General features: G+C 50.8%; 1 protein-coding gene across 1 annotated transcript; it reads left to right on the top strand.

Moving 5' to 3' along the window:
- The first annotated feature begins 19,628 nt into the window (after nucleotides 1-19,628).
- On the top strand, nucleotides 19,629-26,349 carry LOC127236569 (uncharacterized). The gene is made up of 8 exons (XM_051204280.1): nucleotides 19,629-19,673; nucleotides 20,999-21,088; nucleotides 21,203-21,400; nucleotides 21,494-21,826; nucleotides 21,872-22,096; nucleotides 22,494-23,439; nucleotides 25,699-25,724; nucleotides 26,314-26,349. Exons 1-8 carry the CDS (start codon nucleotides 19,629-19,631, stop codon nucleotides 26,347-26,349), a joined length of 1,899 nt encoding a protein of 632 aa, XP_051060237.1.
- The last annotated feature ends 44,723 nt before the right edge of the window (nucleotides 26,350-71,072 follow it).

Below are 71,072 nucleotides of genomic sequence, written 5' to 3' on the forward strand. Positions count from 1 at the left end.
AGCTCTGTGGATTTTTCGCTTCCCTCTGGCTTGGCTGCTCTTCTCAGCACTGGGCTTTTAATCTCACCATGGACTGACTTTCCCCAAAGGATGTCAAGAACTTCAGGTGACTGTCTGGGGATTTGGGTTATTGTTTGAGATGTTTTCTTTTATGTAGTCCAGGCTAGCTTTGAATTTATGATCCCCAAATCACACACTGGTACCACCAAACCTGGGTGAGGTGATTGACTGAGGGTCGGGAAGCATTTGTTAAACCCGCGAATGGGTACTCCAACTCTGCATTTACTGAATTTCCTAGGAATTTGTTCCTGTCTCACCACAGAGCCAGCCTTCACCTGTCACATGTCCAGGCCAGTGCCACCCTCATCCTCACCTCAGCTTTCTTGAGGCTCACTCACACCCTTGCCCAGCTCGCGCTTCCTTGAACCAATCAATCTGTTTCGCATCTGCCTTAGGGACTTTGAACTTGCTATTCTTCCCTTTTGGAGCATTCTGCCTCCACACCTTTGCAGATACCTTTACTGCACGTTTTAGAAGGAGTTCAAAGAGGCCCTCCTTGAACACCTCCCTTCCCACGGTCTAGCATCACCAGGGCCTGGAAAGATGGCTCACATTAGGAACCCTGGCTGCTTCTCCAGAAGTTTTGAGTTCGGTCCCCAGCGGCCAGAACTGCCTTAACTCTAGCTCCAGGGGACCAAGTCCCTTTCCGGCTTCAGTGGGTACTTGCACACGTGTCTCTCTGTCTCTCTCTCTCTCTCTCTCTCTCTCTCTCTCTCTCTCTCTCTCTCACACACACACACACACAGGGGGGGAGAGAATAAATCTTTTTTTAAAAAATGACATCACCAAGCACTTCTTAGGTTACCCTCCCTACAGCAAGACTCCAGCAAGACTTGATTTGTTTAAAAATCAGCTTTTCCTTTTGGGGTTTTCTGGAGGCAGGAAGCTTTCTGGGTGATTGTCTTGTTTGTGCCCATGGGTAGTGAGTGGTAGGGGCATAATCATCATTTTTTGAATGAATGAGTGAATGAATGAATGAATGAATGCTCAACTCTGCCTTTGCTGAGCTTCTGGCAATTTTACAATGTCTTATGTCCCCAGGGGCTTGGTGACCCTGTTTGCACTTCTCATTCCAAGGATTTTCCAAACGCTTGACCAACGGAACTGAAGCTCATTTGTTCCGGGTGGCTCCTCCTCTCCCTGGTGAGGCCCTGCAGGGGTGCACAGTAGGCCCATTGCACACTCACATGAGTGTGCAGCCACTGGGCTGCTGTTCTGATTATCTCAGCCACTTTAAGTGAGTCAGCATTACCTTGGGCATTTACAGTTCTTGTCAGAGAAGATAACGAGGTTTGTGCAGATTGTCTCTAAGATTCTCTTTAACTTTCAAAGGCCACAATGGAATTCACCGTGGACAGGAGTTGTGATGGGTGACAGGATGGACAGGGTAGCAAAAAGGGATTTTTTCAGGAAAGGTCAGGTCACAGGAGTTTTTCTTCTGGGGCCTTGGGGATAGAACTCTGGAAGATTTGGGTAAGGTTAGGAGCTGTGACCCTGAGACACATAATCTAAAGGTTGTGGCTAGCCTCTAATAGAGAGGCTGTCTGACTCCCTGAGACAGTCTGCATTCTTGGTGGTATGTGAATGAATGCATTTTGGGGAAAGGTGTCCTTAGCTTTCATCAGGTCCCTAAGGGATCTGCGTCTCCAACATGGAGGGACTCATATGTAGGAGGCTAGGCTGGCCTATTAGGATGAGTAAAAAGAGGAATGGGAGCAGAGAGAACCCGCAGTCCTGTTCCCCTGGCTTCCGTGGACCTTCGTCTCCTAGATAGAATGAGGAGTTGTATGACCTGCAGAACCGTCTATCATTTAGAATAATGAAGGCTACCTTTATTTCACGACTGTTACCTCCTTGTACGCCCTGCACAGGTGCAGCGCCACTTTTCAGTGCCGTCTGGGAGTGGCAGAGAGCGTGGAGCCAAACTGCTGGCTGAGGAATCCCGGGGCTTCCCTTTGAAGTACCTACCCAGCAGCGGGAGGACAATCCAACAAGGCCGATAGCCAGTTCCTGTACTCCTCCACAGCATGAGTCTGGGGTGCAGAGAGGGGTGGCTCCTGCCTGCAGGTGCTGTTGATTCTAGAGCAGGGTGGGCACCAGAGGCAAGGGAGTGCCCAGGGACGACTCCTCGGCTGCTTCCAGGCTTGCTGCACAAGGGCACTGAGGCTGGGGGTGAGCATTCTCTGAGGTGGAGGCATCCTCAACGTGGGTAATCCCTGAACAATGGAGTGTTTATAGCAGGTGTGTGTTCCCTCGTGGACTTTGGGCTTTACTGCAGGCCCCAGGCTTGGGAGACTTTTTGGAATGTGCCCCTTGCCTTCTAGGGTCACCTTTGGCCTCACCTGCTGTTTACCTACCTCTTGGAGTCTCTTTGCCGCCCCCCCCCCTTTGGCAGACTGAGCCAGTGCCAGGAAATTGTTGGTCAAAGGTGAGGTCACTAAGAACCTAGGAAAACAACAGGTCACCATTAACCTTGTCTGTCTGCCAGGTGTCTTCTGCTTCACCCAAATCCCTCCCTCTCTCTCTCTTCTTGTTCCTGGAGAAGAGGACCTGGCAGATTTGGGGGTGTGCCTGGGGTGCGGAATTCCTGTAGGACTGACCATCTTGAGACACTCCTCCCTACAATTTCTGACTTGTGAGCTACAATCTGACTTCAAGGTCACTAGGGTTTAGCTATTGGCCACCCAGTAAGGCCAAAAGAAAGTGGAGAGAAAGATTATGCTCATTTGCCAACGTATTATCAGGTCAGACTTTTGATAATGTCAAAAGCTTCATTGGATGGATGGATGGATGGGTGTATGTATAGATGGATATATAAATGATTGTTGGAAGGATAGGTGGATGGATGGGTGGGTGGATGACTGGGTTAGGTCGATAGGTTCATGAGTGGATCTATTCATGAGCAGATAGGTAGATGGATGAGTGTGTGTTTGTGGATGCATATATGAATGCTTCAGTGGATTAGTGGAATGGGTAGGATGGTTATGGTTGGATGAATAGGTAGATGTGGATAGTTGGGTGTTTGGATTGATGGGTGAGTAGATACATAGATGTATGGAAGGGATGGATGGTTAGATGGAAAGGTAAATGAGTGTGTGAGTGGATAGATGGGTGGATGTATGATAGCTGGATGGGTTGGTAAACAGATGGATGAATCAGTATGAACTGCTGGGTGGTGGATGGAAAGACGGATGTGTGTTTGAAAGGATAAATGAATGATTAAGTGGGTAGAATTGGTGGATAGATAGATGTATGTTTGGATTGTTGGACAGGTAGATGAGTGAGGATGAATGGATTGATGGTAGGTGGGTTGGTAGAGTAGAAGATAGGAAGATGGGTAGGAAGATAGAAGGTTGGGAGGATAAATAGTTGGGTCTATGGGTAGACTGGTAGGTAGCTAAATGGGGTATTGATGATGGATGGATGACTAGGTAGCTGTTTGGGTGGATAAGTGGATGGATGGGACCAATGCCCTGGCTCTATAGTTGAGAAATCACATCTTCTTAAGAATACCCTATTGTACACATACTCCCATTCTCATCTTTGGGGTGTTAATATGATCTTGGTTTCTTTACTGATCCTCTTAGATGATTTCAGATTACTGTGTTCATCACAGCCAAAACAGAGACCAAGCCTTCTAGTTCTCCATGTGGCCCCCAACACTCACCCCAGTACCTGCATACAGTAGGATGCTGACCAGCCTGTGGGACCTGGACAGAGTGGGCTGGGGAGGGGCAACTTAGTTTTACAAGGTGATTCATTCACTTTTTTTTTTTTTGGTAGAGAGCCGAGCTCTCATCCCCCATTGGCGTGCCATGCCTCAGGCCTGGGATTCCCTTCTGTGCAGATCAGGTCATTCCAAACAGTTGACACTCATTTTTGTTTATTCTCTCCAAAACTGGTCGCTATGTGCCTCCAATGTGTCAGACTCGGTACCTGATCTGGCTCTAAGGACAAGGTGTCAGAGATGTTGAATATGCCAGGGTGGCCCCCAAGCGCTCAGGACTCCAGAGAAGACCTCCAAGAGAGGTAGTGGCACCTGAATCCCTTGACAAATCCTTATTTGACCCTTTGTGTGGAGAGCCTGAGTTCATCTCAGTTTGTCAAGGCCTGCCTGGTGACCCACTCATGTCCCTTCCTCATCCCTGCTCCCCGTAGTTGTCCGAACCACAAATACTGACTGACCATGATAGGCCCTTTCCCTGTAGACGGATGTGCAGGGCTCAGAGTTGGAGCAGGCCCAGCTAAGGCTTGGTCATGCCCCTGGGAGTTGAGCCTACCTGCACTGCCTCATAGATTGCATACCTGTCGTGGCCTTTACTAGCCCAGAGCCCTTTTTGTTCACCTAGCACCTGGGGCTCTGGAATGGGTACTTAGCATAGCTAGGATGTCAGGGGGGCACTGGGAACATGCCCAGGCTGAGAGCCTTGCTGGAGGGAGGGAGGGTGTGAGCGTGGCCCTGCCAGTGGGCAGAGAGGGCGTCCAGGGAGAGTGCACGGCTCTGGAACTCTGGAATTCTGGGTTACACCCACCCTCCTCTGCAGGGTCACCATGTGGAGGCTGTTGGAGGAGGACAGCTGCCCTTCCCCTTGGAGCAGGCCTCCAGCCTTCCCAGCAGGGCTCCCAGGCCCTGTTGCCCCACCAGGCTCAAGGCACAAAGTCCAATGGGGTGATTTTGTCATCTCTTCCCAAGGCAGCCTTAAAGGGCCAGTGCCTTCCAGAGGTTAATTATTACCTGTTGGGTCACTAACAGCCCCAGAAGGTGATATACATAAAGATGAGTGGGTAGATGACTACGGTGGTAACAGGCCAGTCCCCTGGCCCTAGGTGAGCCTGGAGGCTTCCTTGGAATTCATCCCCTCAGGGGATGCTCTCTGGCCTTGAGCCATGAAGAGGATTGTGTGTGTGTGTGTGTGTGTGTGTGTGTGTGTGTGTGTGTGTGTGTGTGTTTGATGGCGAAGAGCCCAGAGGACTTGTGAGCTCAGAGAGAGATTAAAGTCTAGGGGGCTGCCCCCCCCACTCTGACAGGAAAGCAATCAGAAGAAAAGCCATGCCAGGCCTAGGAAGGGCACTATGGGAGGGCAACGACAGGACCTCAGGAGGGCGGGGCGTGCTATTACAGCCTCCATTCACACCTGCACGAGGCCCACAAGGATCCCCCTCACAGTGGCTGCTCTTTCCCGTCTTCCATCTCTGGTCCCTAGCTTTGGGAAGCAGGGTGACAAGAACTAATAGTGGCGTCGAGAGACTCATTCACTGGAGCTGGGCCTGCTATGTAGCCCATTCAGTAGGTTTGTGAAAACGGTATTCTTTTCATCCTTTGGCCACTGTGATGAGCCCGGCCCTTCCCATGTCCCCAATTGGACTGGCTCAGTTGACCTTCAGTGAGTTTTTGAGGTTTACCACATCTAGCCCACATCCCCATCTCTTCTCCTTAGTAAGAATCTGGCAGCTCTGAGCTCATCCAGGCTGGACCATCAGCCCCTGCATGGATTGCTATGTCCATAGCCTCTCTGTAGACAGACCAAGGCCTCTGACAGCCCTGGAGGAGGAGAAGGGACAGAGAAAACAAGAAAGTGGCCTATGGGAAGGATGTCACCTCCTGGGGAGGCTGGGCCTCAGTTTCAGGTCCTTTCCTGCTTTTGATCTAGAGAGTTCATCACAAAGTCCAAGTGTTCACATCAAAATATTGATAAAAGCTGGGTGTGACGTTGACACCTTTAATCCCAGCACTCAGAGGCAGAGGCAGAGGCAGGCAGAGCTTTGTGAGTTCGAGGCCAGCCTGGTGTATATGATGAGTCCAGGACAGCCAGGGCCGCACCGTGAGACCTTGTCTGAAAAAATAGACAAAAGCCTTTCTAGAGTTAGGTGTCCTGCCTGGTGCACACTTGCTTTGCCAGCACTAAGGCTGAGGCGGGGATGTGTTGACAATGAGTTTGAGGCAAGCCTGGGTGACACAGCAAGATTCTGTCTCCAAAAAGCTAACTAACGAACTAACGAACTAAATAAAGCATTTCTACCTCAATTCTGGGAGTGGCTTCTATCTCCCTAGCCCAAGCCATGACACCATGGGCACTCAGGATAAAATTCAGGTCCTCAGACTCACATGGTACACACTTTACTATCTCCCCAACTGTGATGCATGTATGTGCCTGTGGGTACTTATGCATGGGGGGGAGGGCTAAATGTGCCCTTGATCATTCTCACCCCACCAGTGTGTGTGTGAGTGTACATGTGTGTGCGCATGTGTGTGCGCATGTGTGTGCGCATGTGTGTGCGTGTATGTGAGTGTGTGTGAGTACCACCGCCACCGGCCAATCACTTTTTTCTTTTAAAACATTGATTAATTATTAATTAATTGTACATGTGCACGTATGTTCCCAGGATCAAACTCAGGTTGTAGGACTTAGTGTCAAGGGCCCCATATCAGCTGAGCCATGTCACCAGCCCTCCATCTTTCTTCTTCTTCTTCTTCTTCTTCTTCTTCTTCTTCTTCTTCTTCTTCTTCTTCTTCTTCTTCTTCTTCATCTTCTCCTTCTCCTTCTCCTTCTCCTTCGCCTTCTCCTTCGCCTTCTCCTTCTCCTTATTTATTTAGACACAGAGTCTCACTATGTAGTCCTGACTGGCCTGGAACTCTCTTTGTAGACCTTGAACATACAGAGTTAATCCTGCCTCTGCTCCCAAGGGCTGAGATTAAAGGCACGCACTACCATCATGCCTGGCTTCCATTTTATTTTCTCTGTGGAGTCTCTCATTGGACCTGAAGCTCCTCCATCTGGCCAACAGTCTTCAAGGATCTCTCTCTCTCTCTCTCTCTCTCTCTCTCTCTCTCTCTCTCTCTCTCTCTCTCTCTCTGTGTGTGTGTGTGTGTGTGTGTGTGCCTCTCCCCACCAGCCTTTTGTTTAGGTGACTGGGATTTGAACTCAGGTCCTCATGCCTGCATGGCGGGTATTTTCTGAGCCATCCTTCCAGCCTCTAGCTTTCTAATGGAGTTCCACCTCTTGTCCTTCCAGCTTTGAACACACAATTTTGATGGGCTTGGAAGGGCAGGTTTTATTGGTCCCCCTAAGCAGGTGAGGAATGGCTTCCCCAAGTGGGGATGTCACATCCACAGCCAGGCATAACTACGGCAGCCGGCCCGTTCTCAGGCTTTCCCTGGTGCTGGCTTGTCCCTTGCCTCTGTCTTGTCCCTGCCCCAGGGAGTTGTCTCCTTTGAGCCGGTCTGGTTTTGGAGTTACAGCTTGCCCTTCACTTAAAAACAGTCTTTTTATTGTGGTGAAGTACACATAACAAAATTTGCCAGCATAACCGTTCTCAAGTACATGGTACCCAGTGGTAATAAGGGTGTTCATACTGTGTTAACCCTCATTGTCCTCCATTTCCAGAACTTTCCATCTCATGAAGCTGAAACTTTACCCATTCAACACCAACTGTCCCCCTGCAGCTCCTGCATCCCCTGCATCCCCTGCAGCCCCTGCAGCCCTCTGCCCTTGGGTTTGCCTCTGATCGCCACTCATTCAATTCCAATCGTGGAGGCATTCAATATTCCCTGTTTATGAGCAGCCAGCGTTTGTTACTGTACTGCCCTCAAGGCTGCCCTGAGTTGTGGCTGCAGTTGGAAGTCCTTGCTTTTTAAGGCTGAGGAACATTTCCCTGTATGGAATGTATCAAGGGTTGCTTTCCATGCATTCTTCTACGGACACCTGGGTTTTACTTACTTTTCTACAATTGTGGATAATATTGTTCGAACACAGGTGAACATACGAACATCCCATTGAGACCTTGGTTCTAATTCTTTGAGAGACAAACAGGCCAGGAAATGATTTCCTGAATCACTTGGTGGTTCTGTTTTTAGTGATTTAAGGAACCATCATATTGCTTTCTTGTAGTGTACCGTGTGTGCACAGGGTCTGATTCCACACACTCACACCAGTGCTTGCTGGGAGCTAGCAGCCACTTTCTCGCCTCACAAAGGCTTTGGAGATGCATTTTCCTAATGATTAGGAATAGCCAGGACCTTTACATCTCCTTTGGAGAAATGTCTCTCAAGTCTTTCGCTTGTCTTTGAATAGATTTCATTTATTTATTTATTTATTTATTTTTTTTTGGCTTGCTGTGATTCAGGAGGACCAGCAAAATGGTTCCGTGTGTAAGAAAACGTTTGGTGGTCATACAAGCCTGAGGACCCAAGTTCAATCCCTGGAACCTACATACAAGTGAAAGGGGACATTAACTTTGGAAAGCCATCCACTGACTTCTCATGCACACAATGAATATGTGCTCCCTGTCACAGAACTCTGTCTTCAGAATCAATCCTCTATCAGCCATGTGATTTGTAAACCAACCTTCCCTCCCCTTCCCTTTTAGGGTCTCATGTAGCCTGGGCTTACCTCAAACTCAGTATGTTTAATATGATCTTGAATCCCTGATCTTTCTGCCTCCAACACCCTGCTTGCCCACAACCCCTATTATTTGGGTTGCATTTTCTGCTCCATTGATGGTGACAAATGTCATTTGACGAATGGCTCCTTTTATGGACTGATTTGTTTTTATTTTGCATGTATGAATGTTTACCTGCATGTGTGTATGTGATTGCCTGGTGACATAGAGGCCAGAAAAGGGTGTCAGATCTCCTGGAACTGGAATTATAGACAACTGTGAGCCTCTAGGCGGGTGCTGGGAATTGAACCTGTGTCTTCTGCAAGAGCAGCAGTACTTTTAAGAGACGAAGCCATCTCTCCAGCCCTCTATTGACATCAGTGTGGTTCCTTCCCTGCAAGCTCAAAGCATCGCACATGGTTTCTAGATATGTCTTCTTTTGTGTGACATCTTTGTACCAGGATGAGGTCACTCACCAAGCAGAGAGCTTCTTGGGCCAAGACTCCAGCCTCACTGATGTTTGTATTCCCAGTCCCAGGGAGATGCACAGTTTGGTTTCACAGTGAATTTAACCTCGGTTTGAAGACTGCATCTAGGGCTTCCATAGCCATGGGAGATGGGCATTCAGTAACCCACTACCACTGGATGGGAGCCTGACTCCCTTGCCATGTGGCGTTGGGCAGGCTACTCATCCTTTCTGGGTTTCCAGATCTACCATCTTTGAAATAGGAATGGTAATAATATATGGCTTAGAATGTTGACTTCAAGATCAAATGACTCGTAAAATTCTGAGAACAGGGCTCAGCACATCATAAACATGATGCTGGTGCTGGCTGTTATTGTTATAATTTCATTATAGTGTCAGCTCTTTGGAGACAGAGAACACATTGCTTATGTCTCTGTCACCCTGGCACCCAGCACAGTGCAGATGCAGGGTCAGCCCTCAACTGGGACTTGTTGCTTGAATTAAATTGTCTTTTGTGGGCTGGGATGATCTCCTCACTCCACCCGGGGCATCTCTCCCGTCACAGTCCCAGCCACGTTAGTCCGTCCTCCTGCACACTGCACAGTCGGGCCTGTCTACCCTGCTCTAACGTCCCTCACTGCAGACTGGCCTCCAGGCAGCAAACTGCCACTGTCAGCCCCTCTGGCAAGGCTGGCTTGGGGACTGGGCAGGCTGTGGCAGCAGGTCTGTAACCTCAGGTCTGACCACACCTCATCCCTGAGAATAGTCACCTCTCAAGGGATGGAGCTGGGTGGAGATGACAGGTCAGGGGGTGGGGACAGATACTCTCATTTTCTTTCCTCTCCATGCCCCCACCTCACCCCAGAGCTTGAGGTTGATGCCCTCGGGGCTGTTCAGCCATGGTGTCTGCCCTGGAAGTGATCTGCTGACCGATCCCCTTAGTTCCTGGGGTTCAGAGAGAAGAGAAGCTACCAGATGTGGAGGGGTGCTGGCTTTGATTGGTTTTGTTTTGTTTTGGGAGGGTGACCTTCTTATTTGCCTGCCTCCACTTCCCAAGAGTGGGATCCAACCTAGGGTTTGGTTGGTGCATGCTAGACAAGCACTGTACCAACTGAGCGGTGTCCCCAGCCTCTCTGACACTGGGAAGGCAGAAGACTCTAGATCCAAGATGGAGGACATCTTTGCTCTTTTCTCATGTCTCATGGCAATGGGAGTCTCTTTTGTGGGCTTCCCACAGCCCTTCTGCTGCAGTCATTGCTACCAGAGCCAGCCACGCCTCAGAGATGCCAGGCCTGCATAGACCCAAGCAGTCAACTATGCACTCTGTCCAGGCTCAAAGCTCCTTGGGTTCCTGATGTCCCAAGTTCCCTGACGTCACCTTAAGTCCCATGACTTGCCAGGCAGGATCAGGAAGGACATTGTCCTTGTAGACTTTGGACTTGTCTTGGAGGATCTGTCAGTATAGCAGGTGGTGACAAGTAGCCATGGACCATCAAGAGGCCTGGAGGCCAGCCTGGGCCAGGGGTGGGGGACATCGGCTTGCAGGGCTGACCTGGGTGTAGGTAGAGTGAGTCACTTCTTTAGTGGTGGGGAATGAAGGCGGGACAGACCCAGACTTACGTGGGAGTAGAGGAGGCTGGGACCCATGTCTCACATCCCAGATGCTACCATCTTCCCTTAAGTTGGTGTCTGACCTGTGTCAGCATGCACTAGGGGATGAGCATGTGTGGAAGCCTGTGGTTTGGGGGGGGTGAGTAAAGAGTGTGGTTTGGGGTGTAAGAGGATTGTGTATTCTGTGGCGTGTGTGTATGTGTGTGTGTGTGTGTGTGTGTGTGATACTTTCTCATGAGTATGTCTGTGTTAACCCTGAGGGGTGCTGTCTATGAGAGAGGGTGTAGGGGTTGGGCACGGTGTGGACCCTCATGAGAATGTGGGTAAGTGGCTTGCTTGGGGCTGAGAGGGGATGGATATTGAGTGTGATACTGAGCTTGGGGCCTGGGGAGCGAGTAGAGGTCAGAGTAGAGAGTGACCACAAAATTACAATGTCCCTTCATCTCTATTTTAATTTAACCTCAGCCTCTGCCAGGACTCATGTTGCTGGGTAACTGGGGGAGGGGGGCAACCTCTGTTGCCACCCCTGCTGCTGATTGTCATCTGAGTGATGACGTCTAGGGAGGAGGAAGCCTGGCCATCCTCAGCAACTCTATGTCCAGCAGGCAAGGGCAGGCCATTGGGACTAGAGGAGGTGGGTGTGTGTATAAGCTACACACACCAGACTCTTGTCTCTGCATTTATGATTCTGTGTGTGTGTGTGTGTGTGTGTGTGCATGTGAGAGAGAGAGGGAGGGAGGGAGAGAGAGAGAATATGAAAGAGGATATGAGAGTTTGATGTATATATGAATGTACAGGCTTGTAAACCTTTTCATGTCAGTACTGAGGTATGTCTGTGACAATCTCCTTGTGTTCTTATTCTTTAATTTGGGAGAACAGGCTGGAGTCACATTATCTAACTGTGCAAAGACATAATAGTCTAGAGTTCAGTTTTAATAGCCATGCAGATAAGTACATAGCTTTTTCTCTGTCTGCCTCTATCTCCCAAGTGATGGGATTCAAGAGTGAATCACTATATCTGTTTGGCTGCTGCTAATTTTTGTTTTTATCTTTTTATGTGGTGTTAGGGACTGAACCCAGGACTTCACTTGTGATAGGCAATCTACAAATTGAGCTATACCACCAGACCTGTTTTTTTTTGTTTGTTTGTTTTTTTGTTTTTATTTTATTTTAAAGACAAAGTCTCACTATGTAGCCCAGAATGTCCTCAAACTTAATATGCAGCCCAAGCTGTCCTGGAACTTGCAGAGATCCTCTTGTCTTGGCTTTTGAAGCTGGGATTCCAAGCAAGCAAATTCATACCAATGGTGCACTGCTTTAATCCTAGCACTCAGGAGGCAGAGACAGGCAGATTTCTGTGAGTTCAAGGCCAGCCTGGTCTACAGAGCGACTTCCACGATAGCCAGAGCTTTACACAGAGAAACCCTGTCACCCAGAAAAAAAAATGTTATTTTTTCATTTTGATAAATGTTTTCACTACTACCATCTGAAAATTGTACTTATTTAATAATTATTTTTCTCCTTGACTAGAATATATTCTGTCTCTCTGTCTCTCTCTCTCTGTCTCTCTGTCTCTGTGTGTGTGTGTGTGTGTGTGTGTGTGTTGCCGATTTGGAACCCAGGGCTTTGTACAGGTTGAGCAAGCACTCTGCCATTGAGCCACACCCCCAAGCATAGGATATAATCTTTATGAGGGCAGGGATCATTCTTTGTTTGTTGTTGCATTTTCAATGTTGGAAACAATGCTTGGTATGTAGAAGGAGCTGGATATTTTTTTAAAATTTTAAGTGAAAGAGAAAGCATTCCCAAGAGAGCTTCTTGAAGGGTGAGCAGGAATCAATCAGGTCAGGATGGGTAAGGACTGTTCAAAGTGGCAGGGACGGTATGTGCAAAGGCCCTGAGGCAGGAAGGGACAGAGTGCGTCCTGCCGGCCGGCAGCTGATAAAGCTGGAGTGCTCTGTGTGCAATGCTTAGAGAATTATGAAAGAGTTTTAATCAAAGGAGTGACTGGGTTAGATTCATGTCTTTTAGACGTGTCCATTGCTGCTGGAGGAGTCCGGGTCCTAGGGTGAAGGCAGGAGCACAGGCAGCAGGATCAGGTGGGAGGAAGGTCTCAGGACATGGCTCAGGAGAGTCCTGTGAGGATGGAGATCTTCAGGCTCCCGTAACAGGCTGGGCAGAAGTTAAGAGGGAGGTGTGGAGGATGGCTCTGAGATTTCTGGTTGGCTTCGTTGGTTGACACCATGGAACATCACTGGAATGAGAGTTTATGCTGGTGCTGGGCACTTAGCTGACCAATGGTGCCGCCCGCGTCAGCTTCATGGCACTCTGAGGTAGATCAGAAAACAGTCCACAAGGAAATGGAGACTCCTAGTGGGACTTGAGTGGCGTGCGCACGTGTGCGCGCACACACACACACACACACACACACAATCCCACACCACCAAGGCTTGTCATTAGCTGGTTAGAAAGGGGTTCACACATCAAAGGGCTCTAAGTCAGCACACCCGGGAGAGACTGCACACCGCTCACTGCAGCAGCATCCGCCAGTACCGCCACAGCCAAGTAAAGGGCATCAGCTCAGCTGTCCATCAGTGGACACACACTGTGGACACTCTATGGAGTTTTATTCAGCTGTAGTGAGGAGGGAAATCATGTCATTTTTCAGGAAGAGATGGAGCTGGAAGCCATCGCGCTAAGTGAAATAAGCCAGATCCGGAAAGACAGAGATAGGACAGGTTTTCTATCACATACAGAACCTAGATTTTAAAAGAAATTGGGAAACTAGAAGAGGATGACTTGGGGAGATTAAAGGGAGTCAGCAAGGAGTGCAGGGGTGGGGAAGAAAGGGTAATGAGGAGGTGTGACTATAATCAGAGCAGTATACACATTTACAGAAATCTCATGCCTGGCGGTAGTGGCCCACACCTTTAATCCCAGGACTCAGGAGGCAGAGGCAGGCGGATCTCTGTACACCAGCCAGGTCGATAGAATGAGTTCCAGGGCAAGCAGGGCTACATAGAGAAACCCTGCCTAGAAAAACAAACCAGCAAGATAATCATCATCATTTCATAATCAGGGCCAGTGTGATGGCTCAGTAGGTGCAGAAGCGTTTTCCACGAAGCCTGAAGATCTGAGCTTGGTTCCAGGGCCCCACGTGTGGGAGGGGAGAACCAACTGACTCTGCTGGTCCTTTTCTGACTTCCACACACATGCCTCACCTGCAAATGAAATGTGATAAAAATCTTGCCGTATGTTCCAAGGTTTTTGTGTAACTCTTAAGCACTAGTAAGGGCACTATGGAGGGCACAGGAACAGACAGCAAGGGGTTAATCATGGCGTGAATGTCCCTCAGGGTACACCCATGAGTTTGTGCTTAGCTTGTGTGAGGTCCTGGATTGGCTCTCCCGGGTAGCAAAAGGGGAGGGTGTGGCTCATCAAAAGCAAAAACAACACAATGTAGACTTCTTATTTTCATTGCCCGCCATTGAGCACACTGGTGCGTGAAGCCCTTCTGAGCTCTGAATGGTTTTTGTTTTTCATGAACCACCCTGAGACTTTCTGGCTTCATTGAGTTCCAGCTTTGGGCCCTGGAGAAGCAGTCTGAGAGGCGTCTCACTGGCCTGCCAGTTCCACCTGAACCCCGCCCCGGCATCAATTCCAGGCCTAACTCAATTGTTTCTGTGGTCCGCCGTTGCTAAACCCTTCGTGCCATGCTAGTTGGATTTTTCTTCTTTCTTTCTTCCTTTTAGGAAAAGGGAAACTCTTTTTGTAGTTAGCCCTATTTCATTTCCATTGTTGTTAAATTACACAGTGACAGTTATAAATAGGTTGAGGGACAGAAGCAATGACTTTGGGACGCACTTGGAGCAATGACTTTGGGACGCACTTGGAGCCGAAGTGGGCAGGGATATTGGAGAGCACCTGGAGGTGGCCCTGGCTCTGGGGCCCACATGGAAGTGGGCCTTTATCCTTAGGGGGCTCAAGGCTATCTTGAGAGTCCCTAGGCAAAGTCACCTATCAAATGACAAAGTAGGCAACTTGGTGAATGACTGTCCCTGATGACACTTTGTAGCTCTTCCTTCAGTATTTGGTAATTGGTACAAAATGCTATCAATGTTGTGAGGACTCAGCATTGATTATATCTAAAAGGACATTTAGTTCTTTAAGTAGCTATATCTATTATTTAATGAGTAAGGCCCAGTTCAGCTCATTCTAGAACTCTCTCTCAGCCAAGTCCTGGGAAGAGGACAGGTGAGGCTGTTGGGAGAGGCTCACTCCAGGTCCTCTCTGCTCACTGGGGGGTCTACACTCTGCTAAGCCTAGGGGATGGGCATGAAAATCGGGGTTTTGCTTTTGAATGATTTCTATTTGTTCATTTGTTTTGTGTGTGTGTGTGTGTGTGTGTGTGTGTGTGTGTGTGTGCTGTTGTGTTGTTGCTGCTGCTGCTGCTGCAGCTGCATTTTGAGACAGGATCTCATGTAGTCCAGGTTGGTCTTGAACTTACTTCGTTCCTAAGGATGACCTTGAACTACTATTTCTGTTTCTTTTACCTCCCCAGTATTGAGATTGTAGATGTATACCATCATGCCTGGCTGGAGCTTCTATTATTTTTCTTAGTTAAATTCATGTGTGTGGCTGTTTTACTTGTATGTATGTTTGTGCACCATGCAACGTGCCTAGTGTCCACCAAGGCCAGAAAAGGGTGTTGGAGCCCTGAAACTGGCGTTACAGTTAAGAGCTGTCTCATGGGTGCTGAGAACGGAACCAGGGTCCTCAGGTTCTTAACTGCTGGGCCGTCTCTCCATCCCTAGAACTTCTATTCTTAAAGAGGGTGAAGGTGAGATTCCCAGGGAAGGTAGAAAACTAAACCAATGTGCCAAGAGGGAGGAACCTTGAGGCTGGAGCTCCTGAGGTATGTCCCTCTTTCTGGTCACAGGTATCGAAGAACATGATGGCATCTTCTCAGCATAGTGGGCCGTGGAGTGAGAACTCCCTTTCCAGAGGATTGGAAAGCAGGTGGAGGAAAGCAAGGCCAGCTGGTTCAGCTGTAGTGACAGGAAAGCTGGGACACAATCAAACCTGTCCCCTTGACTCATAATAGTCCCCTGAGCCATCCTTTATGGAATGTGTGTCAGGTGTGGGTCTCTAGCTGTGGAAACAGACTTCTTTTGGGGGCCTTGTCTCACATTTTGGCTTAGGCTGGCCTGGAACTTACTCTGTAGCCCTAGGTGGGACTCAAACTCATGCCAGTCCCTCTGCCTTAGACTCTGAAGTGCTGGGATTGCAGCAAGGGTGGCCATGCTCAGCTCTGAGATGGTTTGCACGTGACATCCCACAATAGTTGGGGACAGGGTTGGTCTCAAAAAACACTATGCTTTTGTCAAATCCACACAGCAGGAAGTCTGGAGATGTGAGTCAGGATTTGGTGAAAGGTGTCTATTGGTGTTAGAACACAGACTTTTTGAACTGGAGAGGTGGCTTAGCAGCTAAGAGCATGTGCTGCTCCCCAAGAGTTCTGAGTTCAATTCCCAGCACCCACATTGAGCAATTCACAACTCCCTGTAACTCCAGTTTCAGGGAATCCAACCCCTGCACCCACATGTATCTTTAAATAAACTTTTAAAAAACTTCAGCTTTTTCTTTTCTCTTTCTGCCATGCCATGTTAACTCAGTTGGAAGACTCATTGCCTAATGGTCTCAAGATGGCTGCCATGGACCCTTCTACAATTTTACTCAGGGCACAAAGGGGAAGGCCCAGGAGAAAGTGGACCATATCACTTACCAGGAAAGACAGGCATTTCTCAGAGGCCCTGGAATGCCTTCTTCAGCTTTCTCACTAGCCAGAGCAGAGAGGAAAGCTAAAGGAGGCTGGGAAGACTGGCAGGTGGGAACAGGGTGTATGTGAGTATTTAAGAAGATTTCTCCTGCACCTGGGTGCATGGTCAACTGGACAGGTGGTGATTCTGGTGGCATGCAGAAAGGCATGGTAATAACAGCTGCTGAGTAGGAGTGATGTCTGCCCCGCATGTGGTAAGAGCAAAGATAAGCCTAGGGTTCAAAGGAAACCTAGGAGAATTGAGTCAGCCTGATGGGGGTGGGGTTCGGGGAAACTTTCTTGGAAAAGATGACCAACCCCAAGCAAGGTCCCGGGCACTCTTAACAAGGCCAGTTGATGGACAGCAGAGTCAAAAGCTGAGAGCCGTGATAAACACAGCGAGCTAGGAAACGTGTGTGATGGATCGTTAAAGCGGGGAAGCAGAGAGATGGAGAGTGTGGCATGTGGAACGGATGAAAGGCGTAGGTGAAGAGCCTGGGGGGAGCTGATTTTGTTTGGTTGGTTTTGAGACAGGATCTCGTATAGTCTGGGTTGACTTCAAATTCCATGTATTGCTTAGCCTGACCTTGAACCCCTGACCCCCTGCTTCTCTTTAGCACTGGGATTACAAGCATACACCGCACACCTGACCAACCGTTGCGTTTTACCCTGTGTTGTTCTAGATGGGTTCCGGCCCAGGAGGGGTGGAGTTCACTGTGCATTAAAGACAGCTGGCTTCATGCTGGAGGGGTGAGCTGTGAGGGTTGCAGGCTCAAGAGGGAGTCCAGCCAAACGGTCCCTTTGGTCTCTACGTGAGAGCTGCCGAGGGTCTGGAGAACGACTTTCCAAAGTCAGCTGCCGGTGTTTTGATACCAATATAGGCAGGATTCCAAGGCACAGACCCCTGGGAGAGACAGATGTCTAAAGAGGGCCGAGGTACTCTAAAGAATGCACATCCAACTGTGCAATCACATACAGGATACTCTGTGCCTCAGTGATGAAGAAAGAGGTGGCCAACGACATCTGAGTGGCAGGGATTCTTAGTCAGACTGTGTGAAAATGACTTGAACAGAGAGAGACTGTCCTGGCTGGCTTTATGTCAATTCGACACAGTCTTGAGTTATCTGAGAGGAGGGAACCTCAATTATGAAAATGCCTCTATAAGACTGGGCTGTAGCCAGGTGGTGGTGCATGCCCTTAATCCCAGCAGTCGGGAGGCAGAGGCAGGAGGATCTCTGTGAGTTTGAGGGCAGCCTGGTCTACAAGAGCTAGTTCCAGGACAGGCTCCAAAGCCACAGAGAAACCCTGTCTTGAAAAACAAAAACAATAACAATAAAATAAAATGAAGAAAAAAGATCGGGCTGTAGGCAAGTCTGGAGCACATTTTCTTAGTTAGATGAGGCTCAGCCCACCGTGGGTGGTGCTGTTCCCGGTCTGGTGGTCCTGGGTCCTGTAAGAAAGTAGGCTGAGCAAGCCATGGGAACAAGCAGTACCCTCCATGATTTCTGCATCAATGCCTCCTGTCTCCAGGATCCAGCCCTGCATCATCTCCTATCCTGACTTTATTTAATGATGAACAGGGATGTGGAAGTTTAAGCCAAATGAACCCTTTCCTCCCCAACTTGCTTTGGTCATTGTGTTCCATCACAGCAATACTGACCCCACTAAGAGACAGACATGAAACATGAGATGTTTGTGTACAAAGGAAACTCCCGAGCAGGTCTTCCCGGTCCACTTGGTCCCCTCTGAGGAACCTGGGAAACTGGAGAGGAGAAGATGGGATTCAGAGTTTTAAAACTAGGAGGCTGGGATGTGCAGTCCTGGGCAAGGAGCCTTTTGGCTTGGGATAGGAGTGACTGGGGAGCAGGCAGAAAAGAAGGAGGCACTGGAGGACTGCACAGAGTCACCCCGAGTAGTGTGAGAGCAATTCAGGAACCAGGGCATTGAGAAACGGGCAACTGATGTCCACAGAGCAGAACCCACGAAGTATAAGGGCACACTGGGAGGTGCCCTGCCACCCTGTGGTCCCTGTCCTCACTCCAGAGGTGGCGATGCTTCTACATGTATTTGTTAGCTTGTTTTTATTTGTTTGTTTGTTTGAGACAGGGTCTTGCTATGTAGGCCAGGCTCAATTTGACCCCCAACTTCTAGATCTGCCTCCCAAGTGCTGGGATTGTATCCCATGGACCCGGGTGTGTGTGTGTGTGTGTGTGTGTGTGTGTGTGTGTGTGTGTGTGTGTGTGTGTAGATAATGTCAGGGCCTAGTTACATAATCCAAGCTAGCCTGGAACTTAGGGTCTCCCAGGCCCCCCCAGGCCCCCACCCCCCATGTGCTGCAATCACAGGCGAGCCACTGCACAGCTGGCCTCACTTGCCTTTGAGAGAGAACAACTGTAGCGCATCTTACATCTTCCTTGTCTTCTACTGTGTGTCTTCCAGGTTCTGAACTAGAAGTGGGTGTGGTGCCACCCCAGCTTTAGTGCCTGTGGGGGACACTCTGGCATGGATGCCCCACCATTTATCCAGTCAGCTACCAGCAGTGTTTAGCCTGACCTTCTCAAGACCTTGTACTGATATGATGCTTGCCTTGTGTGTACATTGTGTGTGTGTGTGTGTGTGTGTGTGTGTACACGTGTGCATGTACATGCACGCATATGTGTGCATTCATGTGCATGTTTGCAAGCATGCTTATGGCTGTGTGTATGTGTATTTATGTGTGCTGCGCACTGTGTGCCTGTGTTTATGTGTGAACTTGCTTGTGGCAGCCAGACATCAATGCTAGCTGTCTTCTTCAACCTCTCCTCACCTCATTTATTTATTTATTGAAACAGGGTCTTTCACTGAACCTGGAGCCCACTGATTGGCAGATTAGTTGGCCAGTAAGTTCTGACTGTCAGCAGTAAGGATCTGCTTACTTCTACATCTTCCACCTCTAACATCAGGATTACAGATGTCCTGGCCTTTTTGTATGTGCTAGGGACCCATACTCAGAGCCTCATGCTTGCTAAGCCATTCCCCAGTTCCCAGGCATTTGATATACATGTCAACCCAAAGTACAGTTGTTGATGCTAGGAATAGATGCATGCTCAATTTTCATAAATACCAAATTTCATAGGCTTTGGGCTCATTTTTTTTTAATCTTAAATGTCTGAGAAGGTCTATTTGCTTGGCTCTTTGCTAATGCTGTGTTCACCAGTGAAGGAGTGAAAGCAAGGAAGAGAAGGAGCCAGAGGTCACCTGTACCCTTTCCAACACTAAAGGGCAGAGGAGTAAGACAGAAGCAGCCAGGTGCTGATGGGGGAGCGAGAGGACAACCAGGAGACATGTGACCTGGAAGCCGTGTGAGTAGGGATGCCCATCTGAGACAAGAGGCTCCCGATCCCAGTGCCCAGCACCACAAACCTCCAACAAGATCAAGGCCCAGAAGAACCATTACAGAGGCTATAATGGCCCCAGTGATACCAGAGGGCGTTCTTCAGGCCTCCTGTGCCCGAGTGACCAGCGGGAGGGATAGAGGTCCTTAGGGTGGAAGATTTGGAGACTCACTGACCACTCCTTGCATTGGTGGTGACGTAAACATCTGCTGTTACAATGACAACCACAGGTAAGGTTAATAGGTAAGGTTAAGGTCATATCTGGCATGAGGGAAGGAACTGTTCAGCATTTAGCACGTCCATACAAGGAGAATGAGGCTCAGCCAGGGCAAGGGGACACAGCAGATTCAGGAGGCTAGGAAGGAGAAAGAGCTAGAATTCTTGTGTGAATGCTTCTTAATTTTAAGACCATATCGTTCCTAGGCATGAAGGGCCAGAGCTTGTTTGTGTGGCTAAAAATGATGAGACAAGAGTCACAGATGTAAAGACAGAGCCTTTAACATGCATGAGTCCCTAAGTTCAGTCCTCAACAATGGGTTCCCACAACTCCAATTGGAGATGCAAGGCAGAGAACCCCAGCCCTTTGAAAGCCTGAGGCCAGCCAGCCAGTCTGGTGTACACAGCGGCAGATCACAAGAGACTTGTGTCAAGTTGGAAGGTGAGGAGCAACATCTGAGGTCTTCTGACTCCCACATGTGTGTCAGCAAGACGGCTTATACCTTAAGGACATGGGTTCAATTCCTGGAGCCCACGTGGTAAAAGGAGAGGATCAACTCCCTCAAGCTGGCCTGTGACCTCTACACATGCATCTAACCAAAGAACAATAGTTTAAGTTCAGGGGAAAACCTTTAAACCAAAGGAATAAGGTAGGAAGAGATGGAAGATACCCAATGCTCCCACCCCCACAATACTTTAAAATTTTAAGTCATGCAATGGTGCATACCTTTAATCCTAGCATGTGGGAAGCAAAAGTAGGTGCAGCCTGGGCTGCACAGAGAAACCCTGTCTCAAAAAAAAGAGAGAGACAGAGACAGAGAGACAGACAGAGACAGAGACTGGCTCCAGGGCACTAGCCTTTCATCCCAGCACCCAGGAGGTAGAGGCAGGCGGATCTCTGTGAGTTCAAGGGCAGCCTGGGCCACAGCGTGAGACCTGTCTTCAAAAAAGAAGACAACCCCAAAACAACAAAACCCTGGAGTGGGTGAGGCTGGTTGAATGGAATTGGTAAGGAAGGAGACCCCAGCATTTCTTACATTTGTGGGTTCTTCACCCTGTTTTGTTCCTCGTTAGTGTGACAAGATATTCCTCAAAGAGGCATGGCCCCCTGCCTTGCTGCCTCAGAAGACCACCGGATTTAAACAATCACTTCTGCGCAAAGCTGTGAGGCTTCTAAGTGGTGGGCCCTGAGGGCTTGGTGTTTCTTCAGCTAACTGATCACTTCCAGGGAGAGAGCATGAGCGGTCAGCTCTATCCCCCACATCTCCTCCCATGCAGGGCACCCCCCCCGGGGCACCCCATCCCCCGGGGCTCCCCACCTCCCGGGGCTCCCCACCCCCCGGGACTCCCCACCTCCCGGGACACCCCACCTCCCGGGACACCCCACCTCCCGGGACACCCCACCCCCCGGGACACCCCACCTCCCGGGACACCCCACCTCCCAGGGCACCCCCCCCCGGGGCTCTCAGTTTAGTGGCAAGGAGTGGGAAGGGTGCAGCCTTCAAGATAGAGTTCCTGTAGCATTCGTAGTCTGTTCGACAGACCCACAGTGTGAACCCTGTCCAGCAGATCCACAGTGTGAACCCTGTCCAGCAGATCCACAGTGTGAACCCTGTCCAGCAGATCCACAGTGTGAACCCTGTCCAGCAGATCCACAGTGTGAACCCTGTCCAGCAGATCCACAGTGTGAGCCCTGTCCAACAGACCCACAGTGTGAACCCTGTCCAACAGACCCATAGTGTGAACCCTGTCCAACAGACCCACAGTGTGAACCCTGTCCAGCAGATCCACAGTGTGAACCCTGTCCAGCAGATCCACAGTGTGAACCCTGTCCAGCAGATCCACAGTGTGAACCCTGTCCAGCAGATCCACAGTGTGAGCCCTGTCCAGCAGATCCACAGTGTGAGCCCTGTCCAGCAGATCCACAGTGTGAACCCTGTTTAGCAGATCCACAGTGTGAACCCTGTTCAGCAGATCCACAGTGTGAACCCTGTTCAGCAGATCCACAGTGTGAACCCTGTTCAGCAGATCCACAGTGTGAACCCTGTCCAACAGACCCATAGTGTGAACCCTGTCCAACAGATCCACAGTGTGAACCCTGTCCAACAGACCCATAGTGTGAACCCTGTCCAACAGACCCACAGTGTGAACCCTGTCCAACAGACCCACAGGGTGAGACACATCTATGTTAATGTTGCTAGGATCCATATAAGGTTGACTGTAAGGCTGAGTTTTGTGGCCGTGTTCGAGTGTGCATTGAGCTTGCACAAGGTTCTAGATGTAGTCCCAGCCCCAGAAAAAAGCAAAACTAAACCAACACCCCTGAAAAACATAAAAGGAACAACTGAACAGTTTGTTTTTTAAATGAAATTGATATAACTCATGTGTGGGTGTGTGTGCGTGTGTGTGTGTGTGTGTGTGTGTGTGTAAGTGCAAGCTTGGGTAAGTGTATGGAGGTCTGGGAAGGTGCTGAGCCTCCTCCTCCTCTTCCTCCTGTTCCTCCTTTTTCTCTCTTTCTTGTTTGAAACAGGGTCTCGCCAGGTAGCTCTGGTTGTTCTGGAACTGGCAGATTGGATTAGAGGTATATACCACCATGCCCTACTGTGTGTATACCGCCAGGCCCTACTGTGTGTATACCGCCAGGCCCTATTGTGTGTACACCGCCATGCCCTACTGTGTGTACACCGCCATGCCCTACTGTGTGTATACCGCCAGGCCCTACTGTGTGTACACCGCCATGCCCTACTGTGTGTATACCGCCATGCCCTACTGTGTGTATACCGCCATGCCCTACTGTGTGTATACCGCCAGGCCCTACTGTGTGTACACCACCATGCCCTACTGTGTATATACCGCCATGCCCTACTGTGTGTATACCGCCATGCCCTACTGTGTGTACACCGCCAGGCCCTACTGTGTGTACACCGCCAGGCCCTACTGTGTGTATACCGCCAGGCCCTACTGTGTATACACCGCTATGCCCTACTGTGTGTATACCGCCATGCCCTACTGTGTGTATACCGCCAGGCCCTACTGTGTGTACACCACCATGCCCTACTGTGTATATACCGCCATGCCCTACTGTGTGTATACCGCCATGCCCTACTGTGTGTACACCGCCAGGCCCTACTGTGTGTACACCGCCATGCCCTACTGTGTGTATACCGCCATGCCCTACTGTGTGTATACCGCCAGGCCCTACTGTGTGTATACCGCCATGCCCTACTGTGTGTACACCGCCAGGCCCTACTGTGTGTATACCGCCAGGCCCTACTGTGTGTACACCGCCATGCCCTACTGTGTGTATACCGCCAGGCCCTACTGTGTGTACACCACCATGCCCTACTGTGTATATACCGCCATGCCCTACTGTGTGTACACCGCCAGGCCCTACTGTGTGTATACCGCCAGGCCCTACTGTGTGTATACCGCCATGCCCTACTGTGTGTACACCGCCATGCCCTACTGTGTGTACACCGCCATGCCCTACTGTGTATATACCACCATGCCCTACTGTATTTATCCACCAGGCCCTACTGTGTGTCCTCTTCTGTCTCTCCCTCCTTATTCCTTTGAATTAGAGTCTCTCCCTGATTCTGGAACTCTATGTTTTGGCCTGTAGCCAGCTAGTCCGATTTATTCTCGTGTCTCCACTCCCCACAGGGTCAGGGTGGCAGGCAAGTATGAGACCATGCCGAGCTCTTCGTGTAGCTGCTGGGATATGAACTCAGGTCCTCATGGTCCTTTTAGCCACTGGCCATCTCTCCAGTGCCAAGTGGACTTAGTTTTAAGGTGTTATACGTTCATCTCACGTAACATACAAAGTGTCTTCATTTCAGCCGATGGTATTTGATATTCGAAGACTTATGGAGCTCATCTTTGTTAATTTTCATGGATGACCTCCCACCGTGATGTGCTTGTTTCATCAGACCACATCTCCATGTGTGATAGGGACCTGGCTGTTATCTGTGTCATTATCTGTGTCCCATGCTCATAGAGCTGGATCTGCTGCTGAGGGCAGGGCCTTGATGCTGCTGGTCTGCGCCATTGCCATTGGTACCGGTCTGGCTCTGGAAGGGACTTCAGGAGATCAAGGAGGCAATGTGCTGTGTGTGCACTTATGTGTAGGAGGGTGGCCAAAGCCTATGTGCACCCGTGTTTTGAAGCTGTGGTAAATATTAACAAGGCAGTGGGAGCCAGGCCCTCTGGGAGGCCTAGGCTCCCCGGTGGGGAGGAAAGGAGATAAAGCTGTGTACCTTAGATAGGGCTTTCAACCCGGCCTCCGAAGCTGTAGCACCCAGGCTGCCAGGGACACACGGGCATGACTCCTGTTCCCAGAACCAAGATGCCTCACCTTGCCGGGAGATTCTCAGAACTCCCAGACCGCAGAAGGACCACTTGGCCTTTTTGTTTGCGGCGCCTCACCCGGCTTCTCCAAGGCCCCTCCTCATGGCCCACAATCTTCACCTGCATAGCTCCCATCTCCACATTCCCTTCCCCAAGGGCACAGCTCATCCAAACTTGAGGGCCCAGGAAATGGATTTCATTAAAAAACAAACAAACCCCTTCCCATTAGGGTTGGGAGATGTGGCTCAGGTGGCAGAGTACAAGTCTAGTGTGCACAAAACCGTGGTTCATTCTCAAGCACTTCCGAGGCTGGGCATGGTGGCGCATGTCCACAATCCTGGCATTTGGGAGGTAGGAGCAAGAGGATCAGAAGTTCAAGGGAATTCTCTGTTACACTGTGAGTTGGAGGCTAGCCTGAGCTACATAGGAAAGCTCCGTCTTTTAAGTGCTTGTGGTGTTGGCTGCCCCTTCCCTCTTAACACCAAGCAGCCACGATGGTTGCAGGTTTGAGTATCAGAAGGCTCGCCCCAGAACAGCTACAGACACACACACAACTGAATGTATTCCTACGCTCTTGAAGCTCTCGCTCTCTCTGAGAAGGGAAAGTAAGAATGTTGCAGGTACTTGCATAAACAAATATTGCAAAGACACAGAGAAACCAAAACGATTGCGTACATAGTGGCAGAAGAGGGAGGGACAGGGCGTGCTGGGAAGGAAACATTCTCAGGGTTTATTAACCTTGAGATTGAGCAGTGCAGATACAGTATCGAGTTTAAAAAAAAAAAAAAAACAGGTGAGACAAAATTTCAATTGTTTCCTTCCTTTTCCTGGTAGATGTGGAGTAGTCGCACATTTTGCTCAGTGTGAGAGCTTCGATACTGAGTGATCCCCAGAATGCGTGTGGGCTCGGTTTGCCAAGCAGAGCATCGATTTATGTGGCGGCGGGGAAAGTGAGTTCTTTCTAGGCACAGTTTAGGAGCGCTTTTTAACTCTTCTGTTTATCCTCTGGTTTCCAGTCTGATAAGAAAAACCAATTTCTATTACTTAGCGCCCAGCCTGAAGTAGGGACATGAGTCCTCTAGAACCTCAGTCTAAGGGACCTGGCTGGTCCTTAGGGAGGTGCCCATGTCCTCACAGGGTAGTCCTAAACCCCACCCCTGTGGACCAGGTGGCGTTAATGGGGGTCTCCCGGGTGTTCTGACCCACCACTTCTGCGCCAGTCCTGCCTCTCCCGTCCCAACCCTGGAAACTTCTTTATCCCTCGCTCGGTATGCAAACACTTGAGTGTTTTACTTGAGCGCTATATCAGGTCCCCAGAACCTTTACTGCCAGCCTCCTCTAGAACCAGAGAATGTGTGTCTTGAGGGTCTAAGGAGAGTTGTGTATCCTTGCTAACAAGTCATGACACGCTTGTATCTGCCACTCAGACTTCGGCCTCCGTGACGTGGACGAGGTGAGGCCTGTGGGTCAGGGGGCATAGCACCCAGGGGGCTGCCCCGACAGCCGGTGTAATTGAGTGAACATTGGAGCAATGGATTGGACTCAGAAGGCTGTTTCGCTTTGCCTCGGGCATGATATTCAGGTTGTCTGCCCTAAGATGGGCAGAGGACAGATGGGAAGCCTCTGGTCGTTCTTAGAGTTTCTGAGGTCATTGACCCAGGAAAGCAGGGCGTGTCTGGGTGGAGCAGGCCAGGACACACACTGGATTGTGTTTGTTTCCTTCTGCCCAGAGGACACTACTCTCAGCTGCATGGAGGGCTCAGTCATGGCTTCCTTGGTACCCTGAGGGGCGGCAGATGTCTTCCTGGCAAGCCTGTCCCCACTAGGACCAGCCTTGGCGTCTACAGCCTTCATCCTGTCCCCTCCCAGCTGGAGACACCCGCTCTGAGGGTGCCTGGAGATAGGGAAGGGTGAGAGGCACCCTGTGGAGGGTTTTCAAGAAGCTGCCTTGCTGAGGGTCAATATTTGTTCAGCTCTTGGGCTGGGGCGGCCCATCACTACCTGTTGCCCCTCACATTCCGACCATCGCACCCCTATCTCAGGAACGTGTTCCCATCGACTTGGGGAACCACGCCTGACCTTGGCAGTGGTCTGCTGTCCTCCTTCATTCCCAGACTGGAAACTGGCCCCAGGAGAGAGATGGAGAGAAGAAAGCCCCAGCCAAGCCCCAGCCTCCTGTTCTGCTGCCAAGGGGGTGGGGACCTTGGCAGAGTCCCACCTGGGTCTCCACTGACATCAGAGTTTTAGTTCAGCAAACACTTCCTAGGTGCCCACCTCATTCCTGAGAAGATGGAAAAAGAAAAGGGCGGTGCATGTAGCTCAGGGGTAGAGCACTTGCATGTGTGAGGAGGGTCTGGGTTCCGTCCTAGGACAGAGTAAAACCTGATGTGGGGGATGATGGCCTGTAAGTGTCTATACCGGGGAGCTAGAGGCAGGAGGATCAGAGTTCCAGGACATTCTCAGCTATGTAGTGAGTCGGGATAACCTAGGCTACCGTATTCCTCCCCAGACTCCAGAGTTAACTAAAAAGGTTTATATACCTTTTCACTTTTAGCTTATAAGAAGCTCAAAAAGCAACAGTTTGTAGTTCATTTTTAAAGTTGTTTTAAAATCATATGTATACACAATGTGTGTGTGTATACATGGGCGTGTGTACATGATGTGTGTGTGTACACATGGGCGTGAGTATGTATACAGGGTGCGTGTGTATGTGCGTGTGTGTGCATGTGTGTATGTGTGTGTGCGTGCGTGTATGTATGCATGGTCTGTGTGTATGTGTGCGTGTACACATGTGTATATGTGTGTGCACACATGTGTATATGTGTATAAACGTGTGTGCATATATGTGTGTGTGTTGTCTGTACTTTTATGTGCGTTCCAGGGATCAACTCGGACTGTGCAGCAAGAACCTTTACCTGCTGAACACTCTTACCAGCACACGGGACACAACATATCTAGTAGATCTGAAACAGAGGGCACATGTTCAATGACTTATTTATTGAGACAGGGTCTTCCTAGATAGCTCTGACTGATGGAGAACTTACTATGTAGATCAGGCTGGCCTTTGCCTCCTGAGTGCTGGCAGTAAAGGACCGTGCCCCAGTCTTGTCTCCAGAGACTTCTCTTGCTGGAATCAAATCACTTGCAGTGAACACATGGCATGGACATGACCAGAACCACCTGTCTCTCTTTCCCTTTGAAGGATGACCTCGTGCTTTTGGAATTCAGCATCTTGTGTATTAAGCTCCATCCCTGCCTTTTACTCATTGGACAGGGCAATCTCATTTCTTGAGGTTAGCTTGGAAGTAAGAGTATGAAGGCAGAGATGAACCCCAGCGAGGGACCAGCCATACCTCCCCCCTTGCCCCTGAGAGTATCCGGAGCCCTTGACTTTGCCCATTACCTCACTTACTTCTTGTTCAAAGGTGGAGAATTTATCAGGGCAAGTTCATCCCAGGCTCTTGAACTTTTCCCACCCCTCCCCTACTTTCTTGAGGGAAGGCATGAAAATTTAAATTTCTATTTTTTTACAGAAAGGAATTTTTTTCCTTCACAAAAGGTAATGCCCTTTGCACACAGCTCTGTCTTGTCTCATTGCTCTTTCTAGAAAAACTTTTTCTAAACAAGATTGTGCTGGTCCTTTTTTACTGCTGCGTAGTATTTCATCACATGGTTGATTCATCATCCATTATTTATTCAACTCAACTTTTGAGTTAGGTAATTTCCTGCTGTAGCTTTGCAAACAGTGCCATGATAAGTTTCAGATATGCGTCATTTATTACATACAGAGTGTAGTTGCAGAATCCATTCTTGGACTTGGGATCATTACTAAAGGACCTATGTGTTAGTAATTTTTGATACATACTGCCAAGTTGTCTTGCACCAAGATTTTAGCAATTAATCCTCCACCAACAATGAATGAAGGTGATTATTCTTCTAAAGCATGGCCAAGGGAGTGTGTTAGCATGTCTGTTATTTGTCTACTATTTCTAATTTGTGCATGCTTCTGTTTACAGTTTAGTTGGCTGTGGGGAGTGAAGTATTGTGTCAGAGAAGGCTTCCCTAGGGCTAAGTGGGGACACAACTCAAACTTCTTGCTTTATTAATGTGTCCCTGGACAGCTAGGAGGAGAGAAAGTCTGGCGTCCATGGGATCTTCCAAATTTAGAGGTGAATAGGAAGGCGGAGTTTCACTCTGTCTGTAACCCATGCTCTGAGGGCCAGTTCATCAGCTAAGAGTGCTCTGTGAGGGCGTCACCAGGACCCTGAGAACTCTTCCCAGGGAGATGGTCTCTGAGATGTAATGGCCTCCAAACCTCAAAAACTTTTGCCATAAAAATACCACAACAAAAGCAACTTAAGGAAAAGAAGGGATTATTCTGCCACATTGATCAAGATTTAGTCCACCGCAGCAGGGCAGTCAGCAGTAACTTCAGACATCTGGTCACCTCACATCCACAGTCCAGAGCATGGGACAATGGATGCTCATGCATGCTAGTGCCCAGCTCCAGATACACAGTCTGTATCCCCTGTCCAAGGAAGAGTCCTCCCCACATTAAGATTAGTGCTCCCCACGTCAGCACAAGATAATTACTCCTGGGCATGCCCAGAGGTCTGTCTCAGCTGATTCTATTTGCTGTAAAGTGCAGACACTCCCATCACAGCCTTTCTTCTAGGCTCGTCCCTGTGAATCTGAAGGCTCACAGAGGGAGGGACCCCTGTTGAACACTCTGGAATTGGAGCATCCCAGAATCTCTTAGGCCCAGAGACCCTGCAGAAGAGGAGACTGGTTCCTAGGCTATGTCCTTCGTCCCTTCCCCCACTTCTTGTTGTTTAAGACAGGGTTTCTCTGTGAAACAGTCCTGGCTGTCCTGGAACTTGCTCTGTAGACAAGGCTGGCCTCGAACTCACAGAGATCTGCCTGCCTCTGCCTCTGGGGTGCTGGGATTGAAGGCATGCACCACCAATGCCCAGCTCCCTCTCTTTGTAGAGGCTCATTCCCCTAAGGAGAAGCCTGAGGTCATCGCTGCGACAAACATCGGGGTCAAGAGCAGCGTGGGGATAAAAGGGTTTATTTTAGCTTACAGATGTTGTCCATCATCAAGGGAGAGCAGGACTGGAACCCGGGAAGAAGTACCAAAGCAGATACCTCGGAGCTGTTTACTGCTCTGCTCCCCATGGCTCGCTCAGGCTGCTTCTTATACCATCCCGAACCACATGCCCAGAAGTGCCACTGCCCACGGTGGGCTGGGCCCCCACATCAATCATTAGTCAAGAAAACGTCCCACAGATGTGTCTGTCTATAGGCCAATCTGATGAAGACTACTGCTCAGTTGAGTCATCCTCTTCCCAAAGGCATCCAAGTGTCAAGTTGACCAAAACAAATGAGCACGGTGGGTAAAGATGCTTTGTCGCCAAACTGATGGCCCAAGTTTGATCCCCACGTCCAGACAGAGGGAAAGAGCTGATTTACACAAGCCCCCTCAACCTCCACACATGCACCATTCTACACAAGCCGCCCAACCTTCACACATGCACCATTTACACAAGCTGCCCAACCTTCACACATGCACCATTTACACAAGCCGCCCAACCTTCACACATGAACCACTCTACACAAGCCGCCCAACCTTCACACATGAACCATTCTACACAAGCCCCCCAACCTTCACACATGAACCATTCTACACAAGCCCCCCAACCTTCACACATGAACCACTCTACACAAGCCGCCCAACCTTCACACATGAACCACTCTATACAAGCCGCCCAACCTTCACACATGCACCACTCTACACAAGCCGCCCAACCTTCACACATGAACCATTCTACACAAGCCCCCCAACCTTCACACATGAACCATTCTACACAAGCCGCCCAACCTTCACACATGAACCACTCTATACAAGCCGCCCAACCTTCACACATGCACCACTCTACACAAGCCGCCCAACCTTCACATATGAACCACTCTACACAAGCCGCCCAACCTTCACACATGAACCATTCTACACAAGCCCCCCAACCTTCACACATGAACCATTCTACACAAGCCGCCCAACCTTCACACATGCACCATTTACACAAGCCACCCAACCTTCACACATGAACCACTCTACACAAGCTGCCCAACCTTCACACATGAACCACTCTACACAAGCCGCCCAACCTTCACACATGCACCATGGCACCCAAGTTCCCCTTCCCTGAAACAAGGAAGGATGTTAAAACAAAAAAACCCACCTGAACAGAAGAAGTCTTAGGATCCAGATCAGTTACTGGAGAGCTGGGGAAACTGAATTATGGAGAAAAGACTCACCTGAGGGCCCCCAACCAGCAGATGGCAAAATATGAGTGGTAGCTGGTCCCCTAGGCCTACCTCTGTGGGTGGACAGTAGGGCTCCTCCAGCTGGATAATAAGATGGGGCTTTGCCTCCAGCCTCAAAACAGATTCAACTCCCTCTGCCATCCACTCTGGCTTGACAAGGTTGCTGCTGCCCCTGCCATCACAGCCCACATTTGGCCAGCTCAGGCAGGACCCCCAGAGGCTGGGATGGACAGAGGGGTCCAGTCTTGACGTGTCCAGATTGGTCTCTTGTCTGCCTTTAATAGCACTGGGTGATCAGTGGTGCCTGGGTGAGAACCCCTGCCCCCCTTGTGGGGGGGGGGAGAAGAGAGGGCAGGCAGAGACATGGCTTTCCCAGAAATCAACCCAACCCCTTGAACGTCTTAGGAGAGATCTTAATGAGGATTGCTCCAAAGGGTGAGATCAGGGTTCCCTTCTCTGCAAACACAGGGAATTTCTGAGAGGCCCCTCCCCCCAGATTGGAAGCTTCCTATCTGACAGGACTCCCGGGAAAAGGAAGCTACAGGAGGTATCTGGCAGGGCTGGGGTAAGACGGGGCCACTCGGCACTTCCTTGTTGCCCTCCTCCCAGCCCCCACTTCACACATTTTTCCTTCCACCCATAGTTCCATCTCCGGCCCTGTCCGTCTGCCTACATTTCCACCACCCCCCACTCACCTTGAATGACTCAGCTCCGTCTACCTTGAAGGGATTTCTGCTGAGAACTGGGTTTGGTAATGCGCTTGTCATCTCAGCACTGGAGAGGTAAAGGCAGAAGGAAGAGAAATTCAAAGTCATCCTCAGCTACATAGTGAGTTCAAGGCTAGCCTGGGCTACCCGACACCATCTTAAAATAAAATAAAATAAAATCAAGCCTAAGTTCAGTAGCCTGGGACACCCCCCACCCCCGGGTTCAGGAGGCCTCATTAAAACCTCCATCTAGAACATCTAGTGTGCGTCAGTGTCTTGCGACGATCCCCCCGAAAACATGGGTTTAATCATTCACTTATTTGGGTTCTGACTGTCACATGGAGACACGAAGCACCAGCAGGGGAGTGGAAAGTGACACGGGCAGGGAAAGAAGGCAGTAAAGTGTGTCATAGAGCGCGGCCACTGACGGCCATTGGTGCTGCACGATGGAGACAGTACCCACCCTAAACGTACCCACTGAGGGGGTCAAGGAGCTGGAGAATTAGCCACCCAACCTTGTGGGCATTGGCTGAGGCACAGAGAGATGCCAAATCCCTGGCCCTTTGGACCAGTACTTCTCTGCTCAGACACAAGTGAACCCCAGTGTCCACTAGCAGAACACCTAGGGGTGGGTGGGTGTGCCCAGATTATGCTTGTAGCTGGGCAACCCAAGATGAGCTCAGTCAACGCCTGCTCGAGGGAGTTCATCACTCAGTGATGGAAGCAGAGGGGTTTCACCTCCATTCCAGAGAAGGAGATGTCCATCTACACGCAGTGTGCATTTCAAGGTGGGACCTGGGCCAGTCAGGAAGCACAGAAGTTCTGGGGAAGTGTCCAGTTCTGAGGGATGACCACTCCATGTCGAGTAGGGAACCTGAGCAAAGTTGCTGAGGGGTAGGGGAGGGGCTCCTGAGCCTGCCATCAGCTGACACAGCTCGGCTACCATCTCTACTCTGGGAGAGGGGTCAGCTCAAGTTCAAACGAATTTTAAAGATAGCCACTAATCTTAAGGCTAACAAGGGAGGGCTAGCTTAATGCTAACATGGGAAGATTTGCTCTTCCAATGAGCCTAGTTAAATGCGTCACCCACGCTTAAGCAAGTCAGTGGCCTGAGGCTGATGGGCTCACTCTCCCACATGTATGTCCCTCTCCTTTGAAAATGTCTATTTGGGCACATTTTCTTTTTCTTTCTATTTTTGTGTATTGCGGTGTGCACACGTGTTGTATAAGCATGTTTGCATGTGTGTGGGCACGTGAGGAGGCTGGAGGTTGATGTCGGGGGTCATCATCGTCCTCCCATCTTATTTAATGAAGTGGGTGTCTCAGTCAAACCCATGGCTCACTGACATGGCTAGACTCCCTAGTTAGCTTGCTTTGGGGGGGTCCCCTGGCTTCTGCCTTCGGAGGCTGTAGTTACAGGACAGGCTGCCTTGCCCACCTGGGATTTATGTGGGTCTCCAGAAACCCAAACTGCAGTTTGAGTGGAAAGGGCTTTAACCACCCAGCCATCTCTCAGTCCCTGCTACATTAAAAATAATGCACAGAAAATAACTTTTGCTAGTCCCGTGCACAGATCGATAAACATACATATAGTAGAACATATATCATGTCTTGCTATGTTGTCCAAGATATCGTCAAACTGGCAATCCTCCTGCCTTAGTTTGCCAGATGCTGGGGTTAGAGGCACATGCCACACTGGACTGGGAAGCTGACTGAAGTGGCTTAGTTTGCCAGATGCTGGGGTTAGAGGCACATGCCACACTGGACTGGGAAGCTGACTGAAGTGGCTGGTGGCTCAGGGGACACCTCAGATGTGCCACCGTCTCCGTTCCCAGGACCCGTCCAATTTCCATTTGTTTCTTCTTTCCTTGGGCAAGCGGCTCAGACAGGGGGTTCTTTCTCCAGCAGCACCCCTCTTCCGTTGCCAGTGTGGTCCTTTGAGAGGAGGGGCTTGAGCTGGGCAAGGTACCGAGCCAGTTACAGCTTAGCTTGCCCCATCTCTAGTCCTGCACACCCGCCCAGAGCTGACCCAGCCTAACACAGGCAGCCTTGGCTAGAAACTATTCCTGCAGGTCGGGGTGGAAGCCATCCCTTGCTTTCTTAGTCCCTTGTCCCTTACTGCTGACTCGAGTGGGTCTCCTCTGGGCCCTTAAGTTCTGGTCTGGGGCCAGTAGGTCCAGCGCAAGTCCTGTGCTCGAGTCTCTGACATTCTTGTTTTCTGACTCACAGCCTCTCCAGCCATACTGCAGCCCCTCCCTCCCCCTCCTGGCCTGTCCCTCCCTCCCAGCTACCACCAGTCCCTAATTACCTTAGTCATCTTTCCACCCATGCTGCTGAACTAATGGAGAAGGCAAACAGAAGTCTCGGCAAATGTGGAAAATTCCTGCTGATGAAGTAAGAGGCTCCAGGTTTGGGGGTCCTGGGAAAGAGCACCCCCAAATCTGGAACAACTTCTATTTAAAGGAGGGGGGCAGCTTGCGGGGCATCACTTTGCCCTCAATTTATCCACCAAACATGGAGGTGGGTTTGGCTTGGTATGATTCAGGGATGGGGATGTTGGAGAGCCTGGGGGACAGGGAGGGACAGCATAGGCAGGTCCCTTGAGGATCATTACTCCATTCAGGGGATTTGTCCATGTGAACTCTCAGCTCTGGATGCCCAGCTGGCCCAGGCAGTTGAACGGGAGGGAGGGGCCTGGGTTACATGCTCCTTCACACCTGAGGCAGGTTAATAATTACCCCTGGGGAGGACAAGGCCCCAGCAGCCATCACTAATGAGCTTGCTAAGTGACAGCTGGGTCCTTTCCCCTTCACCTGCTCAGGAAAACAAGGTCTGGCCAAAGAATTATTTAACCCTCTTTTGGGCAGAATACATCCTGAGGACAGAGTTGTGTCCTTCCCTGGGACCAGGGCTCTCTCTGCCATCTGTGGGACTTGCCTAAGACCTCCACTCAGGTTGTGGGTAGTGAGTGACATTTCTGGTCCTTGGGATGCCAGGCTACTCCTCTTGGTCTCAGAGGTGAGTGGCAATGTCTCAAAACATGCGTCATCAGCACTACAGGGCCTTTCTTTTTCTTTTTAACCTAATTTTAATTCATGTCCATGTAAATAGCCGCCCAGGCCTAGTCACTACCACATTTCATAGCCAGGTCCATAGTTTCATGACAGGGTCTTGAACAGGTGGTAAACACATTTATGTGAACACAGCCCAGCCTATTGCCTCAGCATCGCTGAGTCAGAGCCTTGTCCTGGAAAAAGGGCCCAAGGTCCTGTTTCTTGGAGTATGACTCCTGGAAGGTGTGTTTCCTCTAAATCTGCCAGCATCTGAGAGCCTAGGGGACTGGGGCTGTTCTTAACGAGGGCCCCAGGATAGGGAGCCCCTTTTCCACAAGACACAGAACTATTGCCACCTGAGGATTTCCCAAGCTTCCTATTGGCTGCTCTGGCCCCCTTGCTTAAGGAGGCTGGGCAACAGAGGGGTGGGGGTGAAGCCTGGGATTCATTGAGCATTCTATCCTTTCGGTTTATGCCATCAAGCCCCCACTCTGCCTCTGCCTCTTCTTAGCTCCTTGGACCATTGACAACCAGCAGTGTCAGACTGGCCTTGGAGGAGAGAGCATGGGTCTTACTGGGGGCTTGTAAAAGCCTCGCCTGGGCTACTTGTGTATAGTCTTGAGAATTCTTTCTTGCAGCTAACTTAGTTTGGAAACAGTTTAGGCCTAGCTCTGAAAGAGTAAGGCCTCTCTTCCCCTTTTAACATGGCAGTTAGCTGTGTGAGTTCCTAATTATAAATAAATAAATAAATAAATAAATAAATAAATAAATGCAAACTAACTAAGGAGTGGGCAGGACCTGGTGGGACACACCTTTAGCCCAGGCCTCAGGAAGCAGAGGCGGGTGGATCCCTGTGACCTCAAGGCCAGGCTGGAGCCAGAGGCACCCTGGAGGCATATCTAGGATCTTGCTCTATTGTGTGATCTCCTCAAGCAGGTAGTTCTGCCTTTAGAGACAAGAAGAGGGTCGCCAGCCCTGTCTACCAACTGCGACTGCATCTACTCTGCTACCTCCAACACAGACGCCCAGGGCCTGGAGAGAAGAGCCTTTCGGAGAAAGAGTGTTTAGTGCCACAGAACAGACCTCTCAGAACACATTCTAGACATCGCACAGATGTCTAAGAAGATGCTCAATGGCCGTGTCTCAGAGGGCTGAGGTGGGTAAAGCATTCTCAGGGCAGTGACGGCTAGGCAGGCAAGGGCTGGCAGAAGCCCACAGGTCTCAGACTCACCCAATGGGAAGTGGATAGTCAGAGTCAGTTCCCTCCAACAGTGAGTATCCAAGTCCTGGGAGGCGATTGGCCCAGTGGAGGGAACCGCTAGACAATCACCTCTCCAGGCCACAGAGGTGTTTACAGTCCAGCCTTTCCTGGGGACCATGGGGTAGAGCCAAGTTTACAGTTGCCTAGAACTCTATAAACACATCCAATGAGTATGTGCGCATTGTGAGTACTTGTGTGGGTGAATGTCCTCCATTCCTTAACCTTCACATCCTGGCCTGGGATGACCTTGACTCCACTCACCTGGGGAGGCAAGAAAGACAAGGCAGAGCTGGGTAGCCTAGTTATATCCATGGAAGGGGTTGATAAGCACAGACCATAGGTGACATACAGATTCCTTGGGGAAGAAGGCTTGAAGACCTTGTGCAATGGGTATGAGGCAAGGGAAAGGACTCAGGGCCAGCCAACCACAGAAGCAAGATGTGTGCAGCGTGAGTGTGTGCGTGCGCGCCTATTTCTGTGTCTGTGTGTGTTCATGTGTGTGTTCACGTGTGTGAGTATGCATTTGTATGTACACATATACATGGTCAGACAGCGGGAAAAAGTGAACCCTGGGACCCGACTGGAGCTTGAAGTTTGACGCAATAGTAGCAAAGTACTGGAAATCTTGACAAAAAGTCCTGAAAAGAACATTGGTCTCCCCTGGCTGGCATGCCATGCCGTTTTCGTTATCAGTAGCAGCTGTGACACAGAATGGTTCACAGGTGCCAACATTGGGATGCCCATGTCCCTTCACATTCTGACCAGCACTGCACCAGGTGGAATGTTAGCCCGCACAAACTGTCAATCAAGCCTCATGGGTGGCCATGGTCAGGAGTGGCCAGAGTAGACCAGATTGGAGGGTGATATAAAGGGCCAGCTGTGGTTGTAACCAGCTGGTAATCATAGGTCCAGGCAAGGGTGTGGTCTCCTAGGAGCGATGGAGAAGAGGCAAGGACGCTGCTCTGTGTACTCAAAAGATAGTTCAGCTCTGGTCACCCATGGGCTCGTCACCCACACCCTCCGAGGCAAGTGCATACGCAGTCCTGCCCCGGTAGGAAGGTATTAGTATACACGCTTGCCTTGTAACACGTGGGGAATATATGAGGTATGTGTGTCCTTGCACAAATCATAATTTAAACGGCAATGCCACTGGGTGTGGTGGCTCATTCCTGTAACCCTAGCACTTGGGAGACTGAGGGGAGAGGATTACTGCAAGTGTAACACCAGCCCCAAGAATTGAGTCGGGACAGCCTATCTCAAAGAACAACAAAATAAAAGTGCTTGCTGCTGTGCCTAATGACAGGAACTCGGTCCCTGGACCTCAGGGAGCATGGGAGGAGGGAGCTGACCCCACAAAGTTGTCCTCTGACCTCCAAATTCAGCCTTTGCATGTACACCGCCTACACACACAGCATGTGCACACAATAGTAATAAACCCCAAATACTACAACAAAACAAGAGAGCCATGGTGTGTATTTTCCCCCAGCAGACTATAGGTTGAGTGAGTGGTGGTCAGGGGGATCGGGGATCCATGGGGAGTGGGTACGGTATTCCCTAACTTGCTTTGCATTGGAATCTCTTGAGCAGCGTGTGTGTGTGTGTGTGTGTGTGTGTGTGTGGTGTACACATATATGTGTATATGGGTGTGTACACCTCTGCACACTTGGGAGGGCAAAGAAGGATACCTCCTCTTCTATTACATTATGGCTTATTTCTTTGAGGCAGCGATTTTCCAAAATCCCATAGCTCATATTTTTTTCCAGCTAAACTAGGGGCCACCAAGCCCAGGGATTTTCCCGTCTCTGCTCCCTATAGTGCTGGGGTGGCACGTGCTCACTTGAGACTGTACCTGCCTTCTTTACAGGTCTCTGGCATCTGAACTCAGGGCCTTGTGACTGTTAAGTGGGCACTCCAACCACTGAGCCCTCTCTCTGCACCCCACCCCACCATGCTCATACCCAACTTGGGCCCCCGAACATTTCAGAGTTCCTCAGGGGATGACGATGGCAAGAGATCTTGGAAGCCCCTGAGTGAGAGCTAAGAATGAAGATTTTTAACAGCTGAGCCAGCTGACCTGGCCTCCACCTCGTGGGAGGGGAGGTAGCCCAGCAAGAGAGCTAAGGGAGACTTTTCCCCCAACCCCTCCCCAGCTCCTGCTTTCTCATCTATAATATGAAATCCAATGATACCTAACCTCATGGAGGTTGCTATGGACTCCAGAGGAATCAAGAAATGCATTGTAATTGTTATTGTTGGCTGACTGTTGGGGACATGGGTGGAGAAAAGTCCCACATATAAAATTCTTGAAAAAATTATTTAACTTATTATATGTGTATTAGTGTTTTGCCTGCCTGCATGTATGTGTCTCTCATGCATGCCTGAAGAGGGCATTAGATCCTCAAGAGTTGGAGTTAAGGACAGTTGTGAGTTGCCATGTGGGTGCTGGGAATTGAACCTGGGTTCTCTGGAAGAGCAGCCAATGTTCTGAACCAATCTCTCCAGCCCACATGAAATTCTTGGTGACCGGGGGATAGATAGCATGGCTCCCAGTGAACTTGACATCTCTCAGCCCCGAGGAGGAGGTTTAAGGCATGGCATCTGTCTCTTGTCATGTTGTCACCGTCACTTTAGTCATGTGCTTCATTTTCTGTTTCAGAAGATGCCAGCTCCAGACTATCTGGGAAGGCGTTGGGGGATGAGAGCTGGGCTCCATCCTTCTGGTTCTCTGCCGGGGTGAATGGGATGTTAGGAGCTCCCAGAGCTTTCCCCTTGGGCTGAGAGGTCTTGGTGCTCCAAAACCAGTGAAGTTTGCTGCGTGCCTGTAAGACTTGGAGGCTGGGGGACCTGACTGAAGAAACCAGTGGGTTCCTTCGAAATGGAAGTGACATCTAGTGGTCTGAAAAAGAACTACCCAGCTGACCCCCCCCCCCCAGCCCCAGGCTGGCCCCTGGGGTCCCCTTCTTGGTCCCTGTCCTCCTGGGCCACAACCCTACCTTAGGAATCTAAGCTCCAGCTGCAGGCTCTTGATGGTAGGTGGGTCTCTTGGCCCAGCTGCAGCCTGGAAGTCAGGCGGGGCACCTGGCCTAGCCCAGACACCCAGAGAGACCAGCCCTTGGCGTCTAAGAGCACACTTGGGGTGTCAGGGCTGGGGTTAAGTTCCCGGGGTGAAGCCAGATCCTTGCGATTCATGTCCTCTGATTTGAGGTACCCGGTGATGAGGTCAAGCACACAGACGTATAAATGCTGTGTAGGCCTCAGTGCTGAGTCATCAGGGGCTTGTGGCCAGGCTGCAGTTACGCAATGGCCCTGCCATGGGCCACTGCTGTCAATACAGGCCTTCAGCCACTCTTTCAATAGGCAAAAGGCTTGAGGGGGCACAAGTACCAAGACAGGGTGTGGGAAAGGGGCCAGAGGGAGGCTAGGGAGGCACAACCCATTGCTCTACACAACCCTGATGTGAGGAGGCCAAGACAGGGTAATGCAGCCTGTCCCCAGGGACCTCCAGTCTCTTCCTTGGAGAAGGAGTGGGGTGTGCCTAGAATAGACCTAAGGGCCTTTGCAATGAAAAACAGGGCAGGTAATGACAGAATGACAGTTGTGGTGACTGCATTCTCAATGAAATACAAGTGCCAGAGGGAACCAGCCTTCCTGCCCTGTGTGCTGATCTCGGTGTGTGGTTTACAGGATGACGGGCCTGTGGCCACCTGGACTCCAAGCCTAGTCCACGGGCAAGGGAAGAGGGCAGGGTGCTTTGCTAGCTTGTGATACCACACTTCTGTTCCCACCTGCTGGGTCCCCGCCAGCCCCGACCTGACTTTCCACATCTCCATTCCACAGTTTTTACTCCCTGTCTGTAAGTTTGGAATGACCTCAAAACAAAATCAAAAGCCGAAAACAAATCTGAACAGAAATGGAAGACTACCCCTGCCCTGTCAGGTTCCCCTCGGAGGACACCAGTGACGGATTTCCTGTATATGCCTCTAAAGATAGCCTGAAATATATATATTTATAAACTTCTCTCCCACACAAACGGCAGAAGCCTCCACGTGGCCTTGCATCATTTCTGTCTCACTTAACAATCCAGAGACAGAGAATTGCCTCGTTCTTTTTCTCGACTCCAGCGTATTCCCTTGAACGGAGGACAGTCCCGATGTGGGGGGGGGGGGGCTCAGAGCACCGACTTCTGGGGCAGGCTTCTAGAGTTTAGGTCTGGTATGTACCAGCTGGTGGACACTCAGCCTGTTGCTTAATGTCCCGGTGACTCGGTTTCCTCCTTTATGGGCCAGAGAGAAAGGCTAACGTTGACCCCGAAGCATTTTGTGAGGGTTCCATTAGATAACTGGTCTTTAAGGGCTCTCGCCCAGAGCAGGCACTCAATAAACATGAGTTACTGCTTCGAGATTATTTTGCCAGACCCCTTCTGAGAAGGCCGGGCTGTTTGCAGGCTCTTATTATTATAAACAGTACTGTAAACAAACATCCTTGTCCACATGCCATTTGGTCCTCGTGGGAATGGGACTGCTAGAAAAGTCACAAAGGCCAAGCTCATTTTTAATTCCGAAGGCGACCGTGAATTGCCCCACATATGGGTGGGCCTGGCCACACAGCCACCAGCCGTGTGTGGGCCTGTTCCATCTGAACGCTGACTTTCTTAAATGTCTTTGAGCACAGAAGCCTGCCATGGGGTTTTGGGGGGGGGGGATCACTTTGCCCCTCCCCCAAACCTCCTGACTCTATCATGGGTGTTTCCTAGGGAGTGGTCCACAGTTTAAAAAAAAGTCTCCCAAGAGTTGGTCCTGCCCAGGTCTCCATTCATTCATTCATTCATTCATTCATTCATTCATTCATTCTTCAAATGTTTAGTCAGCATTCCAGGGCTCATAACAGGCTTATAAACTATTTGAGGTTGCCTTTGTTAGGGCCTGTTAACACATCAAAATTGTTGGCTAAGTCTGATAATACTTCAGATTATGCTTGTCACCATCTCATTCCTGAGCAGGGGCTTGCAATTCCTATTCACATTTTTAACATTTTATCTCACTTAGGAAAAAGGCAGACAATGTCAGGACTCAATTAGCTAGATCGTGACAAGCCAGATTGTCCTACCTGGAAGAGACTTCCTGCTATGGCTGACCTATCAAACAGCCTCTCTGCTTCCCTTTATGGAAAGTCAGTTGATGATTGAGAGAGAGAGAGAGAGAGAGAGAGAGAGAGAGAGAGAGAGAGAGAGAGAGAGAGAGAGAGAGATATGCATAGTGCCTTGTACTCGGGAACCGGAAACCTCATCAAGGTGTTTCAGAAAAAAGACAATGCCTTTTACAAAAGAGGTTCCTGCTGAGATCATTTTAGCCGGTTTCCCTTAAAGACCCTTTGGTATAATCAGGCTAAGAGGGGTGACTGAAGGCGGCAGCTTTGAGCAGGGAAGCCGGCTTGCTATGTCTGACTCCTCTTCCCCCCACCCTGGCCCCCGCCCTTTGGGCTTGCTCACACTGTCTCCCACAGGCCCAGACTAGATGGCTCCTTTGTGGTTCTCTCTGCTCAAGGGAGTCCTGACAGACTTTCTAGGACTTTTGTGGGCTCCCTGGGCTAGCCTGGCATCAAAGCCTTCTGTGTGTGTGTCCGTCCGTCCCCCCGCCCACCCCCACCCCCCGTTCTGCCCTTGCATATCTGATAAATGCCAAGGACGTTGTCTACGTGAAATCTGGTCTGGAGACCATGTAGCCACCTAGAGTGATGGAGGCAAACTCACTCCATCTCCAGAGGCTCCTTGGAGGTCAGGGTTAAGGTGAGGGCCAAAGAAGTTTCGTTTTACCTTCCCCAGTTGTTTAGTAAACATTGTTTGCCCTCTAATTAAAGTTCCACACAGAAGCATACACAATCACAAGTACATCTATGATTTAGCAATGGTTTCACAAAATGCTTCTGCAGCAAGAAGTAGAGTTTTGGTTGGTTGCCTTGTCCAGCCTGGTTATGAGGCGTTTGTCTGGCCTTTGTGCATTCTGGCATGCCATGTTGGGTTGATAACCCTGGGAGGCCCTGCTCTTTTCAGAAGGGAAATGGAGGAACAGTGGATCTGGGGGAGACGGGAGGGGAAAATGGGAGGAGTGGGGACTTCGGTTGGGGTGTATTAAATGAGAGAAGGATGGAGGAGGAGGAAGAGGAAGAGGAGTAGGAGGAGGAGAAGGAGGAGGAGGAAGAGGAGGAGGAGAAGGAGGAAGAGGAGGAGGAAGGGGAGGAGGAAGAGGAGGAGGAGGAAGAGGAAGAGGAGAAGGAGGAAGAGGAAGAGGAGAAGGAGGAAGAGGAGAAGGAGGAAGAGGAAGAGGAGAAGGAGGAAGAGGAGGAGGAGAAGGAGGAAGAGGAGGAGGAAGGGGAGGAGGAAGAGGAGAAGGGGAGGGGAGGAGAAAGGGGAGGGGAGGAGGAAGAGGAGAAGGAGGAAGAGGAAGAGGAGAAGGAGGAGGAGAAGGAAGAGGAGAAGGGGAGGAGGAAGGGGAGGAGGGGAGGAGGGGGAGGAGCAGCAGTGGCACTTCCAGGTGCTTCACAACCCTTCTGTGATGTCACCCTCATCATGGCAGGGACCCCTCTGCTTTCTAGTTCTGGAGGTTAATATCACCTGACCCTGGGACAAATGTAAACAGAGTCACAGGCATGCATGTGACTAATCCACTTATTTTTTTTTAATTTCTGCTGAACCCTTGAAAATTAATTTTTTATCATCACCATCATCGTCATCATTGTGTGTGTGTGTGTGTGTGTGTGTGTGTGGTGCATACACAGCACGATGTTCCTGTGGAGGTCAGAGGGTAACTTTAGGGAGTCGATTCTCTCTCTTCACCTTGGGTTCTGGGATGAACTCAAGTCATTATGTCTGTCCGGCAAGCTGTTTGTCCTGCTGAACCATCTCACGGGCCAGGCTGAACATCTTGAATTTCATTCATGACTGTATACTTCATTCACTCTCATCGCCCACTAACAACCCACTGTGTGAATATATAATTACTTTTATTTTTTGTGTGGTGTGTGTGTGCCCATGTATGTTTACATGTGTGGAGGCAGTACATATGCACATGAGTATATGTGCATGGGGAGGCCAGAGATTGAAAACAGATGCCTTTCTTACTGCCTCTCCGCTTATTATTTCTAAAGAATTTGTTATTTTTATGTATGTGTTTGCCTGCATGTACGTATGAAGACCACATGTATGTCTGGTGCCTGAAGAGGCCAGAGCAGGCCATCAGATTCCCTGGAATTATCTGATATTACAGGTGTTTCTGAACACTGTATGGGTGCTAGGAACTGAACACTGATCCCCTGCAAAGACAGCAAGTGTTCATAATCATCTCTCCAGCCCCAATAAACCTTTCTTCTCTTGAAGAGAAAACAATTTGACTGAGTATGGTGATACACACCTCTCATTCCAGCACTTGGGAGGCAGAGGCAGGTGGATCTCTGAGTTCAAGGCCAGCCTGCTCTACAGAGTGAGTTCCTGAACAGCCAGAGTGATGTAGATAAACAAAACAAAGACAAAATACAAGAAAAAGGAAAAAAGGAAGATTTTTTTTTTTTTACGTTTATGTGTATGCCTGTGTGAGTTTATGGGTGTCACATGCATGCAGATGCCCTGGGGGCCAGAGGGCATCAAACCCTCTGGGGTTAGAGTTACAGGCCTGACAGTCACCTGATGTGGATACTGAGAACAACCTGGACCTCAGAAAGGGCAGTCAGTGCCATCAACCACCGAGCCGACTCTCCAGTCTCTCACTCCACACCAAGTTCAGAATCTACTACTCTGATTGCCCAGCAATCTCCTGTTTCTGCCCTCCTTCATCACTGAGATGCTAGATAGAGGCTGGCCACCACACCCAGCTTTTCCAAGGCTTCTGGGGATCTGAACTCAGGTCTTTACCAACGGAGCCATCTCCCCAGGCCCTCTTGGTACCTGCTGGGTTGGTGTCAGTTAGGACAACGTGTAAATACTTAGATTAAGAGAAATGGGTTAATAGTTAAGACAGAGCTAGTCAGTAAGAAGCCCTAGTGATCGGCCAACAGTTTATAAATTAACATAAGTCTTTGTGTGTTTATTTGGGGCTGAAGGGCAGAGGGACCTGGTGGGATAAGCATTCTCCACTCCCCACATCCTCACTGTAACCAGTGTGGTCCATTGTGACCACTGTGACCAGTGTGACCATTACGGTGGCCCGAATGGCCTTCCTAAGCGAAAGATCTTTCAATCACACCCCTGCTGTGTGTGATTAAAAATGTTTAACAATTTTTTTTAAATGTTTATTTGTTTATTTCTTGGGACAGAGTCTCACCATGTAGACCAGGCTGGCCCTGAACTGAAAGGACTCCTCCTGCCTCTGCATCCTGAGTGCTAGGATTAAAAGTGTGTGCCACCATGCCTAGATTTCATTACCTTTTCTGTGTGTGTATATGTGTGTCTGAGAATGTGTATGTGCACCATGTATGTGAAGGTTCCCATGGAGACCAAAAGAGGGTGTTGGATCCCGTGGAACTGGAGTTAGGTGGTTATGAGCCTCCTGACCTGGGTGTTAGGAGGGACCTGGATCCTCAGCAAGAACGCCGAGCCATCTCAGCCATCTCTTCCACCTTCTATTTTCAGTTTTCTAAAATAAAAAAGGTCGTATTTTACTTATTACATGTGGGGGGGGGGACAGTGTGAAGGTCAGAGGACATCTTCAGGAGGCTGGTTGGCTGGTTCTCTCCTTCCACCACGAGTTCTGGGGATCAAATTCAGAATGCCTGGCTTACATGACCAGCAATTTTTCCACCTTTTGAGTGGTCTTGTTGGCCCCTGCTTCCAGCTTTTAAAAATCTGTCCCTCCCTCCCAAAATTTCAAAACATAGAGTAGTTACAGCACACTGAACCCTCCCCCTCATGACTGCATCCTGTAAGTGACATTTATCTGAACCACTGTCGCACATCCATCTGTCAGTCCATCCACCATGCCTCTTTGTGGAAGTAAAACATAACATCCACACAAAGAGCATTCACGTAACCGTTAAGAAGATGTACACCGTATGTGGCCGTCAGGACCATCCAGTTCCAGAACCTTCTGCTACCCCTCCAGCAACCACTGGTTCCCTTGCTTCTTCTCTGTGTCATTTGGCTCTCTCCAGAAGGTTCATGTTAACAGAGCTGTCGTCTGGGGTGGCTGGATGCTTTCACTTTGCACTCCAGTTTGACATTCACCTATGCTCTGTCATGTGTCTGCATGCTCTGTCATGTGTCTGCATGCGTGTCCTTTTGTATCTGTGACTAGAATTCTGATGTGTGGTCATATAGAAATGTGCTAGTCCATACTCTTGGTGGTGTGTGTGTGTGTATGTGTGTGTGTGTGTGTGTGTGTGTGTGTGTGTGTGTGTGTGTGTGTAGATCAGAGGTTGACATCAGATGTCTTCCTATTGCTCTCCCTGTTTTAAGAACATTTTATTTGTTTATTTTGCTGGGGTGGTGGTGCATGGAGGTCAGAGGACAGCTTGTGGGAGTCAGTTTTCTCCTCCACCGTGTGAGTCTAAGGGGATTGAACTCGGGTCATCAGTGCAGGTGGCATCTGCCTTCACCCACTTAGCCATCTTGGTGGCTTATTCTCTGCCTTTTGAGTTTGGAGCTTGGTATTTCTGCTAGACTGGCCCCAGGGATCTGCCTGCTTCTGCTTTTGTCCCCAGCACTGGGGTTACGGGTGCACTGGGCTGTTTGGCTTTTATGCAGGTGTTGAGGATCCAAACTCAGGTTCTCATGCTTGCTAAACAGCGTATTACCCACTGGCCCATCTCACCTATATCCCACTAGGGTTTTAATCACAGGGTCAGAGTCTAGCTTAAGGTGGGATTGCTCATTTATGGTGTGGCCCGGTATGGAAAGAAGACAGACAGTCAAGGAGATAAAGACAGAGAGCGGTCAGGAACGGGGAGGGTGAGGGACAGAGTATGTTCTCACTGTGTTTCCTTGTGTGTAGTCACACCCAGGTCTCTTCCTCTGAGAAACTTCCACACTGCACGCTTGTCGGCCGCCTCCCCCCCAAGCTGTGCAGACCCTACCAATTAGCTTCCTCTTTTGCTCGCGCCTCGCTGCCCTGGTTGGTGCCTATTTTGTGGTCACCGCTTTGTTAATTCCTAGAATGTTCACAAAGGGCTCATCTTGGCGGCCTGGGATATCCACCGCTGTGACATCTCCCAGCACCCTGATGGAAGGAATGAAAAGTTCTTGTGTCTTTTAAAAATTGTTATTACAATGTTTCTTCAGTGTATGTAGTAGTGGAGGGGTGGGGGGGGATTGGGTGGGGGTGGGAGGGGGTGGGGGTGGGGGATTGGGTGGGGGTGGGGGATTGGGTGGGGGTGGGAGGGGGTTGGATAGGGGGTGGGGGGGATTGGGTGGGGGTGGAGGGTTGGGGGGGTGGGGGGGTTGGGTAGGGGTGGGGGGGTTGGGTGGGGGTGGGAGGGGTTGGATAGGGGGTGGGGGGGATTGGGTGGGGGTGGAGGGTTGGGGGGGTGGAGGGTTGGGTGGGGGTGGGGGGTTGGGTGGGGGTGGGAGGGGTTGGATAGGGGGTGGGGGGGATTGGGTGGGGGTGGAGGGTTGGGTGGGGGTGGGGGGGATTGGGTGGGGGTGGGGGATTGGGTGGGGGTGGGGGATTGGGTGGGGGTGGAGGGTTGGGGGGGTGGAGGGTTGGGTGGGGGAGTGATGATGGGGGTTGGGTGAGGGGATGATAGGGTTTAGAAGATAACTTTTGAGGGTTCCTTCTGTTCTACCATGTGGCCCCGCGATTAAATTCATGTTGTCAGGCTTGGTGGCAAGTCTTTACCCACTGAGCCACTCATCAGGGAAGGGCCCCTAGTCTTGTTAGAGCATTATGCACACCGGGGAATGAGAACACACAGGTATCCCAAGCTCAGGTTCTTTGATTAGGTCTCTGCCCGGGAAATGGCCCTAGGCCGGGTCAGGGTGGGGGTTGCCAGACTTCCGTGCCAAACCACAGCTGGGAATGCCAGCTTGACTAACAAGTTCATCCTGGGCCGGGGGAACAGTGCAGCTGTGGAGCCTATTGGAACCCAGTGAAGAGACCTAAGCATGAGCCAAGAACATTGTCCCTGCCCCTCTCCCTGCAGCCCCAGCGTTCCCTGAGCCCTGCCTCCTCCCACCGGATTCTAGGAGCACAAGTGTGGCCCTTGCCTTACACTGACATGGCTTCCATGGACCTGGTTGAGCCTCATTGGCTCCTCTTCCGTGCCGGTTGTGGCTGAGGGCTTGTGCTCTCCCAGGCATGGCTCTCACCCCCACATGATGCTGGGCAAGTGTGGAATCTGAGTTCCTGAACTAGAAGATATGGGGTGAGGCCTGAGGATTTGCACACCCGAAGGTGTTTGCACATTCAGAAGTGTCCCCAGATGGTGGAGCTCAGGGCTCTCGTCTGAAGATCGCTCTGGAGAACTGACACGTTAAAGCTTTGTTCTCTCCTGGGAGGATTTGATCTAAATAGCTGCGTGCAAAGCTCCCAGAGACATTCCAATCAGGGTGGCCTTGATGGTGACAGCAGGAAGCCCTTACTCCTGTGGCCCTTGGCCAAAGGGCAGGAGAAGACTCGCCCAGGGGAGAGCAGATACAATGTCCAGTCTCCAGCTTATCACAAAGATCAAAGGGATCAATGGAGAGGGCACCCGGGCTCAGATCCCAACATGGGAAGGAGGAAGTTGGTCCACAAAGAAGTCACCAGAAATCTGAAGGGCAGTACCAGTGGTCAACTTAATTCTGGTTTGGGGAGTGACATATATAAAAGGAATTCTGAAAATGACATGGGTCATTTTCAGCATGGCTTCTCTGAGTGTTCAGGAATGTTCCAGGTCCTCTCAGCCCTGTAGTGAAGCCGGGCCCAGCTAAGTAAGGGCCTTAGGTATTCTTTGCAGGCTAGGCTCTTAAGTCAGCCCCATAAGGTGGGTCTTTTCTTCTGTTTTGCAGAGGAGGAAACTGAGGCACAGCTTAGACATGGTTGGACCCATGATTCCAACCCAAGTCTTAAAATGTTTTTTTATGTGTATGAATGTTTTGTCTACATGTATGTACATGCATCATGTGTGTGCAGGTGTCCACAGAGGCCAGAAGAGACCATTAGAGCCCCAGGAGTTGGAGTTGCAGATAGATGTTAACCATGGGTGCTGGAAGCTGCAAAACAAGTAGGTGCCATCGCTCCAGCCCCCAGTACCAGTCTTTTGACTTTAGCTCAGATGTTGGACCTAGTGTGATCAGGCCCTTCCTTCCTTCCTTCCTTCCTTCCTTCCTTCCTTTCTTCCTTCCTTCCTTCCTCCTTCTTTTTCCTCCTTCCTTTCTCCCTTCCCCCTTCCATAGCTGGATGCCTTGCTCAGAAACAGATGAGCCAGGCTAGATGAAGGCTGAAGCTACTTCTTGCTTGGGCCAAGAACTCCCCACACCCTAGCCCAGTGGTTTTCACCCTTCCTAACACTGGGACCCTTCAGTACAGCTCCTCATGTTGTGCTGACCCCCAACCATAAATTATTTTCGTTGCTACTTCATAACTGTAATTTTGCTATTGTCATGAACCCTAATGTAAATATCTGTGTTTCCCTGTGGTCTTAGGTGACACATCTGAGTCATTTAAGGGGGTTGAGGACCAATGCCTCAGCTTGCTTGCCTGAGTATCTACTGACAGATAGAATGGGTTCCTCTCCAGACTTCTCTGAGCATAAGACAAAGTTGATTGTGTAGCTTGATCCTCCATGATCACGTTTAATTCTCCTTCTGCACACGACAAAGCGTGTATTCAAACAAGCCAGGTAAGTCCCAGAGAGCTTGCTCAGAGAGATTAGAGCCAGGGCTGTGTCTAGCTGGACCACCTGAGACGTCGTCTCAAACCATTGCAGATGGCTATGTGAGCATCCCCATTGGAAGATGGAAGAGAAGCCACTGGGCAGAGACACAGCCCTGTTCCCTCCTGAGGTGGGTGATGCATCCCAGGTTTGAGGTCTGGCTATCATTCCAGCCAAAGGTCATTGCTTGGTAAAGAATTTAGGCAGAGAGTGAGACAGATCATTGATTAGATATTAACCTTAGGTTTGTATGGGTGAGGGCTGTGGGTGGTGTGGGTAAGAATGAAGGATGGCTTGGCTGTTGTTCACTTCTATGTTTTAGAAAAAGTCTCCCAAAGTCCAGGCTGTCCTTTAACTATGTAGCTAGAATGGCCTTCAACTTCCTGATCTTCCTGTATGTACCTCCCGAGTGCTGGGATTACAGGCGTGCACCACCCACCACACCTGGTGGGTGATATCTTGTATGGAGTGTGTGTGTGTGTCTTTGTTTTTCTTTTCTAAGGATGAAGTTCAGGGCCTCCAGCACACTATACGGGTGCTCTACCCTGGAGCCACACCTCAGCCTGGTGGCAGAAGATGATGCCCACACTGATGGGGTAGGGGGCTCAAAGCTGGGATGGGGTGGGATTGCAGTTTGTGAGGCAGGCGGCTGGGAGGGGGCGGACTGCCTGTCAGGAGACTTTCTTTCTGATCACTCACCCCTGCTTCCGAAGGTGTCTGCATGTTGAGTGGCTCCTGCCTGGGCGGCCTGGGAGGTCTTTCCTGGCTATGTTCTCTGTAGAAGCCTGTCCCCACCTCCAACAGATGGGTGCTGGTGTCAGCAGCAGGCGCAAGGGAGCAGTTAGCCCTGAAGGGAGGGAGTTATACTCAAGAGCCAATGGGAGGCCAGGCCAGAGGACTCTCTTGAATTCATGGAGTAGGTGGCAAGTTCTGGTGACCCAGGGATAAGGGGATTGGGAAGGCCTCTCACAGGGTACCCTGTGTAGAGAGAAGAGGGGGTAACACCCCACTTCCCAGGTGAAGAAACTGAGACCTTTGGAGCCAGGAAAGGCTGTGACAGAACTGGGTTTGCGGCTCTTCAAGAGCACATTTGTGTATGTATGTGCACATGTATGTGTGTGAATGTGCATACAAGGGTGTGCGAGTGTATGTGGCATGCGAGTATACGTGGTGTAGAGTGAGTGCATGTGTGCGTGCGTGCGTGCATGTGTGTATGTGCATAGTAGACTCTGAAGCTTTGTTCCTCTTCTGTGATGCTCACTCTTGGATCATGGAAACAAATGGTGAGCAGTGATAGACGCGTGGCTGTCAGAGCTTGGGAGGGATGAGCAGGGATGCGGATGGACAGGAAGACTAGCTCGTACAGTCTCATAGCACAAACAGTGATGTTTGGTGGCGATTAACTAGTGTTTCAAAATAGAGAGTCTAGAAGATTTTGAATGTTTTGGACACAAAGAAATGACCACACTGAGGTGACCGATGTTGTCTCGGTATGATTGTTATGCATTCAACTGAAATGCTACATTATATCCTTAACTAAGAAACATTTCTCTGAGTCAACTAAAAACAGTGTATTGCCAATGAGATTCTATTTGTGTGTGCATGTATGTGGGTCCATGTACCACTGCATGCGTGTGGAAGTTTGAGGACAGCTTTTTGGAATTGGTTGTCTCCTTCTACCACGTAGGTCCCCTTAATGGCACTCTGATCATCAGGCTTGGCAGCATCACAATGGTCCCCAAAGCACATATTTTATAAACTGTCGATGTTCAATTGCTCTTGGGAGGTGGGCGGGTCTGAATGAAGCCACCATGAATGTTAGTTTTCTCCCCCCCCCCAACTCACCACGGGGGTGTCTTCTGTGTGATCCAGTGTATGCTGTGTGTGGCCAAGTGTCAAGAATCCCAGGAGTGTTCACCCAGAAGAGTGTGTTCTGCAAACCCTCGCCAGGCAGGGGTGCTGATGGGAACCCAACAAATGCTTATTGAATGTCGGAGTCACAGGCTGGACTCTCTAGGATCAGCTTGCCTTGGGCTGTGGGGAGAAGGTCTGGAAGGGAGGTGTGGACCTGAGGGCTGCTCTCCTGGTGGCCCCCAAGACAGAAGGGTCAGGCAGGTGCTCTCTGGGGCCTTAGGCAAAGCTGACACCTGGCTCCAGAATTGATGCTGAGTGAGCCTGTGGGATTCTGTAAGGTAAGCAAGGTTAGAGAGATCTGATCAGGGTTCAGAGAAATGAGCTTGAGCAGAGGAGAGGAGGGGAGGGAAGGGCAGGGGAGGGCAGGGGAGGGCAGGGGAGGGCAGGGCTGAGTGTCCTGAGAAATCTGCCTCTAGTTCCCTTAGTTCTAGGAAGAAGTTTGGGTCTTAGTAATTTTGCTGTTTTTTAAAAAAAAACATTCTTTCACGTTCATTGTTTATTGGTGTGTTTGCATGCAGACATGCATATGAATTTTCATGCTGCAGCTCATAGGTGGCAATCAGAGGATAACTTCCAGGAGTCAGGCTCCTTCCAAGTGACCCAGGGATGGTGACAGTTGTGAGCAGCCACATGGGTGCTGGGAACTGAACCCCGGACCTCTGCAAGAACAGGTCCTCTTAATCACCGAGCCACCCCCTGCCTTCTTTCATTTATTTGATTTTAAGTGTGTGTGTGTTCACAGTGGACCATGGGCACACATGGAGGCTGATGTTGGATGTCTTCCTCAATCCCTTTCCATCTTTTTTTTTTTTCCCCAAAAGTAAATCAATTTTTATTAGTAAAGATCTTTCCACATTCCCAAGGCAAACACTAAGGTCCAAGGAAAACACATGGACAATGACATTAGAGGTATCGGATATGACAAAGAATACAAAACATGTATGTCTTAACTCCACCCCAGTTTCTGAAACGAGGTCTCTCGCTGGCCAGCGAGGCCCGAAGATCCATCTGTCCCTGCCCCTAGCGTTGGGGTCACAGATGCATGCTATACTCAGCTTTTCAAGGGAGTGCTAGGTCGTTGTGCTTGCATAGCAAGCATTTAGCTACTAAGCCATCTCCCCAGGCCACAAGTCACCTTCTGAATAGGCTGTCTTCATTCTACTCAGAGGCACAGAAGTGTCCTGTGGGCCAGGTGGCTTCAGGTGCTTTCTTATAGGATGCAGTTGCCTAAGGATGAGGAGATCCCCCTACCTAGATGACCTCAAGGTCAGCCCAGGGGAGGGAGAGGCTGGGGCTAAGATGAGATGTTCTCTCCAGGAAGGGTGCATGGTCCCATAGTGGCCCAGCGCATTTTGTGACTAGGGAAGGCTGTGACGATGGAGGTGGGGACAGTTGCAGCTGCAGTGTGGAGAAGTGTGGTTGGCCAGAGCCCTTACAGCAGTATGGTCACGTTTGTCCTCTGTGCACTGGGAGTGGGGACAGCCTTGGTGTGGGGCAGGAAGGGCTGTACATCTATACATGGGTTAATCTTTCTAAAGGCTCTTAGGCCCAACATTTGCTGCCCTGTCCTATCAGCCCCCTCCCTTCTCCCCACACAGTTCTGAGAAGTGGTGGTCCGCCTTCTCTGTTTCCCAACTGCTGTATGGTTGGTGGCCCAAGAGGTCACTGGGTTGTGTCTGTCCCAGCTGACCAGAACCGTCTGGACCCTGTGGGTGCTATGGGTTTCTTGGCCAGGGCTCTGGCCTCTACTCATGGTGGGAGGGTTGCAAGAACCCAGCAGACCAGATTTTGCAAGCCTGAAATAGTTTATGACCAGGCCGAGGCAGGGAGGAAGGAGGGCATGGCCCCAGGAATGCAGGAGGAGTGTCTGGGAGGCCTATCCAGTCACCCACCCTCCCTGCTCCTCAAGGGAATGAGTACAAGCCTCAGGACTATCAGGGCTAAGAAAAAAATGATTTGGGTCTTCAACATTCCTGGGGCAGGGTGGTGGCAGTCCAGTGAGGAGATGGGGGAAGGATTTCATCTTCCTCCAGGGAGGCTGCCAGGGTTATCCCTATCTGCTTACTCCATTTCATCTTCCCTGCTCAATTGTCCACAGCCCCGTGGACCGGCGTCTCCATCTGCATGGGTGGCAGGAAGAATGGGGAGTTAGTTTAAGCTAGGAGTGGGTCCATTGTGTCTCCACCATCAAACTGGAAGCTCCCCTGGTGCCAAGGTTGCAGTTTGCCCCTCAGCTTGGGAGTGTAGGAGGTTATGGATTTTCCAAGAGAATGGAAGTTCTCAGGGTTCCCCACAGCCAGCATGGGGCAGTTGTTATTACCCGAACAAGACGCAGCTTCCACCTCCGGTCCTGTAGAGTTAGACAGAACCACCTTTAGACCTGCCTGGAAGTTGGATGATGCTCAGAGGGGCCACTCCAGTCTTGTGGAGGACCAGAACTTTCCCCCAACGCTACACTGTGTGCAGGAAAGAGATGCCTGGCACAGCCTCTCATTTGGAGGGGCAGGTAGCCCTGCTGCCACCCTGGCCCGCTTCCCTTCGGCTTGTGCCTGGGGTCCATCTTGGAGAAGTCGGATGGCGGGGCCTGGGGTGAGCGGGCAGCATCGTGTCCAGCTTCCATTCACTAACGGTACCTGAACATTCCTGTAGTGGGACTGGTCACCTTCCCTCTCATCCATCTCCCTCTGAGTGAGCCAGCTAGTGGGGTGGGGACAGCCAGGCAAGCACAGAAAGAACTGGAGGGTGGCCAAGGTCACAAGGACCCAGTACCATGAATCCCCACCATGGCTCTTGTGTGGAAAACATAAATTTTCCGAATCTGGGCTGGGCACACCACATTCCTCTTGCAGACAAGACTCTGCCCTCTGTTGGAAGGCCATGCATGTCTTATATTCCTAGACCAGCCCCCTGGGATCGGCCTGTACTCATAATGAGGCACAGCCTAGGCAGGATTAGACCAGTCTGTGGCAAGGGTTAGGTGGTCACTGAGGTCAGAGTTGAGGACCGGGCTCTGACCAGGGTTATCAGTTAGCCTGCTTTCTGGGCTAGGAGAATTGTATTTTGGCTACATAGGATGAAGGCTAAGTCTGTACTCAAGATGAAGGAATCAGCCTGTATTCAGACTTCAGGATTAATCAGCATCCAGGACCCGTGGGCAGGCTGTACCCGAGACTGGGGATCAGTCTATACTATATGGGATCAAGGGTCAGAATTAAAGGTTTGTGACATTCAGAAGGAGGCCTCTGTTTTACAACATAACTAAGCCTACAACTTGGGCCCAGGAGAGAGCCCAGCCATGGGGCCTACTGTTTCGGGGGAGGGCTTTGGTGGTGATCCTTTAGCCATACAATTTGGAGACATACCTGTGAGTTATTTAGGTAACAGTGGGGTGCCCTGTCCTTATGGGATTGGCTTCAGCTTCAGTGGCAACCAGAAGCACCAGCCCAGGCTCATGGGGTTGCAACCCCTGCCAATGGCTGTGAGATGGTGTCATCATGCAAGTGCCGTGGTCAGCCGATATGGAACAAAGGACCATGTGCTTCTGTTGAGCCCAACCTCCCCAAACTCATTCAGCAAGAGCTCATTCTGCAAACATTTCCTGAATAGCTGTCATGCTTGGGGTCAGCCTTCTCAAACTTGAGTGCACATAACAATTACCCAGGAAGCTTGTGAGAAAGGCTGGTTCCCAGGCCCTGCCCAGGTACTCAGTGGCCAGGGTGGCCCCAGGGCTACTCAGGAATACGCCCTTTCTATGGAGTCCCTGACAATTCTGCTATAGTAGTTTTAGAATCTTAACTTGGGGAGCTGACCGTAAAAGGGGCTATGAAGTTAGAAAAAAAGAATCGCAGGGGCTGGAGAGATGGCTCAACAGTTCAGAGAACTGGCTGCTCTTGCACAGGACCCGGGTTTGATTCCCAGCACTCCCGTGAAGGCTTACAACCGTCTGTAGCTCCAGCCCCATGGGTGCAACATCTTCCGTCCCCATCAGGCACCAGAAACGCGTGCTGTGCACAGACACACATGTTGGCAAAACACCAATACACATAAAAATAAAAAGAATTTAAGCCCAGCATGGTGGTGCACGACTTTAGTTCCATCAGTCAGGAAGCAGAGTCAAGTGTATCTCTGTGGGTTCAAGGCCAGCCTGGTGCACATTGTGAGTTCCAGGACATCCAGACACAATTTTACAAAGTATAAGGATTAGGGTGGGGGAGAAAGAACTGGAGGATTAGGGTGGGGGAGAAAGAACTGGAGGGTTAGGGTGGGGGAGAAAGAACTGGAGGATTGCAGAAGGCACCTATGATCCAGAGGATGATTTTGCCAGCAAGGTGGGCACTGAGGGCTTCTAAATAAAAAACAAACAAACGAAAAAGTCCTAAACTTTTCAGAGAAGAATCAAGGAGCCAAAACATCTCTCTTGTTTGGGACCGAAACTTGGCCCATCTTGTTGCAAGAATTCATGGAACTTTCCTGTCTAGCCATCCCAAAGCCTTTTCATGTGACTGGCAAGGTAGAATTCGGGCAAGCATGCAAAAGATTAGCTCTGAGAATAGAGGTGTCAAGCAAAGTATAATTAATGCATTAAATGAGGCCAGAGCTAAGAAACGTGTCTGAAACTGTGTTCACACAATGGCGAGGAGGGGAACAATGTGTGGCCACTGTCGCCATTAATAGCTCACCGATTGTCACCGATTGTCAATGCATAATTGCAGTTGTCCTGCTCCATTGAAACCTCAGCTGTGTGTTATGCTCTCTCCCGTGTGTGTGTGTGTGTGTGTGTGTGTGTGTGTGTGTGCACGCACATGCATGTGTGGGCATTCTTGCGTGTATGTGCACATGAGTTTGGAGACCACATGTCAACCTTGGATGTCCTTTCTTTTCTTCCTTCCTTCCTTCCTTCCTTCCTTTCTTTTTTTTGGTTTGGTTTTTCAAGACAGGTTTTCTCTGTGTAGTCCTGGCTGCCCCGGAACTCACAGAGATCCTCCTGCCTCTGTATCATAAGTGCTGGGGTTAAAGGTGTGTGCCACCAACACCCAGCATCATTTTTTTAAAGTCACATTGATTGTGTGTGTGTGTGTGTGTGTGTGTGTGTGTGTACACGTGTGTAAGGCAGAGGGAAAAAAGTTGGTCCTCTTCATCATGTGAGTTCCACAGATCAAATTCAGGCCATCCAACTTGGCAACAAGTGCCTTAACCCACTGGGCCATCTCACTGGTCCTTGAATGTCATTTCTTTTGTGTCAGCCACGTTATTTTTTGAGGCAGGGTCTCTCAATGGCATGAAGACCTATCACTTAGGCTAGGAGGGCTGTCCAGTGAGCCTCAGTGCTGATGTTACAAGCATACAGTACCATGCCTGGTTTTTACATAAATCATGGGAATTGAACTCGGTTTCTCAGGCTTGCACGGCAAGCACTTTATCGGTAGAGCCATCTGCCCAGCTTCCCATTCTCCCCTGTACAGTGCCACCAACCACAGACTTTGTTTGCAGTTGGTAAGTTGTGACAACAGCAGACATGTTTTTGTTTTGTTTTGTTTTTGCTTTCCAAATACTGCAGTATCGATTACATTTTTGCAGACAGTCATTTTCTCTTCCCTCATACACACCTTGGCTGAGAACCCTGATGTTGGTGATGGAGAGATGGGTGAGCAGTTAAGAACATTTGTTGCTCTCAAGGGACTCAGGCTCAGTCGCTTACAACCATCTGTTCCGGGGGACTCTTAGGACTATGCAGCACCACCAGGCATACACCCGGTGCATGCGTGTACATGCAGGCAAATACTCACATAAAGTAAGTAAACAGAAAAACTTAAAAAGAACCCTGATGCGCCTTGAGAGTGTCACTGAAAACAGCATGACTATCAAAGGCAACTCCCTGTTCTGGGACTCACTGCTTGAATTGTGCTTCTGGAAGGTTCCATAAATCATTTTAATACTTCTTTTTAGTTTTAATTGTGTGTGGGGGCGTGTGTCAGGCACATGAATGCAGGTGCCTGAGGGGCTCAGAGGCATGGGATCTCCTGGAGCTGGAGTTAGGGACGGTTTCCAGCCATCTGATGTGGGTGCTGAGAACCAAACTAGGTCCTCTGGAATAGCGGCAAGTGTTCTTAACTGTTGAGTCGTCTCTCCTAGTCTCGCACATAAAACTTTTTAAAAAATTGTTTTAGCCAGGCGTCGGTGGCGCATGCCTTTAATCCCAGCACTCCTGAGGCAGATGAAGGCGGATCGCTGTGAGTTTGAGGCCAGCCTGGTCTACAGAGAGAGATCCAGGACAGGCTCCAATGCTACACAGAGAAACCCTGTCTCGAAACAACAACAACAACAACAATTGTTTTAAAGTATATGGATATGTCTGTGTGAGTGAGTACACACGTGGCCCACTGAGGCTGGAAGAAGGCATTGGATTCCCCTGGAGCAGGAGTTACAGGCTGTTGTGAACGCCTCGATGTGGGTGCTGGCAATCAAACGCAAGTCCTTGTCGAGACTTGTGTGCTCTTAATTGTTGAACCGTCTCTTCCGGCCTCCATGAATGCTCATTTCACATTTCTCTCAGTGAATGGACTTCTGGAGATCTCTATGGGGTAGCGGAAGGAGGTGTGTGCTGTCCAGGCTGTCTCAGAGCCTCACAGGGGACACCACCTTCTGTCTGTAATTGTAGACCCTCATGCAGGGGGAGCTGGAGGTGATCTTCCGCCTTCAGGTAAGCTGTGGGTCCACTGCTCTCAAACTCCTCTGATGCTGGATGAAAGTTTTCCAATCACCCAAGTTCAGTTCTCCTTGTTGTTTCGGGCCAGTGTTTCCAGAGATACACGGCATTCTCTGGCTTCTCAGCCTGCAGTGACTTCTCCATTGCTAGGACACACGTATACACACACACACACACACACACACACACACACACACACACACACACGCGCGCGCGTGCACACGCACACACTTTGTTCAGAGATCACTTTCCAGAGTGTCTCTTTATTTTATCCATCCATCCATTCATCCATCCATTCATTCATTCATGCATACATACATGCATTCATTCCTTGACCACCCATCTGGTTCCTTGAATAATACTGGGTACCAGTTCACGAGGTATCCAGGTGGACAAGCATCCTTCAGATGTATAGGAGGGCTTCTTGCTTCTGTCTCAGGTCAGGGGATGTCCAAGGCAGAGAATTCTTCACGATAAGGTAGTCTTTTGTCTGAGGTTTGAATTAGAGAAGGGAGTGGACTGAGGTGTCTGGGCTGGGACAGTATAGCCTGGGATAAAAGTATCCCCAGAGCAGCCTCTGCTAGAGGCTAGATCCTGAGGTTGAAAGGAGGGAGGGCATGAGCAGGCCTGGGGAACCCTGCAGGCCTGACGTCACAGTGGCCTGTATACCGGGCTGTGGGCTGGGGGTGGGTGGGACGGGGAGGGGTGGAGAGCCACAGAGGTCCAACCTGCTGACTCGGTACCATCAGGGGTTACTGCTTCTGGCTGACAGGTCCCGGGGATGTGGATTCAGAGCATCTCTCTCAAGGACAGTGCTCAGAAGTGCCCAGAGTGCTAGCGAGTCCCAGGAGCCACTCTGCTGTGCAGTGTGGGTTAGATGGAGGGCTTGCAAGTTAGGCAGCCTGGCTTTGCTCAGCAAGGCACTGAACCTTCCCGAGCCATGATGCCTCATGTACAAAGTGGCTGCCATCTGACACTGGTGGCCAAGTGATGGATCAAGTGAGAGAGCTGGTGTTGCAAACCATCAGTAAGGGCATCTTAGGATGCAGGCAGACACCAGAGCCTCATCCCCCTTCCTGGGGTCTGGCTGCTGTCCCATAGTTGCCTGAGTAGCTGTGACTTGGCGGTCTGATAAACGGAGCCAGGAGAAGCTATCTCCACCATAAACGTGCCCTGACTTTCTCCAGCTCTGGTGTCTCCAAATGTTTGGCCTTGCAGCTGGCTGGCCCTCTGGCCCCAAAGCATCCAGGGAGCAGAAAGTTATCTGGCCCGAAGGCCCTAGAGTTGCACAAGGCAATGCCATTCCAAACAAATGGGATACCTGTTACCTCTGGGCAATTCCCAGCATTCCCATCCAGCAGGTAGCCAGGCGGTCAGGGCTCCAGGCTCTAGGTCACTTCTGCCTGACCAGAAGGGAACTTAGACACACAGGACTGGATGCCCTGGGGTAAAGGCAGGGTGCTGATTGTGTGAGCGAGGGAAGGCTCTCTGCAGTCCTCCTCTGGTCTCTGGACAAGGCCTTCCTTCCTCTTCATTGGTCCCTTGGAGGTCCCAGTTGTCCCAGAGGCAGATTTTAGGCAGGAGGCAACAGTGTGGGTTAAACACAACTCGTGTGAGACTAACAAATGTGGGTCTAACTGGGAAATGCTCAGTTACTGCTCCGTTTGTTCAGTCAGGGAAACTGGAGAGCACATTCAACTCATTCATCTGCCAATTATGCCCTGGTGGGCGTGGGCACCCGAGAGAGTGGGCCACTCACTGAACTGGGACTTGCTGGTAACCAGATGGGAAGGGTACTGTCTGTGTCAGAGCTTGTGGGCTGGTTTGTGTTTTCTGGGAAACTAGAATACCCCTGGCCCATAGGCAGTGTTTGGGAAATAAGCCTGTGAAGTAAGTGGGACTCTTGCTAGCACTCAAAGAACTCTGTCCAACCAACCGTTGTGGTAGGGCAGAAGCAGGCACTCTCTTGCCCTGGAAGCTTCCCTGATGTGCTCTACCTCAGGGACCCACGGGAAGTCAGCTGCAGGCACTGAGCCAGATTCTACATGGAGGGTTCTAAATAAAACGTTAAAAACAACCCATCCTCGGTGCCAAAGAACAGGGATGTTTTCTCTGCGGCCCCTTCTCTGGCTTGGGGGTAATTTATTGTCCCAGGAGAAGGGGACACAGCATGAGCTTGGAGAACAGAGATGGGCATGCATCTGGGGAGCCCTGAGGGGTGGGTCCTTCCAGAACCCGGGAATGTTGGCTATTGCCATAAGAGTGGCCTTCACAGGGTCTCCATAAACATGAGTCTCTCTTTTCTAGCAAAATGTCCATGGTATCAGAGTGTTAGCTTGGTTCCCAAGGACCCTTCAACACCTCTCCAGCCCTAATTTTGTTTCTTTGTTCTTTTGATTTGGAGACAGAGTCTCACTTTGTAATCCAGGCTGACCTAAAATTCACCATGTAGCCCAGGTTAATCCCAAGCTCACGAACCTTCTGCCTCAGCTTTGCGAGTACTGTCCTCAGCCGCTCATCTTCCCAGGGAGTCAGCTTCATCTAGCTCTGCCCCTAAGGAAGGGTTAGCTCTCCTCTGCCAGCCCGGCTGAGGGAAGTGAGGTGTCCAGGGTAGAACAGGGCGGGCAGGTAAAGCAGCCAGACTTGGGCGAGGAAGGAGGAAGTGTGGGTAAAGAACGAGGCTGGAGGGGAGAGCCCCTGAGCCCAGACCCTCCGTGCCCCCATCTCTATATGACAGTGCCATTCCTGGAGTTAGGATTGGGTGGTGGTTAAGGCCACACATGTCTGGGAGGGACACTGGGACGGGTGTGTGTATATGCGCGTGTGTGTGCGCGTGCATGTGTGTTTCTCGCGGTGACATCCCTGATGAGACAATGGAACATTTGCACTCTAGATCTGACACTGATGCTCTCTGGTTATGTCTTTCCCTCCAGTCAGACAGGGGACAGCCCGGTCTCCCTGACACCAGTCCAGATGCTTTCTCCTGGAGCTGATTCCAGCTGTTTCTGGTGTGGGTTGTGGTTGGGATGGTCTTTCACCGGACGGACATGGAGTTTACTGATTTGGCTAGGTTGGCTGGCTAGTGAGCTTCAGGGAACCACCTGTCTTTTGCCCTCTGCCCCTATCCTCCCTCCCTCCCTCCCTCCCTCCCTCCCTCCCTCCCTCCCTCCCTCCCTCCCTCCCTCCCTCTCTCCCCTCCTACTCTTCCTCTAAAGACCATGCTCAGCTTTTAAATGCAAGAACTGCCAGGTGCTTCACTGAGCTACACCTCCTGTCCAGGCACTTTGAGAGCTGGGATCAGTTAGGCCCACCTATCCAGGGTTTGATGACAAGGCCATGGGAATGGGGTAGACGCTATGCAGCTTGTGACTCAGACTGCTTTTCCTTGTTTAAGAATGGGGTTCACTCATAGTAAGGCAGGCTAATGTGGAGGCAAGGTCTGGGCCTTGCTCTGTGGAGCCCATTATCCTACCTGGGGCCTTTGACTGTAGCTATCATATGTCATCTGATGCCATTTGGACTTAAGAACTCAGTATCCCATCTATGTGATGATCTGAGGAGGTAAGAGAGTCTTCCAGCCTTCCTGACACAGACAGGGACCGCACCAACTGCCTTCCACCCGACTGCTCCAGGCATCTCAGGAGATTTAATGAGGTGTTTCCCAGGAACATACACTTGTAATTCACTGGCTGCTAAGGAAAGACGTCCCTTAAAGAGATGAAGAGCCTGTGAGTCTCAGAGCTGGAGAACTTCAAATCTTCTCCAAGCCTCACTGTCCACAACACTGAAATGGGGGATGTCCAGAGCCCCCTGCTTACCTCACAAGACTGCTGGTACTTCAGATAAATCAAGTCCATGAAAGATAGCTGCCCTAAAAAATTATGTTAGTGCTATTTCCCATGATCCTTTGCTGCTTCTGAGATGGTCTCATGCCATCTCAGGTATAGCCCAGGCTAGCCTGGGACTCTATGTAGCTATGCAGCCCAGGCTGGCCTTGTGTTTATGACCCTCCTGTCACAGCCTGCAGAGTTCTAGAATTGTGGGGGTGCCCTCCCCCCCGACACACAACACCATGGTCTTCTTGGCCCAGCGGTGTTGGATATCTCTGCGCTGGGGAGTTTATAGAAAGCCCCCTTTATTTTGCTTAGGAAAGGCTTTATGTAGACAGTCCTAGGAAGTGGCTGAGCTGCTGGGACAGTGTCTCCTGGTCAGCAGGTGCTGAGCTCTAAGATGAGGGGGAGGAAGGGAAGGTGGTCACGTGCCCTGTGCATACAGCACAGGGGCCGGACTCCTTTTATGGCCAGTGGGGTCAGTAAATAGAAGCTTCCAAAATAAAGATGTTTAATTTGACTCTGAGCTTCTTGTCAAGGATTGCAGGGTGGAGAGGACCAGAGTCCTAGGCCTCTATGAACTTTGACCTTCAGGAAACAATTTCAACAGCAAGAAAGGGTGAGGGAGGGGACAGTGCTGGAAGTCAGGCAGGCCACCACCCCACCCCCACCCTTTCCAGTCTCTTGCCTTACTCCTGCTTCAGGGCCCCAACCCCTGCAGCATCGGCATCCAGAGCCTGGTCTTGGGTTGGGGACCGTAGGGAAGCCGTGGGAAAAACAATCAAACCTCAGTCAGCCGGATAATTAGTTGTTCCTCTGTGGCTACAGTCTCCTTCATTTTCTCTGCTTGGCCGTCCCCCACCCTGCCCCTGCAGGACAAGGACTTCTGAATCCCAGGTCGTCACCTCATTAATGTTAATGGGAAGTCCGGACATAAGCCGGATGGCCCTGAATTACCCTGTGTGAGAAAAGGTGAAAGACTTCGTGTGTGTGTGGGGGGTGTGCTGCCTGTGTGCGCTTCACGTGTGCGTGAGCAAGTGAGCCCAGCACATGCCCCATGTATGGGCCACATCGATGACAAAGTGCACATTATGTCCTGTGCTTTCACAGAGACCTGAAGGAGCAACTATGCATTCCCCAACCTGCCTCAAAGTGGTGGATGCCCACGTCCTCACACTCCGTGTATATATTATAAAGAAAATAGTTCCGAAGTGTTAGAAGCAGGGTCTGGAGGGACGGCTCAGCCTGTGCGGCTCTTACAGAGGGCCCCAGTTCAGGAGCCAGCACCCACATTTTGGTAACCCCAGCTCCAGAAGGCTCCAACCCTCTGGCCGTTTCAGATACTTGCGCTCATATTCATAGACCCATGGACAGAACACAATACAAAATAGTGTCATGAGTAAGAAAAGCTTGAAAAAATTAACAACTCTACATGGAGGCAAAGCAGTAACTTATAAGCAAGAGCATCTGGCATGGGTCAAGACCCAGCGAACCCTGGCTATGCCATGAATAGATTTGTGTGCTCAGGAGACATGGCCTGCTTAAGTCTGGTTGTCTGGATGCTCAGGCCTCTATCCTGGCCTTGGAGTTCAAAGGCATGTGAACAGAGTGAACAGAGGGTCTGCATCCACACCATGGTCTCCCCTCCATACGTGCAGGTCTCCTGGTGTTTTTACACGAATAACAGCTGGGCAGCTGTCACCGTACCCTGACCCTCCCATCTCTGGAGTCTCTTGGCAGTGGGAGACTGGCCTCAAGCCCGACTGTCCCCGCTGTAGCCCATATGGGTACCCAGGGCATAGCACCGCTGCATGCTGCCTCCTGGTGACAAACCGGAAGTGAGGGGCTTCCTTCACCCTCTCCCTGAAAATCAGGTCCATCAGTTATGGACCTATCTCTCACCTCTGAGGACAGCTGTCAGTCCTAGCCACCCTCTACGCGGCACACTTGGGAGAAAATGCTCTAGGAAATGAAAATCTCATCTCCTCCTTCCTGAACTGCTAAAAATGTCCTTAATATCTTCTAGAAACTCCCTGGATAAGGTCTGAGGTCCTTTCTGTGGCCATGAAGATCAAGAGATTATCCCCACCCCCTCCCCCACCGGCCTCTGCTCCCAGGCCTGTCCAGCATGGCTCCCACAGCTCACTGCCTCACAAGTCACTTTCTCTCTTCCTGGGTGCTCCTTCCTCTTCCCCTACCAATGCTCTCGTTCCTCCTTCCTCAGCCCTCCCCTCGGGGAAGCCTCTGCCTACACACCCCCAGTTTATGCCTTCATGTCACCCAGCTGTAAATCTCTCTCCTCCACCCACAGCACCTGCAGGCCAGTAATTGCATGGCCATGTCACCTTTGACTCCCTGGACACCCTGAGCTTCTAAGGCATCTGCTGTGCGCACAGGTCCCAGGCCAGGGATGGCTGGGCTCCTGCTGGCCTTGCATGGAGATACAGGTTGCTAGAGATGCACAACTCCAGGTCTCAAGAGTCATGCAGTCATGAGAGGCTAAAGCCAGAGCATGCTGCTAGATTCATAACTCCATAGACAGCGAACAGGGCTGCAAGGCCTCTGGACACTGTTACCAGGGCTGGGTCCCAAGAAAAGAGGACCAAGCTAGAAAAGAGAGCTCTAGAGCGGGAAGAGCATCCCCACGCTGCGGGTGTGTGTGTGTGTGTGTGTGGCATCCTATGGGTGGTGAAGTGGGGTGCAGAAAGCATTGAGTCTGGGAAGGCCAGAGGAACCGGGTGCTGGGACCTCGAACACCTTCCTGTTCCTTCAAAGTCTGGTCAGACATTTCTTAAACAGATTCCAAAGCCCGGACTGTGCTGGGACACTCCCGCCTGTCAATCCTCTTTCAGCTGAGAAGACACCCTTGCTGCAGGTTGGAAGCTGCTCAGAACCCCTTGGGATAGCCACAGGGCTCCCCTCTGGTGTGAGAAAATAAGCCTGAGAAAAAGCAACTCAGGTGCAGGAGGGGTCACTTCAGCTCGCAGTTCCAGGTCACGGTTCACGCTTGCGGGGCGGTCAAGGTGGGACCTTTTTACAGCTCAGTCACACCACACCCATGGCCACAAGCAGAAAGAGGTGAAGAAATGCTTGCTTCTTTGCCTGCTCCTGCCCAGCTGCACTTCTTCCCAGCCTGACTGCGGACTGGCACTGCCACAGTGGGTGGGGCTTCGCATGTCAATTACCTTGATTCAGATCCCCCCCCCCCCCACACACACACTGATTTACACGCAGGCCAACCTAGTGCAGACAGTCCCTCACTGACGTCCCAGATGACTCTAGGTTGCATCAAGTTAGCAAAGCTATGGGGTCCCCACATTTCCACCTCATCAGCGGGAAGGAGAGGTTTGGAGGGGGAGGTCAGGTGAGAGAATGGGCCACCCAGCTTGCTCAAAGTCTGTGCCCTCCAGAGGTCAGAGGTCAGGGGTCAGGGGTCAGGTAACTCCTTTTCCAGGAAGGCTCCCTTTGCCTCTGGGTAGAGAGGAATGGCTCCTCACGCAGGCCCCAAGCAAGCACTCAGTCAAGGCAGCAGATTAGCTCCACGAGGAGGCCCAGGCAGGGATAATGGGGACATGGGCCTCTGTGAAAAGCCAGGGGTGTTAACTCCCCACGTTCAGTGGGTCTTACTGATTCAGATCCTAAGGGCCTTGCTGGGTTTGTCCAGGCCCCCACCACTTAATCGTATAATACCTCCCAGCAAGGCCTCTTTGTTCTGCCTCTTGCATAAGGTGGCAGGAACTGGGCAGCTCCCCAGACCCTCCTAGGACCCTGCTGGAGCTTCTATTGGTGCTGCCAAGGCACCTTCAATCCCCCCCCCACACACACACACACCCGGGCCCCTGAGAACTTCTCAAGGGGATATTTAAGGCAGCTAGCTGCTAATAGACACATCTCTGGAAGTGCCTTTCAGAGGGTTTGCTCTACAGCCACGTGGCTCTCTGTGCAAGGGGCAGGGGCAGGCTGGGAATTCTACTGTGGAAATAAAAGGTCCTTTCTGTCTTGGAGAACCCTCTAGTTGTGAGGCCTGAGACCTCTGATCACCTAGCACTCTGTGGGCTGTGTGTGTGTGTGGGGGGGGGTTTCCCTCTCTTCCTTCCCCTCCTGGGCTTCAGTGCTCTAACATGACCATCTTGAAATCTTAAAAACTTCAAAATAAGTGGCTTGGACTCTCCCTCTGCAGTGGAGCTCACAGAGTGCATAGTTGGTGGCATCTAGACTTGGGGAGTAGCCTGCCCGGAAAACGGGGGAAATGGTCCCAGTCTCAGCTCAGCCCTGGTGGGTAAGCTTTCCGCAAGCCTTCTGCCTCCTTCCGCAGCTCAGTTTCCCCAAGGAACAGACTACTAGACACATTGTCTGGACCACCCCCACAGCCAAGCTCAGCAGGCAGCTGAGGGAACCAGGCACTGAAGGAAAACTGTCAGGATGAGTTGGCTCAGTGGTGGAGAGAGTGCCTAGTTTGTGCAAGACCCTGGGTATGGGATGCAAGTGTGTGTGTGTGTGTGTGTGTGTGTGTGTGTGTGTGTGTGTGTGTGTTGAGGCTGGGAGATGGCTCAGATGGTAAAGGCCTTCACCGTCACACCTGGTAACCTGAGTCCAATTCCTGCGACCCATACGGTGAACAGAGAGAGGTCCGGCACCCACAAGTGTCCTCTGGCTTTTATGTGTTCCTCAGCATAGCTCACGTATAGACACAGTGAATAAGTGTGAAAATGTAAAGCATATTTTTTTAAATTAAAAACAGAGGCAGGTGGGAGAGAGGGAAGAAAGAAAGGGAGGAAAAGTGGAATGGGAAAGGGAAGAGAGGGAGGGCCTGGGGATAAGGAGGCATCCAAGGGAAGAGCGCAGCTGGTGGTAAGCCTTTCGGACTCTACAAGAAGTTTGCAGGAAGCCAAGGCACACTGGTCTTTGCAGCCCCTGCTCCAGGAGAGCTGTCGACACTGGGGATGCATGGGATGACCTAGTTCCTGATTACTTCTGCTAAGAGCATGGGCTGCTATTGCCAAGGACCTGAGTGTGAATCCCAGCACCCATGTGCCCATGCCAGGTCACCTAGAACCACCTCTCCCTAGTTCCAGGGAGATTCAACTCCATTGGCCTCTGCTGGTACCTGCACTTACATGTGCATTCACACACACACACACACACCATTTTCTTTAAAAAAAAAATCTTTTTTAAAAGAACTTTTAAAAAAGCATCATTCAGCAATAAATGAGCAGGAGAGCTGGCTTGGTGGTTAAGAACACTTGCTGTTTAGAGGATCCAAGTTCGGTTCCCAACACCCACACCAGACTCATAACCATGACTCTTCTAGCCTCAGGGAGCACTCACACACATGTGGCATACATTCACACACAGACACACACACACACACACACACACACACACAGAGAGAGAGAGAGAGAGAGAGAGAGAGAGAGAGAGAGAGAGAGAGAGAGAGAGAGAGAGGAGTCCTTCTTATTTGCCCTTAGACAAAGGCAGATCAACTGGCTCCACCCGGGGTGTCTGATGAGGGCTGGGCTTCGCCTCTGGGGCCCTCCCCCTCCCCCCACCCCCACCCCCGCAGCTCAGCCGCACTATTGGGATTGGGAATCTGCAGAGATAACCTCTCTCTAGCTGAAACATTCAACTCCTGAGAACCTGTGGCTTCAAGACCTGTCTGCCAAGCTCTGCAGGACCTGGTCCAGGTCCCCTCTCCATTCAGGCTGGGTAGGGATGAGGAGCTCAGGGCATCTGTCCTGGCTGGACTACTCCAGCTGTAGCCTAGAGCCTACCCTTTGACCTTCGGTCTCTTTCTACAGAATTTCTATGGAGTATGGTGAGATGTAGGTTAGCTCATAGCACACTTGTAGGGCAGAGAGCTGTCGGTGTCCAGGGGCCTCATTTCATTGGCCTTGATGCTGCCCCTCCTCTAACCTTTCAACTGTAAAAATGCGTCCTAAGCAAAGATAACTAATGATGACTCTGGATTCCCTGTGGGGCAGCAGATTCTACTGACGGCCCCTCAGGGAGTTCTATGTGGTCAGCTCTGGTGCATCCCCTGGACACAGCAGCTCCCCAGGTCAACAGTTCCCTTGGGAAGGTGGATGCTGGGAATCTCAGTGGCCCAGGTTCAGGGATCCACACAGCCAGGGGCACATGAAGGGGGGTTGGTGGGGACTGCCTAGAGACAGTGCGTTGGGAGGGTCTAGCCAGGAATGTGGGCAGAGAGAGTAGGGGGAGAGAGCAAACAAACACATGTGAATGCAGATGTGGGAAGGGGTGGACACAGCCAAGGCCTAAGGGCTAAGCTGTGACTTTCCGGGGTTAGAGGTTTACCATGGGCTGTGACCTTGCCCCTGGCATGTCACCCACACAGAAAAGGGACACCAGGCACTGGAAGTCCTTCCTGAATACCCAGCCAGGCTTCCCTGCTGTGAGGAACTTTCTTTTGGGAGCATGTGCTGCTCTTGCAAAGGACCCAGATTTGGTTCCCAGGACCTGCATGGCGATTCAACTCTACAGCTCCAGTTCGGGGCATCTGATGCCCTCTTCTGGCCTCTGTGGGCACCAGGCACATGGGTGGTGGGTGTCCAGATGTATGTGCAGGCAAATCTTCACACAATAACATAAAACAAAGAGGGAGGGAGAGAGAGATACAGGGAAACACCCTTTCCCTGAGATCTTAGCGGAGAGATAAACACTACTTTTATGATCTAAAGTAAAGGGCTTCTCCATCTCTCCCAAAGACGCCTGGGATGTATTGTGTTCTGAAGAGCCAAGGCAAGAACCAGGCCAAGACCTTGTCCCATCAATCTGGTCTCCTTGCTGCATAGTGAGAGGCAAATTGCTTGCCTCTTCTGAGACCGAAGGTACCCTAATCTGTGTAGAGAGGATGAACAGGGCCGGGAGAGGTTTGCAGCTCAGCAGTAGAATTGTAACATGCATGAGGTTCTAGGCTCTAGGTCCTGGGTTCAAACTCCAGCACTGGAAAAATTAATTTGGCAACCACAGAGTTGATAACTGCTGGTAAAGGCATTTGATCTTCCTTCAGTCCTGCTGACCAAGCTCCAGAGCCATGTGAAGATGAGAGAAGGGAATGGGCTGCACACGTCTGCCCTGGCACATACACGCCCTTACATATGTCACCCATGTATGCACATGGACACACCAAATCAATTCATTCAATAAATGAAAATGGTGACATCATCTCTGCCACCATGGCAGGGGTGTGGGCCCCTGAAGAAAGCTGGCAGGCCCCAGAGGAGCCTCTGAAGGCCAGAGGATGGTCATTTTGGTGGGACACAGAATGGTGAGACAGCAGCCTCCTCGGCCTGGCTCACATACCAATAAGCCAGAGTTGAATGCAGCCAGTAAATCCTTCCCCGCCTCAGCCCCTCAGCTCTCGGAGACAGGCTCATAACTCAGCTCTAAACAGAGCTGGGACAAGGCTACAGCTGCAGTACAGGCCTGTCCCAGGCATGCACTCTGAGAGGACACATGGGACCTCCCACACAGGGTGGGCTACAGGGACTCCATGGGATCAACGAGGATGGGGGCGGAGGCCTTTTTAAGGGCGCTGCCTCTGTGGTCCTGGGGGCCAGTGGGAGCCTCCTTAGAAGGGCAGTTGGGATCATGGAATACCAGGGCTCAGAGAGGCATTAGTCCACACCGTGCATCCAGGCCCTAAGCTATAATAGGCCATTTTGGAAACGGGGAGAGAATGGGAGGCCTTGGTTAGGGTCTCAGTTTTCACATATTGAACTTATTTGAAAGCAGCCTGCTTCTGAATTCCCATGAGCCCTTTTCTTACATTTGAATTGTTCAAAACCCGAGGGCCAGGAAATGGAGATGGAGGGGACACAGACACTCCCCCGCCCCCACCCTACTCTGCTCAGGGTGAGGGTGATGATGGGGGGGGGTGAGGGAATAGCCTTCCAAGCAGGGAGGGATTATCCTGTGGAGCCTGACCCTGGGATGGAGGCAGAAAGAGCAGAATTCTCTCGGATTGCCGCAGCAGGGGGCTGTTCTGGGAAGGAGGGCTGTGAGCTCCCAGACTCAGGAGAACGGTGTGGTGTGCCTGGCCACAGCAGCTGACAGAGAGGACTCAGTGTCCTCAAGAGGTGGCCAGTGCCACAGCCCAGACCATGCTGGCCTCTTGCCACACTGCGCGCCTTCAGATCCCAGCCTCAAAGCCACCAGCTGGGTGGACAGGGTTCTTAATCTTTCTGAGGCTCTAGACGTGAAGGTTAACTAAATTGATAATTCAGAAGCTGAAAAAATGTAGTCCAGGATCACTACCTCCGCAGAAATGAGCATTTCTAATAGGCTGGCTTGACCAGGACACAGTGGGCCGGCCATCTGTCCCCAGAGCAAAGGATGCTTGCTACTAGACATGGTGGCACCTTGCCTCGGAGCATCGTCGGACATTTGTCCCTGGACACCTGCACCTGCCCAGCTGTTACCTTTTTGATGTTGTTCCATAGGTTTAAAATACCTTTCCCAGCTAACCCTTGGGCTCAGTTAAGGTGGAGTGTGTGTTCTTAGAGCCCTATCCATTGCCAGCAGGCACCCAGCTGCCCACAATGTCTTGGCTCTTCACTTGCTTTGAGAAGTCAGGATTATTTTCCAACAATATGCATCTAGGGCTGGCAAGATGGCTTAGCAGGTAAAGGCACTTGCCACCAAGCATGAGAACCTGAGTTCAATCCATGCTATGTGTTCATGTGTGTGTGTATGTGTGTGTGTGTGTGTGTGTGTGTGTGTGTGTGTGTGCACGCGCATGTGTGTGCCCCCGTGTGTGTATTCTCTTGCCTGTACGCTTTTGTGGATGCCAAAGGTTGAACTGATATGTGGATGATCATGACTTGGAACTTCCAATCCTCCTGCCTCTACCTCTGAGTACAGGAATTACAGGCGTGTACCACCAGGCCAGGCTTATGCACTGATGCTGGGGATTGAACCCAGAGTTTTTCACATCTAGGCAAACCACTCCACCACTGAGCTTTGTGCACAGGCCTGTGGAAGTCTTTTCCTCCTCCACCCCAGACCTCCAGCAGGGTCAGCCCTCTGGACCTGTCTGCTCCAGGTTAGCTCCCCAAGGGCACCCAGTCCCCTCTTCCTTGCCCCTATCTTTACTCTTTTAGTGGCTGTGAGCTGGAACCAGGAGCTCCAGTTTAGGCAGGAGTCTGCCTACCCCCCCCCCAGGCGGGGCCATCTGGGCCACAGGGAGCCAGACGAGAAAACCACTGGTCAAGGGAACAGGGTGGCCTGCCACAGTGCGCCAGCCTGAGTGTCCGCCCTGTCTCTCCCTTCCCTGAAGGATGTCCCCAGTGGACTGGCTAGTGGCCCACAGCTCCAAAGAGAACAAGCTTTCTGCACACTGTGGCTGAAGAAGGACTGAGCTGTCTGTCCTGCCAGCTTTGTGTGGGGATGAGGGTGGTGTCCTGCCAGCCAGCACCTCATAGGTCGCTGGCTCCAGCCAGAGTGACCAAGGTCATTTTTCCCTTGGGCCCTTTATGGGAAGACATAGCTTCCAGTTATGGGGGGGGTGCTGGCCCCCAAGGGTATCTGAGACACGCGGGCTCTGTTTGGAAAAAGCCCGCACTGGTGGGATTCAGTTACCGGGCCCAGAGCTGTGGATTCTGGGAATCCAAGGTTCTCTTTGGCATCTGGATCGCAGTGAGGTGGTGGAAGCCATCCTGTCTTGACCCCAGCGCTTGGGTATCTCAGGTGCTGCTGGAATGAAGGCTTGGCCATTCCCTAGCAATCTACTCACTGGGCCTCCCCGGGTCCCTGGTGTCCCTGGGCTGAGGGTGCTCAATCCCGCTCCAGTGGTGTAGAAAAGGACCTCCCCTGAGAGGCGCCAGTGGGAAGGAGAGGCCAATTGAGGGCGGTGAGGTGGGGGGGGGGTGTCCCACTGCTCTCTCTGATGCAAGGCAGAACGCTTCCCCCACCCCCAGTCCAATCTGCAGCAAGGGGTCTGTCCACAGCCCTCACTCGACTCTACCCAGAGGAAAAATCTCTCAGGTTCACATGGGCACGCCTTCCTGGATTTATTCTCCTCATTAGTTTGGGCCATTCAAAAACCCAAACAAGTATCCAGCAGTCCTCTAGGGGTGGGGCTAAAGAGTGGAGGTGACGGTTCTCAACCTTTTGGGGAAGTAGAAGTGTTGATGAGGAGCTACAAG

This window comes from Phodopus roborovskii, unplaced genomic scaffold (genome assembly GCF_943737965.1).
Source record: "Phodopus roborovskii unplaced genomic scaffold, PHOROB, whole genome shotgun sequence".
NCBI classification, from domain to species: domain Eukaryota; kingdom Metazoa; phylum Chordata; class Mammalia; order Rodentia; family Cricetidae; genus Phodopus; species Phodopus roborovskii.

Excerpts from the sequence above, each read along its gene's own strand:
- LOC127236569 (XM_051204280.1), top strand. The coding sequence starts at position 19,629 with ATGGGGGAGCGAGAGGACAACCAGGAGACATGTGACCTGGAAGCC. Across the intron at positions 23,440-25,698 it reads ATATACCACCATGCCCTACT|ACTTCGGCCTCCGTGACGTG; the intron begins GTATTTATCCAC and ends TCTGCCACTCAG. Across the intron at positions 25,725-26,313 it reads GCCTCCGTGACGTGGACGAG|GAACGTGTTCCCATCGACTT; the intron begins GTGAGGCCTGTG and ends CCCCTATCTCAG.